The following is a 72,089-nucleotide window of genomic DNA, read 5'->3' on the forward strand; positions in this document are numbered from 1 at the left end:
ATATCTTTTTCTTTAAGAGGTATATCAAAAGCAAAACCTGGCAAGGAAAGAAGCAAATATCACCTTTACAACGATGTAAAGTAGGTTGTCGTAGGTGGTCAAATAGCAGAGATATGGCAATAGTCGATAATGCATCCCATTTTCCGATTTTTTTGTAATCACGCTACAGGTCGCAATTTTGATCGGATCGTCACGAAATTTTGGGGGTTAATGGGGGTCCCAAAGAGAAAGAAGCCTATTGATTTTGATGATGGTCGGATAATGTTCAGGGGTCGGAATTGGTAAACACTTATTTGGAGAAAGGTCAACGTTTTATTTCAAAGCCAATATCTCTGTTTCTTTAAAAGGCGTATCAAAAGCAAAACCTGTCGAGGAAAGTAGAAAATATCACCTTTACAATGATGTAAAGTAGGTTGTCGTAGCTGTCCAAACAACAGAGATATCGCAATAGTCGGTAATGTATCCCATTTTCCGATTTGTTTGTAATCACGCTACAGGTCGCAATTTTGATCGGATCGTCACGAATTTTTTGGGAGTTGATGCGCGTCTTACAGACAAAGAAGCCTATTTAGTTTGGTGATGGTCGGATAATATTCAGGAGTCGGAATAAGCGAAAAGCTTATGTGGAGAAAAGTCAACGTTTTTTTCTTATGCGAATATCTCCGCTTCTGGTTGGAGTATTCCAAAAGGAATACCCGTGAATGGAAGAAGAAAAGATCTCGTTTATATTGATGCAAAGTATGTTGGCGTAAGTGAGCAAACCGAGATATTGCAAAATTCAGTAATATATCCAATTTTTCCATTTTTTGTAATCACGCTACAAGTTTGAATTTTGATCGGATAGTGACGACATTTTGGGGGTAGAGGGGGGCCCCACAGAGGAAGAAGCCTATTGATTTTGGTGATAGCCGGATAATATTTAGGGGTCGGAATGGGGAAAAACTCATTTCGAGACAAATTCAAAGTTTTATTCTTTGTGAATATATCGGCTTCTAGTAGGGGTATTCCAACGGCAAAGCCTGTCAATGGAAGAAGAAAATATTACCTTTACATTGGTGTAAAGCAGGTTGGCGAAGGTGGGCAAACTAGGGAGATACCGCAATAGTCGGTAATGCATCCATTTCTTCCATTTTTTGCAATCAAGCTACAGGTCGTAATTTTGATCGGATGGTCACGAGATTTTGGTTGCTTATGGGGATCCCAGAGAGAAAGAGGCATATTATGTTTGGTGGTAGTCGGATTATATTCCCTAAAAGAAATATTTACCAGTGAAAAGCTTATGCACAGGGGTAGTGGTGTAGGGTATCACATGGTCGGCCCGGTCCCGACTATAGCCTTTGCTCACTTGTTATTCCTAGAAAACTTATCGTAGAGATCTAATATTTCATGTATAACTGTATAGTGGGCCGACTGATGATAATTTTGGTGGTGGGTGATGCTGTTTTATGTAAGAGAACATTTTGTCACGTTAAATCCCTCTGAGCCAGTACTATTAGTACTATTTAGTAATTTTCCTAATTGTCTTGTTCGAATTTCTAAAACCATCATAGTTTAAACGTTATTGTGTCCAAGTTTTATTTTTTTAGTTTTGTAACATAATTCTCTAAAACGTATCTGTTTCTAGACAAACCTTTAACAACTTGTCAATACTTTTAATAATCTCAAGAGATTATTAAATAAAAATCCGAGTTGCTTTATAATAAATATTTTTATTAGTTCACAATATATGTAAATAAAATATGAATTTATTAATAACAATAATTCATTCATATGTACAATAAATTATAATTATGGATAAGTAACAGGTTTATACATTTTTTATGCATTTTAAGATATTAATAAATAAAATATTTACATAAATATATAGTTCAAAGTTATTACTAACATAGATACAAATAATTTAAATAAACATTTTAATTTTTTGAGAAAATCCTTTTAAGGAACTTTTTGGCACATCGTTTGCATTTACACAAAAATCTTCCTCAGTTCGTTTAATCCAGGTCAGCGAGTCCAGAGATGTCCTTAAACACGTCGCTTGCGTTGAGCAGCCAATTGTTGTCGCCTAACCTGTTGTTGTCGATAAACGAACAGGGGACGAAAGACAATGGCCCTACGGCTACGAGGTTCTTCTGAACCACTTTTATTTAATTCGGAACCGTCAATGTCAACTTCACGCTTGGAACGATAGTTGCGATATAAATTTGATTTGTCTTTATCGTTTCTATATAAAGTACTGAGGAAATCGATGTAAGGACGAGATTGTAAATTTTGTGGTTGTCTTAGCGGGGAGTTGTAGCTCAGCACACTAGGTATGGAATCATCGGTATTTTGCGCCCAAGACAAAGCTAAACACAGCATTACAGCAGCAACGAAGAGTAAAAACTAAAACGAGAAAAATAATTTTATTTAATAAAGTGTTATGTAATAAAATTTAAACATAAAAATAAACCAGTAATGAAAGAATCAAATTAAAGAAACAAAATATATATATAATATATATGGGATCTATATCCAAATCTATCTATACCAACTTCCGTCACACATTCCAAATTTCATTGAAATCGGACATAAATAGCGTGTTTGGTGAATCAAATGCCTCAAATCGACAGAAAATATATATGAGAGCTATATTGAAATCTGGAACAGTTATTATCTATACCAAATTCCGTCACACATTCCAAATTGCATTGAAATCGGCGAAAATATATATATATATATATATATAATCTTAAAGCAATAGCGTTCTTCCTTTGGCTAAAAAATGATATTCCCCAATTTCAGCCGAATCGGATAAGAAATTCAAACAAACAAAAATACATGGACAGACGAACAAAGTATCAATGACGGATGATACCAAAAATTTGAATTATTCGGGTCTAATATTCGCAAAAGTGCAGGGCAGGGGCATGTCTCGTTTTTTTACAGCATGTTGTTCTCCTGACCCCTATTGAGACGATGCAATTGTTTGTCAAGCAAGTCCATGCATTCTGAGATAATGGTCCAAAAGCTCTAAATAACCCATCCGCCACCAAATAAAACGTCGGATTACCTACAAATCCAGTTTTTGGGATTAGGATGGCTGTCACGGTACTGCATGTAGATGGTCCACTGAATACATGAGGAGGCACCCTGTTGCAGTTCTCTGGGCGGTATTGTAACAGATTTTATTTTTCCATCGCATTGTACTTATATTCGCGGACCACACTGGCACCACATAACTTACCACAGACCGACCTATCGCGTTATATGTGGCCAACAATCTTTCTTTATCTTCACCCCAAGTACTGCCGGCTATGGTCTGGAGAGCCTTGTTCTTACATCTCAGCTTGTCGCAGATAGCTGTAGAATGCGCGAACGCGATGAACATGCTGTCAAATGTGACACCTAGAATCTTGGTCGGAATTCTGCTACCATCGACCATGACATTCAACTCTGTACTTTTCTCCGCAGTCCATGTGGTGAACAGAGAGGCCGTAAAATTAGGAGCTAATATTTGCATAATACTCTCATGAAAAAGGTGGTAAGATCGGTCCATTAGAAGTTCAGGATTTCGCAAATAACGTCTAGAGGGAATGGGCTTAACATTATCAAAGGATTTTTTAAGTCGAGCACCACCATCACTGTTCTCTTGCACGACTTGCTCCTGTTGGGTCATCGACTACTATGTGTGGATATGACGTGCAGCGCTGTTGTCGTGCTGTGTTGCTTACGGAACCCATGCTGATGATCGGCAACTAAATACCTATTTCTGATACTGAGGAGAAGTCTAAAAAAACTTTGCTAAGGGCGACAAAACCTTGCCTAGGTTCAGTAGCGGGACCACACTACCCTTTTTCCAGAATTCGGGAACATTGTTGGCGGCTAGCAACAGGTTGAGAACATTGGTGAGATACTCGACTCCTGGCTCATCCAGCTGTTTCAGCATTACAATAGAGATTCCATTCCAACGTATTGGCTGATTTAGCGTTCCTGGGGCTAACGGACATCTTTATTTGAAGACAGAATTTTAAGCTGATCAAGAATATATTCGCTGTGTTACAAACCGACTGACAAAGGTAATATACCCTCTATCTTATTAGTCGAATCTATAAAAATTACATATCAACCGTTATGATGTCAATGGAACCACGCTCACGGAATTTTTAGAACAGAAAAATGCGGCATATAAGGCTACTCTTCAATCAGTGGCACGACTGAAGAATAATAAGCCGACAAGCTGATAAAGTGCATCCATCAGCTGGTTAGCATCATGTTAGCTATTCAGCTAATTAGCATTGTGTATCATGTCCTCACGTCCCCAAGAAAGGAGATAAGACTGTGTGATTTAACTATAGGGACATAAGTCTGCTCCCTATTGCCTATAATATAGTGTCAGGGATATTGTGGGAATGACTAAAGCATATGGTCAACGGGATAATTGGACCATACCAATGCGGCTTTAGACCTGGCAAGTCCGCCATTGACCAGATATTTACCCTGCGGCAAATCCAAGAGATGCAGATCGACACCTAACACCTTTTTGTCGATTATAAAGCGGTCTTCGACAGACCGCTGCGTACAAAGGTATTCCAAGCCATGTCTGAATTTGGTATCCCCGCAAAGCTCATCCGGCTTTGTAAAATGACTTTAACACACACGAGATCCTCAGTTAAAATAGGAAAGAACCTCTTCGAAGAGTTTTGTACCAAAAGAGGTTTCAGACAAGGAGACAGCCTTTCGTGTGATCTCTTCAAGTTCCTGCAGGAAAGGGTTATACGAGAGGCAAACGTCAAAAGAAGTGGCACAATCTACAGCAATAGTCACATTTTACTTGCTTATGCTGATGATATAGACATCATGGGATGTAACCGATACCTTTATGAAGGTTAAAGGAGAATCTGCTAAAGTGGGTCTGGCGGTAAACCGTGAGAAGACCAAGTTGATGGTTTCGACGCGCAATGCGTCCATTGAGCTCGGACCAACTGTTGCAGTTGGTTCCTATAATTTTGTAGTAGTAAAAGACTTCGTCTATCTCGGCACCTTCGTAAACACAACAAACGACATCAGTTGTGAAATAAAAAGAAAAATTGTATTGGCCAACAGATGCTACTTTGGTTTAAATAAGCAGTTTAGAAACAAAGCCACATCTCGTGAAACAAAAATAACGCTGTACAAAACACTGATACTACCCGTGCTGATGTATGGCTCCGAAGCCTGGGTACTTGCGCAAGCAGACATGGCAGTGCTTGGTGTGTTTGAGAGAAAAATTCTTCGAAAGATCTACGGTCCAATCTGTGTTGACGGTGAATATCGACGTCGCATGAACCACGAGCTGTATGTGCTATACAAAGATATCAATATAGTTAAACGTATCGAGATGCAGCGATTGCGTTGGCTAGGCCATATCATTAGAATGAGCGATGATGAACCCGCTAAAAAGGCGTATAAATTCGGGCCTCTTGGCGGTGCACGCAGAATTGGCAGGCCAAAGAATAGATGGTGCAAACAAGTGGATGAAGAGATGACAAGGCGCGGTATTATTCCAGAAAGCGAAGCACTAAACAGAGAGAATTGGAGATCTTTTGCATCTACATCTCAGCTTGTCGCAGATAGCTATTGGATCCAATGGCCACAATAAACCACCGAAATGACTGAAATTTGGTATGTAGTATTCGTTTGAGTTGTAAAACTTTCCATATGCAATTTGTCGGTATAGGCCCACGTCTTTATATAGCCTCCATAGAACGATACCTCCCGATTTCCCGCATTTTGGATGTTGTGACCTCAATGTCGCACCGAAATGGCTGACATTATGTATTAAGTCAATATCCACGCCTACGGAAGTCCCTTAAAATGTTAAAAACAAGTGAGCAAAGGCAATAGTCGGGACGGGGCCGACCATGTGATACCCTACACCACTACCCCTGTGCATAAGCTTTTCACTGGTAAACATTTCTTTTAGGGAATATAATCCGACTACCACCAAATATAATATGCCTCTTTCTCTCTGGGACCCCCATAAGCATCCAAAATTTCGTGACCATCCGATCAAAATTACGACCTGTAGCTTGATTGCAAAAAATGGAAGAATTGGATGCATTACCGACTATTGTGGTATCTCCCTTGTTTGACCACCTTCGCCAACCTGCTTTACACCAATGTAAAGGTAATATTTTCCTCTTCCATTGACAGTCTTTGCCGTTGGAATACCCCTACTAGAAGCCGATATATTCACAAAGAATAAAACTTTGAATTTGTCTCCAAATGAGTTTTTCCCCATTCCTACCCCTAAATATTATGCGACTATAACCAAAATCAATAGGCTTCTTCCTCTGTGGGGCTCCCATCTACCCTCAAAATTTCGTCACCATCCGTTCAAAATTCCAACTTGTAGCGTGATTACAAAAAATGGAAAAATTGGGTATATGTATTACTGAATTTTGCAATATATCGGTTTGCTCATTTACGCCAACATACTTTGCATCAATATAAACGAGATCTTTTCTTCTTCCATTGACGGGTATTCCTTTTGGAATACTCCAACCAGAAGCGGAGATATTCGGAGATATTAGAAAAAAACGTTGACTTTTCTCCACATAAGCTTTTCGCTTATTCCGACTCCTGAATATTATCCGACCATCACCAAACTAAATAGGCTTACTCCTCTGTGGGATGCGTGACGATCCGATCAAAATTGCGACCTGTAGCGTGATTACAAACAAATCGGAAAATGGAATGCATTACCGACTATTGCGATATCTCTGTTGTTTGAACAGCTACGACAACCTACTTTACATCGTTGTAAAGGTGATATTTTCTACTTTCCTTACCAGGTTTTGCTTTTGATATACCTCTTAAATAAACAGAGATATTGGCTTTGAAATAAAACGTTCACCTTTTTCCAAATAAGTGTTTGCCCAATCCGACCCCTGAATATTATTCGACCATCATCAAAATCAATAGGCTTCTTTCTCTTTGAGACCCCCATTAACCCCCAAAATTTCGTGACGATCCGATCAAAATTGCGACCTGTAGCGTGATTACAAAAAAAATCGAAAAATGGGATGCATTACCCACTTTTGTCATATCTCTGCTATTTGACCACATACGACAACCTACTTTACATCATTGTAAAGGTGATGTTTTCTTCTTTCCCTGCCATGTTTTGCTTTTGATATACCTCTTTAAGAAACAGAGATAATGGCTTTGAAATAAAATGTTGACTTTTCTCCAAATAAGTGTTTGCCCATTCCGACCCCTAAATATTATCCGACCATCACCAAAATCAATAGGCATCTGCATCTGTGAGACCCCCATTAACCCTCAAATTTTCGTGACGATCCGATCAAAATTGCGACCTGTAGCGTTATTTCGAAAAAAATAGAAAAATGGGATGTATTACCGACTATTGCGATATCTCCGTTATTTGGTTACCTACGCCGACCTAGTTTGCATCGCTGTAAAGACGGGATCTTCTACTTACATAGTCAGGCTTTGCTTTTGGAAATTTTTCAACCAAAGCTGTGATATTCGTCAATATAATTAAAATCGCAAAAATGAAAATTGTGGTTTTATTTGCAACTATTGTGATATCTTCGTTGTTTGATCACTTACGAGCACCTATTTTACATCATTAGAAAGGCGATATTTTCTGCTTTCATTGTCAGGTTTTGCTTTTGGTATACCCCATATAGAAGCTGAGATATTCGCTTTGGAAAAAAACGTTGTCATTTTATCCACCTAAGTTTTTTGCCCTTTCCGACCCCTAAATATTATCCGACCATCACCAAAATCAATAGGCTTCTTCCCCTCCGGGACCCCCATCAACATCCAAAATTTCGTGACGATCCGATCAAAATTGCGACCTGTAGCGTGATTACAAGGTTTAGATGGACAGACGGACGGACTGACGGACGGACACACATAGCCAGATCGACTCAGCTCGTCGAGACATTCATTTTGGTATATATAAGTATGGGTCTACGACCATTATTTCGGTGCGTTACAAACTTTTTGGCCAAAATCAACTTATAATACCCTGCCCACATAGTGGTGTAGGGTATAAAAATCCACACCTATGGATGTCCTTTAAAAATATTTCCATGCGAATGAAAGTCCCTTTAAAATATTTTACAAATATCCACACCTATGGGAGTCCCTCAAAAATATTTTAAATTATATCCACGATTATGGAAGTCCCTTCAAAATATTTTGAAAAATATCCACACCTATGGGAGACCCTTAAAAGTATTTAAAAGACAAGTAAAAAAGTATCAGTCGGCTTTGCCGACAGGAAAATACCATAAGCCTGTGTGAATTAAAACGTCCATATATTGACAATATCGAATCTGCGGATTACGGATTTTGTGGCTTTGTTTGGAATTTGCCGACAAAAAATGTATTTGGTCTAAAGCTCAAAAATGTTGAAGAGGATGTACTTAAAGGAATTGACAGACATAGTCAATTTTGGAAGTGGATCTTATTTGGGAGTCATTCCTTTTGATAGATATTGTGTCCACCAGTAATTTCAGTTGGTCTGAAAGCATAGACTTGTCCACGAAAAACATAATATGGAGCATATTTATAGCTTTCAGGCCGATTTTCTCAGGAAGTATTGGATCAAAACGATTCGAAAGCAGGCCTTTAACTGCATTTTCCGAAATTTTGGGTGAGAGGTACCCGAAGGACTCGACATTATTATTATTAAAAACAATTTTTTCGAACCTAATATATGTCTGGTAGAAATATAACGAAGGGCAAATCGGTTAATGCCTTCGAGAGTTACCGTGTGCACCATTTTAGTGAAAAGTTTTGAATTGAATTTTTGTGTGGGAGGTTCCTAAAGAAGTGGACCGATATGGCCCATATTCGGACATAAACTAAGGTTATTTTCTCAGGTAGTAAGGACTTGCCCCTGGTGAAACTTGTACCGTCGCATGGGGGGAAGTGAATACAAGCTGTTACAACAAAAATCAAAGCCATTCGAGAGCCGATTGGGTCCACACCAAATCGGTTACTCCCTTCAAGAGTTATCGTGCGCACAAATTTTCCGAACATTTTCGAACTTTTGTGGGGGTACCGGAAGGAGTGGACCCATCTTCGAACTTAAAATAAGTTTGGACAAAATATTACTAACGCCAAATTTTCGACCAAACCGGTTGATCCGTTTGAGAGTTGTTGTGCGCACCAGCCAGACAGACGGACGGACATTGCTAAATCGACTCAAAATTGTCTAAAACGGATTTCGTGCAATTATACTTGGGGTCTAAAACCATTATTTCGATGAGGTATATTTTGCCCGTATGAAAGTGTATATACCCTCGTTAGCATAAATGCTGACATCTGACATCCACATCTATGGAAGTCCCTTAAAAATATTTAAAAAAATATGGAAAACCTTTAAAAATATTTAAAAAAAATCATAACATTAAAAAATATATCCACGCATATGAAAGTCTTTTAAAAATATTTAAAAAAGTGTGGAAAATCTTTAAAAATATTTTAAACAAATATTCACGCTCATGGAAATCCCTTAAAAATATTTAAAAAACAAGTAAGAACGGCGTTAAGTTCGGCCGGGCCGAACTTGTTATACCCTCCACCACAAGTTGTATTGAAGTAAAATGGAATAATTTGTTTCATTTCGTGTATGAAGATGACTTAATACTAAATTTCGGTAAAACAATGTAAGGCACCATTCTATGGGGACTATTTCAAAACGTCGATCTATACCGACAAATTTCTTACGAAAAGTTTTTAAGCTCAAAGAAGACTAAATACCAAATTTCCTATATTCCTAAACTTAAAAAAATACCCAAAATAAAGAAGTACACTTCCGTGGGGATATAGGAAGACGTGGGCCTATACTGATACTACTCTTCTGGAATATTTTATAGCTCTTGGAAGACGAAATAACGAATTTCAGCCATTTCGGTTGGATATTGATGTCGCAATCTTCAGTATTACGAAAATCGGGAGGTACCGTTCTATGGGGGCTATATCGAAACGTGGACCTATACCGACGAATTTTAGTCAGAAATGGGGCAGTATGAGATACAGACATATTTCTGGCGAACAGTTTTATATCACATTGATGACTACATACCAAATTTCAGCCATTGTGGTGGAATGTTGAAGACACAACCTTCAAAATACGAAAAATCGGGAGGTACCTTTCCATGGGGGCTATATGAAGTCGTGAACCTATACCGACAAATTTAAAGGGAAAGTTTGAGTACCCCCAACGAAGTCTAAATACCAAATTTCAGTCATTTGGGTGGAATATTGAGGCCAAAACGTTCAAAATACCGAAAATCGGGAGGTACCGTTCTATGGGGGCTATAGGAAGGTGTGGACCGATAGCGACAAAATTCTGGGAGAAAGTTTTGTATCCCTAAAGAAGACTACTTAACAAATTTCAGCCATTTTGGTAGGATAATGAAGCTAAAACCTTCAAAATACCGAAAATCGGGAGGTACCGTTCTATGGGGGCTATATGAAGGTGTGAACCGATACGGACAAAATTCTGGGGGAAAGTTTTATACCCTTAAAGAAGACTACGTACCAAATTTCAGCCATTTTGGTAGGATAATGAAGCTAAAACCTTAAAAATACCGAAAATCGGGAGGTACCGTTCTATTGGGGCTATATGAAGGCATTGACCGATACCGACAAAATTCTGGGGGAAAGTTTTATACCCTTAAAGAAGACTACGTACCAAATTTCAGCCATTTTGGTAGGATAATGAAGCTAAAACCTTAAAAATACCGAAAATCGGGAGGTACCGTTCTATTGGGGCTATATGAAGGCATTGACCGATACCGACAAAATTCTGGGGGAAAGTTTTATACCCCTAAGGAAGACTACGTACCAAATTTCAGCCATTTTGGTAGGATAATGAAGCTAAAACCTTAAAAATACCGAAAATCGGAAGGTACTGTTCTATGGGGGCTATATCAAAACGTGGACCGATATATCCCATTTTCAATACCAACCATCCTGCAAGTAATAAAAACTTCTGTACCAAATTTTGACTCTCTATCTTTAAAATTGCGAGCTGTATCTTGATTTCAACAGACAGACGGACGGACAGACGGACATGGTAAGTACGGCGTTCAAATCGACATAGAATTTTATGCTGATCAATAATACATATACTATAACGGAATGACAAATTTAATTATACCCTCCATATGGTGGAGGGTATAAAAATATCAACGCCTATGAAAATTCCTTAAATATATTTTAAAAAATGAGAAATTTGTCGGTACAGTTCACTTCGGATTTTTGGCATTTCGGTCAATATCCCTCTGAAATTGTTTAAATTTGGCATTTAAACAGCAAACATTTCCCGCTTTTCGTTATTTTAAAGTTTGTTACCTCAATATCCCAGCGGCATTGCTCAAATTTGGTATTTACTGTTCGTTGGGTGTATACAATTTTCCACCAGATTTTCTTTACTGTGGGTGCACGTTTTCATATAACTTCTTAGAAGTGTCCCTCCCGATTTTTGGTATTTTGAAGGTTTTAGTGTCATTATCAAATCGAAGTGGATGAAATTTTGATATAACCCAGCAAAAAAAAGTCCTCCCAAAATCATGGGTTTTGTAAGGGATTTTTGGCAGCCGTAACTACTCGCAAACCCCCTTTCTTCCCCATTATTTTTACAAGGGCATGTCGCACTCAGTTTGTAGTTATTTTATGACCATTAGAATAACTAGTTATTCTGTGGCCACTAGAAGTTGAAAAGTAAGTTGAAAAAAATTCTATTTTTAGAACAGTTGATGTAGAGATTTTTTTTTTAATTTCATCACACTTCTTACTTTTATTTTACTTTATTTTATTTCGTTCGCTGTGCGAGTTGAACACACGAACCCTCTGATTTCTAGCCAAAGACACTACATACTATGCCACGCACACGAACATTAAGGGTTGCTTAAGAACATAAATGTGCAGTACACATGTGCACCACGAACTGTTATTTTTTAATTAAAAAACTCGCGTGCCGACAGTGAGCGTTGAACACACAACCCTAGTCGGACACATACTCACTGTGTCACCGTCCTCATTACTTAGTGAGGAGCAAAGTAAGTAGGTTTGCCTTGCAATTTTTTTAAGAAGTATCCCATTACTTTTCAGATTACTTGTAATGGGAAAAGAAGCTTGTTTACATTACTTTGTAATGGGTTACGTAATGACTAATGGATCCGAATTTTTGCTGGGAAAATACTCCAGAAGAGAACGATGAAAGATTCATCGTGCTACACGCAGAGAAAAAAATATGATTGATCCAACAATATTCGAAGAGCAATATATGTATTGTAAAGATATTGTTAAATTCCAAATGTAGTATTGTGATTTTAACAATTGGGTTTTGTCAACTGGACAATAGTTCTCTCTTTTCTTCGACAATTTTTTCTCTTCCCTCGCTATTCGATGCCGTGTTAAAAAAAACAATTATGGTGAGTTTTGTTTGTATGACATGATGCCTTTATCTTTGTTTTTGTGTGTATGTATACCAACAATGAGACTCTTGTTTTTATTTGTTTCTGTTTTGTTTCATTCTTCTATCTTCATTGTGCTTTGAGATTTGGTGTTATACCGGAGTTTGTTATGGTGTTTAATTATTCCTTATGTTGTGGTAGGTGCTTGTGGCTTTTTGTTATCTTTGTTGTCAGCCAATGCAGCAAACCATGTATTGTGTTCATCAATGATTGCAATATTATACGCGACATTTATATCCATGTTATGTGAAAAGTGTATATGAGAAGTATATACACTCAAATCAAAAATTTCTGGGCTGGTTTTCTGGGTTGACAATACTTTTTGTAAACAAAATTAGATTATGATAGTTCCTACAATCGGTATTTTTAACGATTTTTACAATATTGGGGAAATTCGAAAGTTGTTTTTGTTTTCTATGTTTGGAACAAAAGATGGTATTTTTGGATTTGGATTACAATGTTTGAACAAAACAAATACATTTTTGGAACCAAAACAGATATTTTTGTTCCAACAAAAGCGAAAAATATTTTTTCTCTGCGTGTATAACGGTTTCGAAACTATTTGGAACTATGGTTCCTTTTGGGAAAGCGAACTAGAAAGATCAATCCTCTGAGATAACTAAATTGCGTCTTTAAAAATATCAATAGAATAAAAACACAAAAATGTTTATTTAAAATTTTTAATAAATTGCTTTCATTTATTAAAAACAATTTTTTACATATACATAAAAACAACAATAAAAAAAGTGTTTAAAACAATAAATTGAGAGAGGTAAAACTTAAAACTATAATTTCATACAAATTAAATTAGGAAAGGAAAATGGTGTTTGTTTTGTTTTCGATAACGATAATGAACATGTGAAGAAAGGAAGGTGGAGTGTGCGTACGAGTACATGCGAACTCTATAAACAATCGAAATGCATTTGTTGTTGTTTTTGAAAATAGTTTTAGTTTTTTCGTTTTCATTAAAAAATAGTTATAATAAATAGTAAAGTGGCTAACATTTTACAACTTGTTAAAAAATTTCTTAATCTCATATCAACTAATTTTTTTAGCCTATAGTGGAGTAAGCGTAAGGGTAGGAAATTTTAAAAAATATTGGCCAAAAACACTACTCCTTTTTATAGCCTACAAGCATTTACTGCGCTTGCTTATGAATTCGTCTTCTTGCTTCTGCTTTTGGTTGTGATGAATCTTATTTAAACACGTTTACGTGCCTGTTGAACTTCTTGTTTTCGAACCTCTTGTTGTCTGTAGACAAATAATGGACGAAAAACAATTGCTCTACGTGGACGTTCGCTATCGCTAACAGCACGAGAAGAAACAGCGTTAGCACCAATAGGTTCAACAACAGCATCAACACTACGCCTGTTACGTGGAATATAGGGCTGGAAAAGACTGGTCTTTGCGGTATCGTGTCTATACAGGGTACTGAGAAAATCGAAATAGGGGCGAGATTTTAAGCTGTCTGGACGTCTCAGTGGCGAATTGTAGCTAAGCACAGCTGGAACTTCACTGTCCGTGCCAAAGTTCTGGGCCCACGATAAAGACACCGCCATAACCACGCTTAGGAAAAAGAAAAGAGTCTAAAACGAAAGGAAGAGAAAAGGGAGGGAAGTTGGAAGTTGAGAAAATAGTTTTTTTCTTTTTTTGTGATAGACTTATAGAGTTAGCGGGTAGTAGTAGTGCAGAGCTAGTTAGTATTGACCAAAACCATAAGAAGGATAAACTTATGCTTAAGGTGTTGTTTATATTTATCGAGTGCATGCAGTAAAGTTTAGTAATCGATTTCAAATAAAAAATCTAAAGATAAATACGTTAAGTATGTAGTAGATTAAATCATGGGGATAATATGAATTCACTGCAGAGAACAAACAGTTGGTGTTTTTCGAAGATTTCTGTGGGAAGATGTAGCTGAAATCCGAAAATCAGGCCGTACCGTTTATAGGGGCTATATCAAAGCATATAACTTTACCAACAATTATCTGCCGGAATATTTTATACCCCCCCATCAAAAAACAAATGCCAAATCTTATCTATTTTAGTGTGATACTGTTGCTAACACCATATCAAAACGTGTATCAGAACAAATTTCTAAGGGAATGTTTTGTACCTGCAACGAAGACTAAATACCAAATCCCGCAAATTTCGACATCCAATTTTAGGTAGACCAAAACTATATATACTTTAAAGGGTTTCCGACAAATATTACTGTGAGCTAGAAACAGAATGACAGTGCTAATACACAATCCATCTTAGGTTTTCTCTTCTCTTATGTCCTCTTAAATGTCTTCTATAGAAAGAAGACCTCGTAAAGGTCTCCTATAGAAAGTACACTTCTTGCAGTTAGAAGGTCTTCTCTAAAGACATAAAAATCTTCGGTAAGATTTCTGAAGATAGAAGACCTCCGGCAGGCCTTTTTAAGTAAGAAGACCTCTTCAACACGTAGAAGAATTTTGCAGATCTTCTAAAGATAGAATACCTCTTGCATGTCTTCCAAAGATAGAAGACCTCCTGCAGGTATTTCAAAGGTAGAAGACTTCTAAAGATCTTCTATAAAAAGAATACCCTCTAAAGGTCTTTTATAAAAAGAAGACTTCCTAAAGGACTCCTTCGGACCTCATAAAGGTCTTCTACAGTTAGAAGACCTCATAAAGGCCTTCTATTGGTAGAAGACCTCCTAAAGGTCTTCTTTAATTGGAAGATCTCCTAAAGAATACCTCTTCAACACTTCTTCTAATTATAGAAGGCCTGTAGGAGGCCTTCTGACCATAGAAGACCTCATTAAAGTCTTCTGTAGTTAGAAAACCTCCTAAATACGAAGACCTCCTAAAGGTCTTCTATAATTAGAAGACCTCCTAAAGGTCTTCTATAATTAGAAGACCTCCTAAAGTTCTTTTGTAGTTAGAAGACCTTCTAAGAAGGCCTCCTAAAGGTCTTCTATAGTTAGAAGTCCTCTTCTACAGTGATAAGACCTCCTATAGGTCTATTGTAGTTAGAAGACATTCGGTAGGTCTTCCACAGATAGAAGAACCCCTGCAGGTCATATATAGACAGAAGACCTCCTGAAAATAAGACATCCTGCAGGTCTTCTAAAGATAGAAGTCCTACTGCTGGTCTTTAAAAGATAGAAGACCTCCTAAAGGTTAGTTAAAAGACCTTTTGAGAGTCTTCTAAAGATAGAAGGCCTCCTAAAAGTTAGTAGAAGAACAGCTTTATCGGTCTTCTAAAGGTGAAAGATCTCCTGCAGATCAACTATAGAAGACCTCATGTAAGTCTTTTGTAGATAGAAGACCTCACTAAGGTCCTTTATAGAAAGAAGACCTACAAAACGCCTTTTATAGAGGGAAGACCTCTTTAAGGCCTTCTATACAAATAAGAGCTTCTAATGGTTTTCTACAGAAAAGGACTTCCTAAATGTTTTCTATAGAAAGAAGACCTTCTAAGGGTTATCCATAGCAAAAAGTCCTCCTAGAGGTCTTCTATAGAAATAAGGCCACCTAACGGTATTCTACAGAAAGAAGAAAGAAGACCGACGAACTTTAGAAAGGTAGATTTTCTAAAGATGGAAGATCTCCTGCAGGTCTTCTAAAGATAAAATATTACCTAAAGGTTCTTATTCATCCTGCAGGTCTTCTTAAGATAGAAGACCTCCTGCAGGTCATCTATAGATGGAAAACCTCCTAAAATTTAGTTAGAAGACGTCCTGTAAGTCTTCCAACGATAAAAAGACATTCTGTAGGACTTCTGAGGATAGAAGGCCTTCTTCTGTAGATAGAAATCCTCTTAAAGGTCTGCCATAGATGGAAGACCTCCTAAAGGGCTTTTAAAGATTAAAAATCTCCTAAAGGGCTTCTTGGGTGCCACCGTGGTGCAATGGTATGCACACCTGACTTGTAGATAGAAGACCTCACAAAGGTCCTTTATAGAAAGAAGAACTACAAAAGGCCTTTATAGATAGAAGACCTCTTTATGGCATTCTATACAAAGAAGAGCTCCTAATGGTTTTCTATAGAAAAAGACATCCTAAATGTTTTCTGTAGGAAGAAGACATCCTAAGGGTTCTCTATAGCAAAACGACCTCCTAGAGGTCTTCTATAGAAATAATACCACCTAATGGCCTTCTTTAGAAAGGTAGGTCGTATAGGTAGGTATTCTAAACATAGAAGATCTCCTGCAGGTCTACTGAAGATAGAAGATTACCTTAAGGTTCTAATTCCACATGCAGGTCTTCTTATGAAAGAAGACCTCCTGCAGGTCATATATAGATGAAGAACCTCCTAAAATTTAATTACGTTCAAGACATTCTCTAGGACATCTAAAGATAGAAGACCTTCTTCTGTAGATAGAAATCCTCTTTAAGGTCTGCCATAGATGGAAGGCCTCCTAAAGGGTTTTTATAGATTGAAAATCTCCTAAAGGGCTTCTTGGGTACCACCGTGGTACAATGGTGTGCACACCTGCCTTGCACGCAGAAAGTCGTGGGTTCGTGGGTTCGGGCTAGGCAACATCAAATTTTCAACGGAGGCAAAGTACCCCTCAGTAATGTTGTCGACAATTCCTGAGTATTTCAGCCATGTAAAACTTCTCTACAAGTGGGGACTTAGGACACGCCGTTCGGACTCGGCGATTAGCTGTAGGTCCCATATCATTGAGCTTAATATGAATCGGGGTGCAGTCATTGATATGAGAGAAGTCTCCATTGTCCCCTCCGAGATGTTTGTGGAACATTTTTTTTTTGTTATTATAAGAATGCATATGGAGATTTCTGAGTGAAATCGGACACTTTTTTAAAATGAGGTTTTTGATTTCCTTTATTTTTTGCTGTGGTGATGCTTCTCATTAACAAAACATTGCAGTATATTTTCTGATTTTTTCGACCAACGGCTCCAGAGATATCGCGCCTTGAAAAAGTCGAATTCTGTAAAAACTATATGCAAACAAGTAAAAAAGTATCAGTCGGCTTTACCGACAGAGATATACCCTCAGTCTGTGTATATTGAAACAATTTTTTTCCAAAAAACGCATGTATTTAGGGAGTTTTAAAAATTTTGGGCGTTTGAACTGACAAAAATGTTGATTAGGATTTAATATCAATGCAAGTTGCTTCAACAAAAATCAAAGTGATTCGAAAGCAGGTCTTAAAGTGAACATGTATCCGAAATTTTGAGTGGGAGGTACCGGATGGAGTGGACAAATATAGTCCATATTTGAACCTGATCTATATCTGGTAGATATATTAGAACGTGTAAAGTATGGACCAATTCGGACACTCTCTTCAAGAGTTATCGTACGCACAATTTTTCCGAACATTTTTGAACTTTTGTGGGGGAGGTACCTGAAGGAGTGGACCGATACGGCTTATCTTCGAACTTAAACTATGTTTGGACAAAATATTACTAAGGCCAAACTTTGGACCGAATCGGCAGATCTGTTCGAGAGTTATTTTGCCCTCCAACCTCCTCACACGGTGTCATAGGGGTTTTTTGCAACTTTCAGGCTATTTTCTCAGGAAGTATGGACTTGCCCCTGATGAAACTTATACCGTCGTATGGAGGGCAGTGAATACAAGTTGCTAAAGCAAAAATCAAAGCTATTCGAGAAATTTTGTGTGGGAGGTACCCGACGGAGTGAACCGATTGAGTCCATATTAAAACCTGATCTAAGTCTGGTACACGCTCCACGATGGGCAAAGTATGGACCAAATCGGTTACACACTTCAAGAGTTATCGTGCGTACAAATTTTCCGAACATTTTCGAACTTTTGTGGGGGAGGTACCGGAAGGAGTGGACCGATATAGCTCATCTTCGAACTTAAACTAAGTTTGGACAAAATATTACGAAAGCCAAAATTTGAACCGAATCGGTTCATCCCTTCGAGAGTTATCGTGCGCTCCAGCCAGCCAGACAGACAGACAGACAGACGGACGGACATTGCTCAATCGACTCCAAATTGTCTGAAACACATTTCGTCCAAACATACTTGGGGTCTAAAACCATTATTTCGATGAGGCACATTTTGCCCGTATGAAAGTGTATATACCCTTCATAGCCTAAAGGCTGAGGGTATAATAAATACTGATAACTTCTTTAATATTGGTCCAATTTAAAAAAAAAAAAAAAAACATCTATTTTGTATGTTTTGTTGCTTTATCAGCTATTTAATAAAAAAAATACACAGTGGGTTTGGATGCAATTTTCGCGATTTAATATTTAAAAGCAAGTTTTAACAATGATTGACCGCTTCGATTTTCTTGATTTTTTTTTTTTTTTTTTTTTTTTGTATAAAACTACGATCAATTATAAAAATTTTAAGCCCTATTTGGTAGTGGGATTCGAACAATTACTATTTGTTCTAATTTTTTTTTTAGAATTTGTCAATAAAGTTTTTCGTATATACTAGTGTGAAACATTTGTTATTTTACCAAAAATATAAAAAATTACATTTTCCAACATCTCTACATTCATTGTAACCTCTTATACTCTCACACACTCTCTCTCTCTTATTTATTGCCTCTGTCCCATTTGTTGTTTACATTCATCCTTCTGTTTGTATGTGCTTATGTGTATTTGCGAATCGACTAGCATGTCGCCTTATCAATGTGAAAACGTTCTACAACATTCTACATGAAGAGAGATAGTAGTGGTGGGCGAGTTGTGTTGTAAATTATACCGCGAACTAAAATCGTCAGCAGTAAAGAAGTAAATCGGGAATTAAGTGAAGTGTAAACTAAGTGAACTGAAGTCTTGTATGAACTACTAAAGTCAATAAAGCATTGTAGAATCTCGTTTTTTTGGTACAAATCGTATCGGGGAATGAGAAAAACGAATACACGGGATTGAGTTAAACATTAATTCCGTAAGAATATGTAAAGTTTGAACCGTATTGGTTAATCCCTTGGATGGTTATCGTGTTATGGATATGGCGGTGAAATCACAACTATCTACATATTACATAATTTCCAATTTTTGCAAGAGAGTACCGAATTTTTGTTTACATTGCCCTATTTTACGCCCTTTGTTTTAGTAGATAACATCTAGTAAAATTTTCCCAGTCTTGAACAGTTTACAATTCGAATACCTATTTTAATTTTAATTTTCGAAAAAAATTAAACAGAAAATCATCGGAACAGAGGCCAATGCGATAAAAATTGTGCACACCAGAGAGGATTTCGTAACTTGTTTTCAATACAAGGTGATTATAGTTAAATGAAATTTAGCCAATTTTTAAAGATGATGTTTTTTCATTTGGATACTACAAATACTTTTAAAAGTATAATATCCCGAATGTCATTGGTTAGACATTTGAAAGTGAAGATATTCATGATCTAGATAAACTAGATCAATATAACTTATAGCAGCAACACTACACCATTATCATTACGTCACAAAACTCGACCAGGCCAACAATAGCAATTGGCGCCAAATACTGGTATTCCTATGCAAATTAATTATTTTAAGAAGAAAAGAAATAAATTTAGATTCTTCAAATAAAAGTAAAAAACCTGAGACATTAAATGATTTTGACAAAAAAAATAAATACGAACTGGTGTTATATTTTATTTAAATGCTTAATGGAATAAAAACAACAAACAACCAACATACACGACTCCCTGACCAGGAAGTTTATATGGTCAAATGAAATACTCTTCATGATGATGATCTGTATGGTGATGATAATGATTATTATTTAAATCAAACAACATCCCAAAGCCATGCCAAAAGTCGTTATGATTCACGCCCTAATCTTTTTGTTTGTCATATCTAAATATGACTACCGACGAACAGAACTACTGAAGATGCCACCAGCTATTTAAATTCTATACGGTCGTGTTATATTATACTCGTATACAAAATTTGTTTCATGCAAATTATGTTGTATTTGAAGAAAACATGATCATTTCAATCAGTTCGTTCGTCATGAACACATTTCACTGTTTGTTCTCTGTTGTTGTTTTTTTTTTTGTTTCGGCGGCTTGGCTTTTAATTTTAATTACATAGTGGGCTTGCGTCCAATAAGTGTTTGGCGCTCATAATTTGCATAATTCATATTTCTTGGTCATGATAGTCGTGTCTTGAACAAATGGGTGCATCCTCACTTAATAATTACTGCTGTGTCAATCTAACTACAAAAATATTAACATCGCACCGCTAGCTTATGGTCTTTGATAGTGCTAATGTTGGCAGCTATGAGAGAGCTAATGTTTGTTTTGCTTAATGAATGTTATTAATTGCAGAACATTAATAGTTATTATGTCGTATTTTTCTGGTTTTGTGTTGGAATTTTTGTTAATTTTTTTTTTTTTGTTCTATAAGATGCTGTTAGGGTTTTTTTTGTTTGGAACAAGTTTTGACTTGTGCTTAGACAGTTATTGTCGTTCAAAAAGTATTTAAGTTAGAAATAAATTAGCGTTGACATAGAGGGAGAAAAACATGTGAAATCTAAGCCTAACATAAAAGCAAATAAGTAGTTTTATGGATACATGATCAGATATGTATGTGCCTCATTGGTTTTATGTTAAGACGAAAATGGTTTCAATCAATTTGGAGCTAATATGCCCATGTTCGTCCGTCCTTCTGGCTGGTTATTTTTATTAGGTGTAATTTAAGTGCAGTGGGTGCCACCCGTCCAAATTTCGGGGTTCGATTTCCATGCCAGAAAACATCACATTCATTGTTGTCGACATGTCCTGAATATTTCAGCCATGCAAATCTTCTCTACAAGTGGTGTCTTCGGACGTGACGATAAAAATTAGGTCTCATATCTTTGAGCCAGTGGGCATCTGGGTGCACTCTTTAATATGAGAGAAGTCTCCCTTCTAAGTCAGAACTGCCCTGTGAGTTCCATAAATATCAAAAAAGATACTGACGTTGGTCCAAACTTTAGAAATCGTAAAATTTCTCTCAAACTTAAATCAGCCATGAAGATGGCTAAATAAATCGCGATTCATGTCGATATTTTTAGTTGTTTTTTAGGTTTTCAAAATTTTGCTTGGAAACCGTAAGTCCTATCGAAATGGAACTAAAGAATATGTTGTAGCTATGAAAATTCTCTACATGAGTGATCATTATGATAATTTCGTAGATTTTACCGTTATTGAGATATAAAAAAAAACAAAACATTGTTCCACAACATCCCATACGGGACAAGGGAGACTTCTCTCATATCAATGAGTGCACCCCGATACATATTTAACTCAATGATATGGGACCTACTGTTTATCGCCGAGTCCGAACGGCGTGTGTTAAGACACCACTTATGGAGAAGTTTTTCAAGGCTGAAATACGCAGGAAATGTCGCCAACATTACTGAGGGGTATTTTGCCACCGTTGAAAAATGTTTGATGTTGCCTGGCGGGGAATCGAACCCCCGACCTACTGCGTTCAAGGCGGGCGTGCATACCATTGCACCACGGTGGCACCCATTATTGAGATATAGAAGTTCAAATTGGGACAATGCATTGACTGTATCGCCTCCTTATAAAACAAGGTCATGACTGCAATTTCCCAACTTAAGCTTATATATCCCGAAAATGGTACAACATAGGAACTAAAATCGTCAGCAGTAAAGAAGTAAATCGCGAATTAAGTGAAGTGTAAACTAAGTGAACTGAAGTCTTGTGTGAATTACTAAAGACAATAAAACATTGTAGAATTGTTATATAAAACAGATCTTCGTTTTATTTGGTACAAATCGTATCGGGGAATGAAAGAACGAATACACGGGATTAAGTTACAACACTAATACCGTAACAATATGTAAAGTTTGAACTGTATTGGTTAATCCCTTGGATGGTTATCGTGTTATGGATATGGCGGTGAAATCACAACTATCTACATATTGCTTAATTTTCAATGTTTGCAAGGGAGCACTGAATTTTTATTTGTCGTTTACATTGCCCTAATTTACGCCCTTTGTTTTAGTAGATACCATCTAGTAAAATTTGTTACAATTCGAAAATAAAACAGAAAATCATCTGAACAGAGGCCAATGCGATACAAAATTGTGCACATCAGAGAGAATTCCTAACTTGTTTTCAATACAAGGTGATTATAGTCATAAATATCAAAAAAGAGACTGACGTTGGTCCAAACTTTAGACATCGTAAAATTTCTCTCAAACTTAAATCAGCCATGAAGATGGCTAAATAAATCGCGATTCATGTTGATATTTTTAGTTGTTTTTTTAGGTTTTCACAATTTTGCTTGAAAACCGTAAGTCCTATCGAAATGGAACTAAAGAATATGTTGTAGCTATGAATATGTTCTCTACATGAGCGATCATTATGATAATTTCGTAGATTTTACCGTTATTGAGATATAGAAGTTCAAATTGGGACAATGCATTGACTGTACCGCCTCCTTATAAAACAAGGTCATGATTGCAATTTCCCAACTTAAGCTTATATATCTCGAAAATGGTACAACCTAGGAAAAAATTGCGAAAGCCAATCTTGAAGAGAATTTTCACAGTTAAAAAATTCTTTCTAGTTCGATAAGACTCACCGTTTTCAAGCAATTCGTGAAAACCTAATAAAAAAGCTAAAAATGTGATTTGATCATCTATATATCTCAAAAAATGGTAAAACCTATGAACAAATAATAACGGTCAATTCTCTAGAGAATTGACACAGCTCCGACATTTTCTTTAGCCCCATTTTGAGAGAACTTGCGGTTTCCAAGCAAAATCGCGAAAACCTAAAAATGTGAATTTTGACTACGATTTATTTAAAAATCCTTCAAGCGATTTTTCTTGTTTTTGGATTTTTCTCAACTATGAACATTCCTGTTTCAAAACCCGCAAAAACTTCCCAGGTGTAAGCGGTTTTCACTTTAAGTTAGTTATGGCGCACTACGTATGAACTTGGTTTATAAGGTAGCGATACAGTCAATGCATTGTTCCAATTTGAACTTTTATATCTCAATAACGTTAAAATCTATGAAGTTATCATAAAGATAAATCTTGTAGAGAATTTTCATAGCTACAACATTTTCTTTAGTCCCATTTTTATAGGACTTGCGGTTTCCAAGCAAAATCGTTAAAACCTAAAAAATCCCTAAAAATGTCAACTTGAATCGCGATTTATTTAAAAAGCGCTCCGGCGATTTTTTTTTTGTTTTTTGATTTTTCTCATTTATAAACATTGTAGTTTCAGAATCCGCAAAAATTTCTCAGGTGTAAGAACCTTCCATTTAAACTTGCTTCAAGAGCACCGTGGGGCTGCTATATAGGACAATTCCTTTGAGTATCGCCCTCACAAAAGTCCAACATTTTCGCTGAAGGGCAGTTTAGGGACTGTTCGAGGTTAGTTTTGATAATATTATCAAAGGTAGTTTTTTTTCGTGGGCAAGTTCGCGCCTCTTGCGGTAATGTAGGGAAACCTCTTAAAAATCCTAACGTAATCCTAACTACAAAGACTTAGGATCACGATAACTATAGCAAGAATTTGCACATCGAATTAATTATTTCAAACTAAAAACTAGTTCGTTAGTGAGGTCTTCTATATACAGAAGACATTTAAGGGAGTTTCTGTCTACAGAAGACTTTAGGAATTCTTCTATCTATAGGAGGTCTTCTAAGTTTTGAAGAAATTTATGATGTCCTTTAGGAGGTGTTCTTTCTGTATAATACCCTGAGGAGGTTGTTTTTCTATAGCAGAAATTTAAGAGGTCGTATTTCCATAGAAGACCTTTTGGGTGCCTTCTTTCTATATGGCGTCTTCTTTCTTAAACTTTGAAAATACCAAGAAGTAAAAAAACATTAAGTTATCTAAAACATCTCTTCAATCTGTTGGTACCTTTCTATGGGGGATGTACCAAAACATGGACCTGAGAACCTCAAATGCCAAATTTCAGCCAGTTTCATACTGAAAATCGGGGGATACCGTTATATGGGGACTATAGCAAAACATGGTCCTATGAAGACATTTCTTGGTGGAGAATTTTCGCGACCACAGAGAACCTCAAATGTCACATTACAGCTAGTTCGGTTACAGATTATAGCTAAAATCCTCAAAATTCCGAAAATCAAATTAAATGTCAAATTTCAGCTAATTCGCTCAGAAAATGTAGCTAAAAGCCTCAAAATACCTTAAATCGGAAGGTACCGTTATGGGGGGGGGGGGCTATACCAAAATGAGGACATATCTTGATAAGTTTAAGTGGAGAAGTTTTTTGGTCATTGCGAACATAAAATGTCAAATTTCAGCTAATTCGGTCAGATAATTTAGTTGAGAGCCTCAAAATACCTTAAATCAGAGGTGCCGTTATGTGGGGACTACACCAAAAGTGGACATATCTCCACGATTTTTAGTGCAGAAGATTTTTTTACCTCTTGGAGCTAATTTGGGTGGAAAATGTAGCTGAAATCCTCAAAATACCTTAAATCGGGCCAAAATGTTGAACCATATAGCCCATCTTTGAACTTGACCTGCCTATGAAAAAAACAAACTCGGGTGTTACTCCAGGTCTTTGTGTTTTCTAATACAACGCTCCAATCTTATTCTCCATACTTTCCTCGAAAATGGTCCGATAGTTCCGAAAAGTCCGCCCAAGTTATTTTCTAATGCTAGGCTGAGAGTATTTAGCTGTCCGCAAAACTGACTCTTTTTATACTCTCCACCATAATATGGAGGATATAGTTAACATTGCCATTCCGTTTGCAACACATCGAAACTTGTCGGTCCCTCCTGATTTTCGATGTTTTAAAGGCTTTAGCGTCATTCCAAAACCGAAATGGCTGAAATGTTGTATTAAGTCTTAGATAAGGGTATAAATCCAGTGGAAAATTGGAACGTATTACCTTTGGAATCGAAAAAGGAATGTAAAATGACTAACAATTTGATTACCCATTATATACCCAAATCCATAGGTATTTGAATCAGTATACAGACAATTCGTAGATAACACAGTCACTTCTTCTTTGGACTGTCTGAATTGTCTGTATACTGATTCCATTATCTACGGATTTGGGAGTAAAGTGGGTAATTAATGTGATTTTACATTCCTTTTTCGATTACAACGGTAATACGTTCCCCACTTTCCCACTGTGAAATATTCCACAAGAGAACTAACTGTATAAATCCACGTTTTCACATAGCCCCCATAAAATGGAACATATCCAACGGACATTTTGAATTTTCTCTTTGTAGGCGATTTAAAACTTTTTACTAGAAATTTGTCGGTATATCGTAACGTCTTCATATAGACCCGATAGAACGGTTCCTCCCGATTTTCGGTATTTTGAAGGTTTTGGCCTCAATATCCCACTGAAATGGCTGAAATTTGGTATCTAGTCTTCGTTGGAGGAAAAAACTTTACACAAGAAACTTGTCGGTATTTAGCCCCCATAGAACGGTCTTTCCCGATTTGCGGTATTTTGAAGGGCTCAAATGTTGAATTAAATCATAGATGAGGGTATAAATATTCCAGACGAGAATTAACTGCCCATGAAGAATTAATAGCCCCATGGAAGGGTACCTCCCGATTTTCGGTATTTCAAAGGATGTAGAATCAATATCCCACATAATTGGTTCAAATTTGGTATTTATTCTTCATTGGTGGAACTAAATTTCACACAAGAAACTTGTTGGTATAGGTTCACGTTTTCATATAGCCCCCCATAGAGTGGTCCCTCCCGATTTTCGGTATTTTGAAGGTCATTATAAAATCGAAATGGTTGAAATGTTGTATTTAGTCTTTTATGAGGGTATAAAATATTTCAGAAGATAATTATTAGCGTAGGTCCAATTTTCGGTATTTTGATAGTTCATGCCTCAATATCCAACCGAAATTTTGAATTTGCCTTCATAGGCGACATAAAGCATTCCACCAGACATTTTTCGGTACAGGTCCACGTCTTCATATAGGCCCCATAGTACAATCGCTCCCGGTTTTCGGTACTTTAAAGGTTTTGGCGTCATTTTCAAATCGAAATAGTTGAAATGTTTTATTTATGGCCTGTTTCATTTAGACGATTCGAATTCAAATTCGTTCGAAGTATTACTAAACTTCTGTATTTTATTTTTTTTAATATTTGATTCGTGTTCATTTTCAATCAGACAAAGTCCCAATTTACATTAGGCGAGTTTACTTGCGGCAATTGTCAGTTTGCACGCACAGAAAAAATATTTTTCGCTTTTGTTGGAACAAAAATATATGTTTTGGTTCCAAAAATGTATTTGTTTTGTTCAAACATTGTAATCCAAATCCAAAAATACCATCTTTTGTTCCAAACATAGAAAACAAAAACAACTTTCGAATTTCCGCAATATTGTTAAAATCGTTAACAATACCGATTGTAGGAACTATCATAATCTAATTTTGTTTACAAAAAGTATTGTCAATACAGAAAACCAGCCCAGAAATTTTTGATTTGAGTGCATATACTTCTCATATACACTTTTTGCATAACTTGGATATAAATGTCGCGTATAATGTTGCAATCATTGATGAACACAATACATGGTTTGCTGCATTGGCTGACAACAAAGACAAACAAAAAGCCACAAGAACCCACCACAACATAAGGAATAATTAAACACCATAACAAACATGAAAAGGAAAGAAGAATGAAACAAAACAGAAACAAATATAAACAATAGTCTCACAAGTACATACACACAAAAACAAAGGTAAAGGCAGCATGTCATACAAACACACCACAACTCACCAAAATTGTTTTTTCAACACGGCATCGAATAGCGAGAGAAGAGAAACAAATTTTCGAAGAAAAGGGAGAAATATTGTTCAGTTGACACAAACTATTTTTGGATTTACAATACTACATGAGGAATCCAACAATATGTTAACAATACATATTTTGCTCTTGGAATATTGTTGGATCAAACATATTTTTTCTCTGCGTGTGATGGAGAGAGAGGTGAGGCATATGGTAACCCTTTGCCTCTCAGCCCCCTCTCTCACCTACAAACTGACAATTGCCGCAAGTAAACTCGCCTAATGTAAATTGGGACTCACAAATCGAATAAATTTGAATTCGAATCGTCTTAGTGAAACAGCCCATTAGTCTTCGATGAGGCTATAAAATATTGCAGAAGATAATTATTAGTATAATTCTACGTTTTTATATAGCCTCTATAAAAAGGTACCTCCCTATTTTCAATATTTTGAAGGTTGTTGCCTCAATATCCTACCAACATTTTGAATTTTGTCTTCATAGGCGGTATAAAACTTTCCACCAGAAATTTGTAGGTATAGGTCCACGTCTTCATATAGGCCCCATAGAACGGTCCCTGCTGTTTTTTGGTTTTTTGAAAGGTTTTGAGTCATTTCTAAAATAAAATGGCTGATATCTTGTATATAGTCCCCGACGGTGTAAAACATATAGCCCCCGTAGACAACACATTATAACAGGTACAAAACATCCCTTGCAAAAAAAAATCAGACAGTATATGTCCACGTTTTCGTATAGCCCCCATATAAGGGTGGTCAGATGTATCCTGTTGTGCAGATTTTAGTCACATTTTCTACCGAATTGGTTGTTAATTGGAATTTTGTGTTCCCAGAAGATAGAAAACTGGAGTTGAATGATCGAAGATTTTTTAGAAGTGAAGAAAGAAAGCCGAAGAGATTCTCACACAACCACCAAATACTACCGGTTCCGCTGCTATTTACGCAGCTCATTAGATATAACGGTTTTGGTAGGTAGTGGCTTCTCTTTGCAAAAAGATCATTCAGAACAACTCCAACGAGAAACTAATAAAAATTAGTATTAAAAATGATCTTCGCCCTAACAGGCAAAATTAAAACATTTTAAACTTGTTAGTGATTACAAACATCGCTGGCGCAAAGTTCGAAAGTCGATCATAAGTAAAATCGAGTATTCAACTTCTATTTTTACTATTTAAAATTACTAATGGCAGGGGTGTATGCAGACAACTAATATTTTACGTTCTTGTTTTGAACTGATTGCGATTCAAAAATATGTTAATTTTAAGCTTACTGTTTAGCATTTATATGAATATTTATAATTCCTGTGACCTTGGCAGTAAGTAATAAATACTCTATTGGAACTGTAAGCATATTAATAAAATAATTTAAACAAAATCAATCAACATAATAGGCCTAATCTCCATAAATTTACCTGCAGTCAATGTCAAGACATTCTTATGTATATTTAAAAAAAATCCTTGACCCAACTTGCAAATCATTGCTAAAATTTATTATTATTTACAATGTGTTTTTTTGGAATACATACATATGTATGTATCATTAAAAATGCAGCTTCACCGCATAAAAATTCGATAGTCATATTTGGTGCGTAAAACAAGTCATAAATTCGTTTTTTGATTTATGCCATTCACAATGAATACAAGATCGTCTTTTGTTCAGACAGACCTAGATATGTAAAGATGTGTGTGTGTGTGTGTGAATGAATTATGCATCGAGGCGGTGGCGGCTTCAAATTAAAACCACAAAAAACCAAGAAAACATGAATTCAAAAAAATTGTCATTTAAAACCCTTAAGCTGTTGCTACTCACACACCCAAAACATGTTGTTTACCAAAGATGATAAATTTGAAAAAAGAAAAAACAAAACAAAAGAGGTTTTGGTTTTTTCTTAATGTATGGCTAAAATATTCCGCAAATGGGTGCATCAGTGCCAACCAAATCAATTCAATAATATCAACAATTCCAGACAAAAGTTGTTAACCACCAAAACTTAAAACCATAGCATAAATATTCATTGTTTAACCACAATTTGGGTTTTTTTCGATATGAAATTGAATCTCAAAAGTTTTGGGGAATATTGTGCAAAATCTGGGAATTTCAAAAAAAGTTCGAAATAGTCCATCTCCGAATTTGATCTACGTTTGGGAGTCACTCGTGTCCACCAACCCGGGTCTAACCGTTTGGGGTGTAACCTCAGACAGAGCTGATTCAACATATTCCTAAATATTTGGGGGTCTCTATGATATAATCTACCAGATAAATTGCTCCCTTTTTCCCTTTTTTTTCTTTTTGTTCCCCATGGACCAAATATAGATCTGGGTATCACAGCGTTGATATGACCTTAAAAGCATGTGCCGTCGACATCAGGTGATTGTGATCCGGCTACCTTAGGTTTGGATGCCTCGGTACAGCCGTACATGCTAAAAGTACATCATCGCAAAATATGTGTAGATTAAATGACGACCTGGAGCTAAGAATGGCATAAAACAATATTAGGCTGACAGTACCGAAGCTATAAGCGTGGACAACATACCCCCTACTCTGGACAATTGATGTTTATATTGGAGAAGCAGAGAAGGAAACTCCTTGACTAATTGGGCAGGCTTGACACTTCTATGGAAAAGTAGAAACCGAGGATATCTTCACAAGACATGACCGACGATGAGCTGAATACTTCGGTGGAAATAAACTCAAGAGCATAATTTCAATCGCAGCATTCTCAATTACAGCTGGTCCCATATCGGCAAATGTTGTTCAGTACTTTCGAGACAGAATTTCAGAGAGACATTAGCTGGTGATGGAGAATCTTAAAGTAATGCCAAAGAAGTCGAAGGTAGGAGACTCGAATTTGCATACTGAAACGGACGCTCTCTACATCAACAGCAAGCTTAAATTCCTGTCTATATTCGAAAGAATTTATTCTCATGCGCCAAGACGTGAGCTTCAGATGGATAAAATCTTCCATCCAGAAACTTGGCGCCAAAGTCTCTAAGACAAACAAATGGAACCCGAAAGTTAAGAAAAAAACTAAAAACCATAACCTAAAGGTGAACAATTGGCGGATCTATAACTCGAAAGGCTAGAGTAAAGCAATCTGCCGTCGACAGAAGGCCTCTTAAGAGCTTCTATTCTTAAGGAAAGCCTCTTAAGATCTTTTATAGTCAGATGACCTCTTAATGTCTTCTATAGATAGAAGAGCCATTAATATTCCCTATGGACAGAAATCCTCTTATGGTTTTCCATAGACAACTTAAGGTCTTATATATGCAGATGTCCTCTTAACATATTCTATAGGCAGAAGAGTTTTGAAGGCCTTCATTAAACAGAAGACTCTCTAAAAAGACTTCCTGATGCCTTCTTTTGACAGAAGACCTCTTTAGGTATTCCTTTGGTAGAAAATCACCTGAGGACGTTTTTTTGACAGAAGCCCTCTTTTGGTATTCTATACAAAGTAGAGGCCCTAGTGTGGTCATCCATATATAGAAGATTTTAATAGGTATTCTTCTATCTATGTAATTGTCTATGGAAGACCTCCTATCTGGAGAAGACATAATGAGGTCTTCTTATATCCGCAGAAGACCTCCTACAATTTTCTTCTGTCAAAAGGTCTTATTCTTTTTATAGAAGACCTCAGGAGGTCTTCCGCTATATATAGAAGACCCAAGAAGATTTATTCTGTCCTCAAGAGGTCTTCTTCTCTCTATAGATAATCTCAACAGGTATTATTCTGTCTATAGAAGACTCCAGAGGTCTTCTTCTGTCTACAGGAGACCGCTAGAGGCCCTCTTCTGACCACAGAAAAATTCAAGATGTCTTCTACTGTCTGTAAAAGACCCCAAGAGTTATTTTCCGTCTATAGAGAACCTCAAGATGTTTTTTTTTTGTTTAAAGAAGATCTCAAGAGGCCTTCTTCTGTCTATAGAATACCTCAAGAGGTCTTCTTCTTTCTAAAGAAGACCTCAAGATGTCTTCTTCTGCCTATAGATGACCTGAAGCGGTCTTTTTCTGTCTATAGAAGACCTCAACAGGTCTTATTCTGTTAATAGAATACCTCTAAAGGTCTTTTTCTGTCTATAGAAGACTCCATACCTCTTCTTCTGTCTATAGAAGATTCCAGAGATCTTCTCTATCTACAGGAGGCCGCCAGATGCCCTCTTCGGACTACAGAAAAATTGAAGATGTCTTCTACTGTCTGTAAAAGACCCCAAGAATTCTCTACAGAGAACCTCAAGATGTTTTTTCTATCTAAAGAAGGCTTCGAGAGACTTTCTCCTGTCTATAGAAGTCCTCAAGAGGTATTCTTCTGTCTATAGAAAACTCATGAAGTCTTTTTCTGTCTTTAGAAGACCATAGAGGTCTTCGTCTGTCTATAGAAGACCTCAAGAGGTTTTCTTCTGTCTATAGAAGACTCCAGAGGTCTTCTTCTCTCTATAGAAGACTATAGAGATCTTCCTCTGTCTATGTAAGACCCCAAGAGGTCTTCTTCTGTCTATAGAAGACCTCAAGAGGTCTTCTTCTCTCTATAGAAGACTATAGAGATCTTCCTCTGTCTATAGAAGACCTCAAAAAGTATTCTTCTGTCTATAGATCACCTCAAGCGGTCTTCTTTTGTCTATAGAAGACTTCGGAGATCTTCCTCTGTCTACAGAAGACCGCGAGAGGCCCTCTTCTGACTACAGAAAAAATTAAGATGTTTTCTACTGTCTGTAAAAGACCCCAAGAGTTATTTTCCGTCTATAGAGAACATCAAGATGTTTTTTCTGTCTAACGAAGACCTCAAGAGACGTTCTTTTGTCTATAGAATACCTCAAGAAGTCTTCTTCTGTCTATAGAAGACCTCAAGATGTCTTATTCTGTCTATAGAAGACCTCAAGAGGTCTTATTTTGTCTATAGAATATCTTAAGAGGTCTTTCTATGTTTTCCCTTATATATAGAAGACATCAATAGATCTCCCTCTGTCTATAGAAGACCTCTATGGATCTTCTGGAGTCTATAGTAGATCTTATGAGGGGTTCTCATGTCTAAAGCAGACCATAAGAGATCTTCTTCTGTCTAAGGTACACTGTATTCTTCTGTGTACAGATGCTTTGAAGTGGTCTACTTCTGTCTGGACCTGTAGAGAACCTCAAGATGTTTCTTTCTGTCTAATGAAGACCGCAAGAGGCCTTCTTAGAATACCTCACGAGGTCTTTCTCTGTCTACAGAAAACCTTTAGGTATCTTCTGCAGTCTAAAACAGATTTCGAGAGGGGTTCATCTGTCTAAAGAAGACCACAAGAGGGTTTCTTCTGTTTTAGGTAGACTTCTGTCTAGAAAAGACTTCACGCGGTCTTTTTCTATCCGTAGAAAGCCTAAAGACCTCTTCTTCTACCTATAGAAGACCTCAAGAGGACTCTTTCTGTTAATAGAAGACCTCAAGAAGTCTTTTTTGTCTATATAAGATCTCAAGAAAACTTTTTTCTGTCTATAAGAGACCTCAAGAGGTCTTTTTCTACCAAGAGGTTCTGTTCTGTCTACAATACAATTCAATGAGTCTTCCTCTGTCTACAAAAGACTTCATATGATCTTCTTCTGCCTGTAGAAAACATCAAGAGGTTTCTTGTGTTCGTAGAAGACCTCCTCTGTCTACAGACGACCTCAATATATATTCTTCTGGCTATAGAAGGTCTCAAGAGATCTTCTTCTGCCTATAGAAATCATCAAGGGGTCTTCTTCTGTCTATAGAACATCTAATGAGGCCTTCTCCTGTCTATAAAAGACTTAAGAGACAGGAGATGACCCCATTATATGTTCTATAGACAGAAGAAGGCCCCTTGAGGATTTCTACAGGATCTCTTGAGGTCTTCTATATACAGAAAAAGACCTATTGAGGTCTTCTATAGACAGAAAAAGACCTATTGAGGTCTTATATGGACAGAATACTCTGCATATAAAAGATCTCAAGAGGTATTTTTCTGTCTATAGAAGACCCTTGGGGGTCTTCTTCTGTCTATTAAAGACCTCTGAGGGTGTTCTTATGTCTTTAAAAAAACCTCTTTACAACGCCTCAAGAGGTCTTCTCCTGTATATAGAAGATCTCAAGGCGGCGTGTTCGCACCTTCAAAGGCTAGCAGCCTTCGCTTAGGAAGACGATAGTTTTCAGGCCTTTTATGCAGACATCATTGAACACAAAGCCATGGAGAAAAAGGCGAGAACTGTGAGGGGAACCAACCCCTCAGGAAAAGCGACATTCAAGGTTCATGGGCAATTTGAGCTTTTTTGAAGATATTCCAAAATGCTATTAATTCAGGAAGCATAGATAAAAATACTATGGTTGTAATCAGGTCACAAGATCTGAAAATATCAAAACATTTCTCGAACTGCCTTTAAACTGTTCTTAAACGAAATTTGTTAACTTTTGCCAGAGATGTAATCGAAAGAAGTTGTCCGATATTGACATTTTTGGAACTTCATTAAGGTTTGGAAAGAATTTACGGATGGCAAAGTTTCGGCAAAATCTAATACCTCAATTCGCTCTTTGAGTTTAGGCATTATTATAGGAAGTATAGAGTCGGCCACGAAAAAAGTCATATTGTTGTAATCAGGACCACAAGAGTTTCCTTTGTTAAAAAATCCTTTTAAAATGCACTTAATCAAGGAATTGTTAAGTTGTTTTGGAGAGGTATCCAAATTCCGATCTTGATCAAAGTTGAAAGAAACCGTAAGTTAGTGGTTGTTGTTGGTTACACTTGAAATTCTTGCTGCCACTGAAAGACAAACAGACGGCCATGACTCGATCAACTTTATATTGTCTGAAAATGATTTTGTTTATACATAAGGAGGGTTGAAAGGTCATTATTTCAATGAGGTACATTTCTGCTCGTATCTCAACATATAGGGGTTCTAAGGCCATTATTTCAATGGGGTACATTTCTGCTCGTGACTAAGTATAGCCATACGAGTGAGGGTGTTAAATTTTTTGTACAACATTCCATTAAGTTACCCTGAGGCTCTGTCGCTCTTCATTAATATTTTGATATTGATATTTTGTCACATATTTTGTCCATTATTATTGATAAATTGGCAGTGGGCATTTTGGTGTTAATAATAATAGGATTAATAATTCGAAATTACCATTTTATGACATTTTCTGACACTTGACATTCAAAAAATAATATAAAAACTAAAAAAATCGCTAACACATTAATATTAATTTGTCATTATGCATGTATAAAAGACATAAATAAATAGAAAAACTATATTAAGAGCATTATTAAGTTCATTGACTTGATTCCAAACTTCTACAAAATAATAAAGAGATCAAATCATTAAATTAGCTCTAGAAATCATGATTTTTCAATATTGATTCAATGAACGACTTCCTTATGACTTTTTGTATTTTTTTCCTTATATTCCCACATTCTGCGTCTGGGGGTATTCATTAAATCTAATATTGAAAGAAAAAAAAAAAAAATAAATCTAGTTTTTATAAAAATAATTAAAGCATTTCATCTATGGTTCTGGTTCACACATGTTTTGCCACTCTTAATATCAACGAACTTCTGCTGATAATAAGTTGTTCCCCCTGGTCGACCTTGTAAAATAACGACAAACAAACAGTAACACATCCCCCTCCCCACGTAACTATTACCAATCAAAGTGAAAGATAGGAAGAATTGCGAATATAAAATGATTTGCCCCTAAACCTAAATGATTTCTGAATTCTTGTTTTTTCGATATGAAACATAAAGTGTGATATTTCACAAATTAAGTTCAAATCTATACCTTGACTCTTCTACACCACAAAAGATCCCTATAAATAATCAGCGAACATCTTCTTGATAACATTTGCATTTGATTAGTCTATCGTAAATTAATAGATTTGGTATCAGTCTGTACGATGATTGTTTACTAGAACCAACAAAATTCCGCAAATCGAGAGGTAAAGTTAGTATGTGTTCACTAATACACATTCACTCCGTTATTCCGGTTTATATCTGCCAATATTAGATCTGTTTTTAATTTTTTTTTGTCTTCTGTTGAATTGCTGTATCCTACAACATCACGTGCGAAAATTAAAATTAATTTATTTGATTATGTAATTTGACCAAACATAGCTGATCGGCACGTGTGAATTGTTTTTTTTTTTTTTTTGTTTTGAATTTTATTGGTCCAGTGAATGAACCCTTTCGAATATGTATTTGATATATTTGAATAATAATCGGTTGCCATCGAGGTGCACACCACCAGCTTTGTACACTGAATGTTCGGGTTCGATTTCAAGATCAGTAGTGCGATTCTCTAACTCATTTTTGAGTTACAGACAATTGTCGGTAAAATTAAAATGCTTATAATTTCGGTAATTACTGATGTTTTTCCGTAAGTTGGCGACGAATAAAAAGCAGTCGTTAAGTTCTACCGATAGCAAGAGTGTTGTCAACATTTATGTGCACTTTTAATTAATAATTTTTCGTTTTAATTTTACCGATTTTGTCGGTAACTCAAAAAATGTGTTAGAGAATCGCTCTACTGGTGGTGAAAATACACCTTAGCGTAATGTGGACGACCTTTCCTGAATATTACAGCCATGGAAAACTTCTCTACAAGTGGTGCCTTAAGATATGTCGTTCGGACTCAGCGAAGTCTTCTAGCCTTCTTATGTCCATAGAAGATCTCAAGAGGTCTTTCATTTTCTATAGAAGATCTCAAGTTTTCTACTTCTGTCTATAGAAGATCTCAAGAGGTCTTCTTCTGTCTCTAGAAGACCACTAAATGTCTTCTTCTGTCTACAGAAGATTTTAAGTGGCTTTATTCTATCCATAGAAGACCTCAAGAGGTATTCTTCCGTCTATAGAAAACCCAAGCCGTCTTCTTCTGTCTTTAGAAGACCGCATGATTTCTTCTTATATCTATAGAACACCTCAAGAAGCATTCTTAAGCTTATAAAAACCTCAAGAGGCCTACTTCTGTTCATAGAAGATCTCAAGAGGTCTTTTATTTTCTATAGAAGACCTCAAGAGGTCTACTTCTATCTATTAAAGACCTCAAGATGTCTTCTTCTGTCTACAGAAGATTTCAAGTAGCTTTATTCTATCCATAGAAGATCCCAAGAGGTTTCTATTTTCTATAGAAGACCTCAAGAGGTCTACTTCTAACTATTAAAGACCTGAAGATGTCTTCTTCTGTCTATAGAAGACCACTGAATGTCTTCTTCTGTCTACAGAAGATTTCAAGTGTCTTTATTCTATCCATAGAAGATCTCAAGAGGTATTTTTCCGTCAATAAAAAACCAAGACGTCTTCTTCTGTCTTTAGAAGACCCCAAGAGTCCATTTTATATCTATAAAAGACCTCAAGAAGCGTTCTTAAGCTTATAAAAAAAATTTAAGAGACCTAAAAAAATTAAGAGTTAATACCTCAAGAGGTCTTCTCCTGTCCATTGAAAACTCAAAAGGGTTTTCCACAAGACACATTCTTTCGTCTACAGAAAAATTCAAGAGGTTTTCTTCTGTATTTATTAATATAGGTATTTTTCTGTCTATAAAAGACTTCATGAGGTACTCTTCTGACTATAAAGTCATCAAAAGGTCTTCTTCTGTCTATAGAATACCTCAAGATATAGATATATATAGAATACGTCCTCCAAAGGTCAGCCGTCTTCTCCTAACTTTTTGATATTTTCAGTCCTATAAAAGAACTCAGGAGCTCTTCTTCTGCCTATAAAATTCATCAATATGTATTCTTCTTTCTATAGAATAACCCAAGAGTTTGAAGCGTGTTCGCTCCTCCAAAGGTCAGCAGTCTTCGCCTAACTTTTTGATATTTTCAGTCCATGCGGTCCTGATTACAACCTTATAATGTAGGTGTTTGCCTTCTCCTTGACCTTCTAGTCACGAACGGCTTGCATAGAAGTTTGAAAACCATCGTCTAAAGCCGTCTGTCTTCTATGCCTAGAAAGGTTGTAATCAGGACCACAAGGACTGAAAATATCGAAAAATAGCACCTAAAATTTCATGATACGATCAGCATGACGTCCGAAAATTCTACCAAAGAATGAAACATCAAATTGAGGGCTTTGGTACAGGTACAATCTCCTGTAGATACGAGCAAGAGACAAGCAAAAACCCTGCTGAAGAATAACAAGGCAGAGGGAGCCGATGTTCAAAACCGGAGGCGACGCTGGCAGGAAGAACGCACAAAAAAGGAGATACGACTGTATGCTCTAACTATAGTATTCCAAGCCATGTCTGACTTTCGTTTTCTCGCAAAGCTCAATCGGCTTCATAGCACTCATATAACAGTACCTCCCGATTTTCGCTATTTTCACGATTTTAGCTAAATTTTTACCGTTTAAGGTTCACAAAATTACTTCATCAAAAATTGTCAACATAGGTTCATGTTTTGGAATACACTGTGCAACATTTTTAAGGTGATCTTGTGCAAACAATTCGAACTGAGGATTTTTTGAAAGTACAGACCCAAACGACAAGAATGATTTAATAAAAATGTCAATAATGTAGTGAAATCCGAAATGCGAGAAAAACTGTTGGTGTGAACTTTGTTTGAAATACGTGTTGTAAAAGATATGATGCGAAATACCGCTGAAACAACATGAAGTAAGCATTTAAGAGTTTCAGAATGTTCTGAAGAATTGTTGAGAACTTTATTTGGAAAATTTGTGCGAATGGTTACTTGGTTCAACTCCCAATAGTTAAGCCGATACTGACCAGAATTTCAGCAATTATGTAAAATATTCTATATTTCATAGATTTTGATGCCTAGATGGAGTTTTTCTTATGTGTTTTTTCAAGAGATAAGTTCTACTAGTTTAGGGCTACAATATTGCTAAAGACAGCAAGGCCAAATTCCTATTCGTTTCTGAGGTAAAGGCCTGATAAATGCAAAAAAGTTTAGATTTAGCCCGGTTTAAATGAGGCCATTAAATCTGAACTGGATCTGACAGGACAAAACCCTACTAGGGTTTTTGTAGTCTAAATATGTACTTTCAAAAAATGTATACTAGAAGTTTTTGCATTTTCAGTGTTGCATATATAATCGTACTTCCCGATTTTCAGTATTTTGACGATTTTATCTATATTTTTGACCCAACTAACTGCTTTTTTGACATTTGAGGTTCGCGGTAAAAAAACCTCAACACCAACAATTTTCAATACAGGTCCATGTTTTGCTATAGCCCCCATATAACGGTACCTTCCGATTTCCGGTATTTTGACAATTGTAGCTACATTTTATGACCAAACTACCTGTAATTTGACATTTGAAGTTCCCAGTGGTCATAAAACATTTCCACGAAAAATTGACAATACAGGTCCATGTTTTGCTATAGCCCCCCTATAACGGAACCTTCCGATTTTCGGTATTTTGACGATTTTAGCTACATTTTTGACCGAAGTACCTGTAATTTGACATTTGAGGTTCCCAGTGGTCACAACACCTCTCCACTAAACATTATCAATACATTTCCATGTTTTGGATTTTAGCTACATTTTATGACCGAACTATCTGTAATTTGACGTTTAAGATTCCCAGTTGTCATGTAGGTCCATGTTTGGTATAGCCTCCATACAAAGATACTCCCCGATTTTAGGTGTTTTGAGGAGCTACATTTGTTGACCGAACTATCTGTAATTCGACATTTGAGGTCCCCAGTGGTCACAAAACTTCTCCACCAAAAATTGTGAAGACTTTTTAGATGCATTTTTATACCCTCATCCCAAAAATGTACCTCATCGAAATAATGGCTTTAAATTCCAAGACCCGATTTAGCCATGCCCGTCCGTCTGTCTGTCTGGTGGAGGGTGCGCACGACAAGTCTCGAACGGATCAACCAATCCAAACCAAAAATTTGCACATAGCTTACGTTCGAAAATGGGCCATATCTGTACCCGAAGGAGTGGACAAACATGTTCTATATGCGACCCTAGTTAAGATGGTACATTTTTTTCGGGAGCAAATCCATACTTCTTGAGAAATTGGTCCAAAATCTCAAAAAAGCCCTATAGATGTCAGAAGTATTGTGTTTGATTATTTTCTTAAGGTCCGAGGCTGAGGGTATATCTCAGTCGGCACAGCTGACTGATACGTTCTTACTTGTTTTATAGTTATATCAATGGAAAATTTCCACAAAAAAACTAAAAAAAGTTTTGTCGAAGCGCTGCATTTTCACAGGACCTCAGCAGTACGCTGAACTCATGTTGTCATACTCTGAAATAACACCAATTTAGTTGAGCATTTTTAGCCATAGTACGAACGCTATTGCTTTTGGTGAAAATTGGTTCAGATTTGGATATAGCTCACATATATATTTTCACCACATTTAACCCAGCAAAAATTCGGATCCAGTAGTCATTACGTAACCCATTACAAAGTAATGTAAACAAGCTTCTTTTCCCATTACAAGTAATCTGAAAAGTAATGGGATACTTCTTAAAAAATTACAAGGCAAACCTACTTACTTTGCTCCTCACTAAGTAATGAGGACGGTGGCACAGTGAGTGTGTGTCCGACTATAAATCCTAGGGTTGTGTGTTCAAAGCTCACTGTCGGCACGCGAGTTTTTTTAATTAAAAAATAAAAGTTCGTGGTGCACTGCACATTTAAGTTCTTAAGCAACCCTTAATGTTCGTGTGCGTAGCATAGTATGTAGTGTCTTTGGCTAGAAATCAGAGGGTTCGTGTGTTCAACTCGCACAGCGAGCGAAATAAAATAAAGTAAAATAAAAGTAAGAAGTGTCATGAAATTAAAAAAAAAATCTCTACATCAACTGTTCTAAAAATAGAATTTTTATCAACTTACTTTTCAACTTCTAGTGGCCATAGAATAACTAGTTATTCTAGTGGTCATAAAATAACTACAAACTGAGTGCGACATGCCTATGTAAAAATAATGGGGAAGAAAGGGGGTTTGCGAGTAGTTACGGCTGCCAAAAATCCCTTACAAAACCCATGATTTTGGGAGGACTTTTTTTGCTGGGTAAGGTATTTAATGCACCAATTACGCTATATCTGTCCAATGTTGATGAAATTTGGAATGTGTGACGAAATTTACACTAGAAAAAGTTATCGAAATTAAATTTAAATCGATTCAGATTTAAATATAGCCCCCCATATATATGTTCGCCCGATTTGAGATATTTGGTGCACCAAACTCTTAAATTCTCTCCAATTTCGATGAAAATTTGGAAAATGTAACTGAATTCGGACTAGAAATACGTTTTCCAAGTTATATTGAAATCGGTTCAGATTTGTGTATAGCGTATATATGTAGCTCTCATATATATGTTCGCCAGATTTGAGGTATTTGGTACACCAACCTCCCCTATGTATGACAAATTTTTATGGAATTTGTAATGTGCTCTACACAAAAATTTGCCAAATTCTGTCCAATTTTTATGAACTTTGCAAAATGTAACCGATTTCGGAATAGAAAAAATAGTTTGCCAAATTTTCTTGAAATCTGTTCTGATTTGGATATAGTTCAAATTTATATTTTCGCCCGATTGAAATGAATGATGAAATTTGGAAAATGTGACGCAATCTTGTCTAGAAAAAAGTTCTCCAAATTATAATGAAATCGTGGTGGTGCACAGTGGTGGCACTTACATGGGAATGTGTGACAAAAATACTTCTAGATAATGTACAGAACTGAAGTTTTTATCAATGGGTCCTAGTGGCCTAAAACCACACCAACAAAACATGTAATGAATCATACTGAATTGAAGTATTTTACAATTACCAACGAATTGTTCAATCGAATTTGCTGTAACCCAGTACCAGGAATTCTTATTGCATAGTAAACCTCCCCGCGAAAAATGTTCAGTACTGGTTCATGATTTGGTATAATTCCATACGATTTATAGCTCGATTAAATTTGGTAGATGTAAACCAAATATTCAAACCCAACGGCTTTTAATAATGAACTCAGAAAACCACCGTCTAAAGAAATGTGGTATCGGTCAACTATTGACCACAGCCTCCATAGGGTTACCTCTATTTTTCGGTACTTTATAAGATTTAATCACGTTTCTTTTGCAGAATTACCTGTAGTAACGTATTTTTGGTTCTCAGTGCGGGAAAATATTTATTAAAGTTTATATCCCCAAAACCTTTTATTTTTCTTTCACGAGTCCAAAATTAGTCATGTTTGTAATGCTTTTTCTCTTTAAGAACCGCAAAAAATTGAAAAACAAAGTTGAGTTTCGAAAAATTTGAAAAGTTTAGAAGCGATTTGCCTCTTTAAATTCTTAAAATGAATACATGAATTTTTTGATTTATGTCGTTGTGTGGTGTAGGGTATCATATAGTCCGCCCCACCCGACTTTGATTCTGTCCTTACTGTTTTTATTGTATTTTTCCTAAAATTATTTTATATTCATTGGTTTCCAAAACTCTTATCAAAAAAATTCATAGGTTCTGAGGTGTCCTGGTTAACCTTATACTTTTCATTTAATATACCACATTATCACAGTGTTATATTTTTTCCATGCACCATCAATTTCAAACAAGTCACAATAAATTGATTATTAACTGTCAATCACTTGACTGGCAAAATGATGGCTAGCACAAATTTGCGCTAAATTATTATTCAATTATTGTAAATTCTTCAGCACGTCTTCATTATCGGCAAAAATTAACAACCAAACCAAAAAAAAAAAACTTACCTTTCCATTTACAGCAAACATTTTGTAAATTTTGTTGTTATTGTTGTTTTGGTGGTGGTGTTGTTGGTGATATTCGTTGTATTTGGGTTTTTGATTATTTTTTATTTTCAAGTCTACGCAAAATGTCAAACAATTTGCACAAATTATTAACACTTTTTGCCTTGAACGTTGTTTTTGGTTATGTGACAACAAAAACAATTTAGACGTTATTGATGTTCAACGTCACGTAAATATGTATGGTTTTTGAGCTTGGCACTTGACTTTTAAAAGTTGTTTTAATTTTTTGTTAAGTTTTCTTAAGATTTTTTATTTATTTTTTCTATTTAAAACAATTATCCTTTTTCTTGGTTATTCGTTCTGTTTTTTAATCCACTGTTTTTTGTTAATCCAAATAATTTTTGAAGGCTTGGTTATTTTGTTTGGCAATGTTTACACTTCGAATTCTGATCCGCAACTGTCAATAAATTCAGTTGACAAAATCACTTTTATATAAAAATGCGAAACAACACAGAATCAGCGAAGCTATAAAAAAATAATCGTTTATTGATGTTTGCTGTTGTGTGTGCGGTTGGTTGATTCTTTCTCTCTCTCTCAGTTCGACTTCGTCGTATTGGGTAGACAACAAACAGCATCTTCATCTTGCGCTGCTTAGTTTGCCCCTTAGCTTTTATTTATTAATTTGCCCAAAACTTGTTGTTTAGCTTTGTGTGTATCGTATTCTCAAATCGAAGTTGGATCTGAGAGGTGTAATATGTGGTCACACCAAAGAAAATTTATCAGAAGGGCCTGGTTTTGACAACAGAAGCCAACAACATGAGTCTTATGTAGATTACAAAATTGCAAAGAAAGATTACTTATACATTTGAGGAAAAAGTGGGCAATATAATAATCTACTGGGTTTGTCCTAAAAATATCATGGCACAAGGTGCCAATGAATTTGTTTTTTCTTTTTTTGTTTGAAATATGCATACCGGTGATACCCTCTAAAAGAGCAAATTAAAAAACAAGTGTTCTTAATTCAATTATCAACAACCGGAACTATAGCAGCGTATTGACATTTGTCAATATTCAACAGATATTTCCAACTAAACCAGATAAGTAAGATTCTTATCCCTCCCCACATTATCTTAATGGGTTTGTTGTGTTATATTTTATTAAATAATTTGAAATTTCTTTGGTTAATTTCCATTTAACTGAACTGCATCACATCACAAATAAAAAATAACAAGCAAACCAAACAAAAAAAAAAATTTTTGAAGAAAATATAAATTCTCCACCATTCTTATCGGTGTTTTAGCATCTGCATAATTTCAAGTTTTGTGAATATTAAGTGCCTCGTAGGGGAGTTAATTTTATCAAATCCAATTAAAATCCACATGATTATCTGGCGACTTCATTGATCTCATTTAAAACGATTCCCTAATATTTTGAGGTTAATTTTAGCCCCAATGTGGGCGATTTATTTGTTTGTTCTTTATTTCACTTTCAGATAACCACATGACAAAATTTACATTATTTCTCATGTATTTCGAATGTTCATCTTAATTTTTAATTTTTTTTTCAGGAAGAAGAGGTTGGAAACGGCTGCTGTTGCACACCCTTTAACTGCATTATTATTAATTCTCGTGATCACAAATGTTGCTCATTGAAATATTAAGACCAAATCCGTTTCAGTAAATTTGGAGTCGATATAGCCATTAGTTTGACAAATTTTTAATTTTTAAATACATAATATTAACCTCCTACCTAGGTCTTCTAATCTATAGAATACATCTACGTAGATATTCAATTCTATAGAAACCTCCTAAGGATGTTAATCCATTCTATAGAAGCCTCCAACAGAGGTCTTCCATTCGGTAAAGCCCTCTACAATGGTCTTCTATGCTATAGAAGCACTCTACGAAGGTTTTCTATGTTATAGAAGCCTCCTACTTTTTTGGTCGGGGAAAAAATCGTCGAAAGACTGTGTCTACCTGGATTATGGTTTCGCCAGATGTGCGAGACTTTAACAAGCTAAAATAACCCCTTTACTCTGATCCACCATCCCTGCGGTACCGCCGTACAAGCATTTCGTCGCGGGGGGGACTGTTCTATAGAACGCTGCTATTTGTCATTCTTCTTCGAATATCGTCTTGCCTCCGTAATTCCAATATAATTGTATTTACATACTCACATACATACTCCCAATTGCTTAAGGACGTCATCATTATTTCGATTATTTTTTCTACACGTATTTCACTGCTAACTTGCCGCCAAAATTTGCCCTCTCTACGCTGAATCGCGGACACAAAAAGAAAACATGGTATGGGTCTTCTACATGTTCCACGCAACAAGGACAATCAGCAGTCTAGTCCAAAACGATATAAATAGGACCTGAAACAGCAATGTCCCGAGAGAAATTGGGTGAGATAGAAGTTTAGATCTCCATGTCGCTTATTTGACCAAGTGTCCACATTTCTTATCAACGAATACGTCCATCTGCCTTTTGTAGATGCTGACCACCTACTTTGCCATTCGGCAATGCTACGTCTTCTTGCGACGTCGGATTCATCGGTTTCCCGCGAGCTTCTTGAATTGTATATGTATTCCGATTCTCTTGCAAGAATATCTATGGGTATCATAGCTGCGATAACATAGGCTGCATCGTCAGAAACCGTCCTATATGCACAGCATACACGTAGTGCTGCCAGTCTATATACTGTACCAATCTTTGCGTAATAATTAGCGTACTTCAAGGATTCTGCCCATATTAGTGCTGCGTAAAGAATAATATCACTGACAAACACAAAATAATTACAAGACAATTCGGCCAGATTATGAAAGAGGACCGAAAAAAAGAAGACATGTGTATCGGCGTTTTTTTGTTTACGTCGGGAAGTAACCTAAATAGGCGTGGCAAGTTCCGCCCATTTCTACAGGTTTTGAAATGTTTGAAATCAGATTCCTTGGAATCCTTGCATTTTAGGTATAAAGTGTCTTTGGCAATATTACTGAAAACAATTCGGGGTATCTTTTTATATATGAAGGAGGTCTTCTATTCTATAGAAGCCTCCAACGGAGGTTTTCAATTCTATAGAAGCCTCCAACGGAGGTCTTCTATTCTATAGAAGCCTCCAACGGAGGTCTTCTATTCTATATAAGCCTCCAACGGAGGTCTTCTATTCTATAGAAGCCTCCAACGGAAGTCTTCTATTCTATAGAATCCTCCAACGGAGGTCTTCTATTCTATAGAAGCCTCCAACGGAGGTCTTCTATTCTATAGAAGCCTCCAACGGAGGTCTTCTATTCTATAGAAGCATCCAACGGAGGTCTTCTATTCTATAGAAGCCTCCAACGGAGGTCTTCTATTCTATAGAAGCCTCCAACGGAGGTCTTCTAATCTACAGAAGCCTCCAACGGAGGTCTTCTATTCTATAGAAGCATCCAACGGAGGTCTTCTATTTTATAGAAGCCTCCAACGAAGGGCTTCTATTCTATAGAAGCCTCCTACTGAGGTTTTCTATCCTGTAGAAGACTCTTACGAAGGTCTTCTATTCTATAAAAGCCTCCTACGGAGGTTTTCTATGCTGTATAAGCCTTCTACGGAGGTCTTCTATATTGTATAAGCCTTCTACGGAGGTCTTCTATTCTATGGAAGCCTCCAACGGAGGTCTTCTATTCTATAGAAGCCTCCTTCGGAGGTCTTCTATGCTTTAGAAGCCTCCTACGGAGGTCTTCTATGCTTTAGAAGCCCCCTACGGAGGTCTTCTACGCTGTATAAGCCTCCTACGGAGGTCTTCTATGCTGTAGAAGCCTCCTACGGAGGTATTCTATTCTATAGAAGCCTACTATCGAGGTCTTCTATTCCATAGAAGCCTCCTACGGAGGTCTTCTATTCTATAGAAGCCTCCTATGGAGGTCTTCTATTTTATAGAAGCCTCCTATGGAGGTCTTCTATTTTATAGAAGCCTCCTACGGAGGTCTTCTATTCTATAGAAGCCTCTAACGGAGGTCTTCTATTCTATAGAAGCTTCAAACGGAGGTCTTCTATTCTGTAGAAGCTTCCTGCGGAGGTCTTCTACTCTGTAGAAGCCTCTTGCGGAGGTCTTCTACTCTATAGAAGCCTCTTGCGGAGGTCTTCCATTCTATAGAAACCTCCTACGGAGGTCTTCCATTCTATAGAAACCTCCTACGGAGGACTTCTATTCTATAGAAGCCTCCTATGGAGGTCTTCTATTCTATACCAGCCTCCTACGGAGGTCTTCTATTCCGTAGAAGCCTTCTATTCTACATAAGCCTCCTACGGAGGTCTGCTATTCTATAGAAGCGTAGGTCTTCTATTCTATAGAAGCGTAGGTCTTCTATTCTATAGAAGCCTCCTACGGAAGTCTTCTATTCTATAGAAGCCTCCTACTGAAGTCTTCTATTCTATAGAAGCCTCCTTCGGAGGTCTTCTATTCTATAGAAGCATCCAACGGAGGTCTTCTATTTTATAGAAGCCTCCAACGAAGGGCTTCTATTCTATAGAAGCCTCCTACTGAGGTTTTCTATCCTGTAGAAGACTCTTACGAAGGTCTTCTATTCTATAAAAGCCTCCTACGGAGGTTTTCTATGCTGTATAAGACTTCTACGGAGGTCTTCTATATTGTATAAGCCTTCTACGGAGGTCTTCTATTCTATGGAAGCCTCCAACGGAGGTCTTCTATTCTATAGAAGCCTCCTATGGATGTCTTCTATTCTATACCAGCCTCCTACGGAGGTCTTCTATTCTATAGAAGCCTCCTACGGAGGTCTTCTATTCTATAGAAGCCTCCAACGGAGGTCTTCCATTCTATAGAAGCCTCCTAAGGAGGTCTTCCATTCTATAGAAGCCTCATACGGAGGTCTTCTTTCCTATAGAAGCCTTCTACCGAGGTCTTATATTCTATAGAAGCCTCCTACGGAGGTCTTCTATTCTATAGAAGCCTCCTACGGAGGTCTTCTATTCTATAGAAGCCTCCTACGGAGGTCTTCTATTCAATAGAAGCCTCCAACGGAGGCCTCCAACGGAGGCCTCCAACGGAGGTCTTCCATTCTATAGAAGCCTCCTACGGAGGTCTTCTATTCTATAGAAGCCTCCTACGGAGGTCTTCTTTCCTATAGAAGCCTTCTACCGAGGTCTTATATTCTATAGAAGCCTCCTACGGAGGTCTTCTATTCTATAGAAGCCTCCTACGGAGGTCTTCTATTCTATAGAAGCCTCCAACGGAGGCCTCCAACGGAGGTTTTCTAATCTATAGAAGCCTCTTGCGGAGGTCTTCCATTCTATAGAAACCTCCTACGGAGGTCTTCTATTCTATAGAAGCCTCCAACGGAAGTCTTCTATTCTATAGAAGCCTCCAACGGAGGTCTTCCATTCTATAGAAGCCTCCTACGGAGGTATTCTATTCTATAGAAGCCTCCTACGGAGGTCTTCTTTCCTATAGAAGCCTCCAACGGAGGTCTTCTATTCTATAGAAGCCTCCAACGGAAGTCTTCTATTCTATAGAAGCCTCCAACGGAGGTCTTCCATTCTATAGAAGCCTCCTACGGAGGTCTTCTATTCTATAGAAGCCTCCTACGGAGGTCTTCTTTCCTATAGAAGCCTCCTACCGAGGTCTTATATTCTATAGAAGCCTCCTACGGAGGTTTTCTATTCTATAGAAGCCTCCTACGGAGGTCTTCTATTCTATAGAAGCCTCCAACGGAGGTCTTCTATTCTATAGAAGCCTCCTACGGAGGTCTTCTATTCTATAGAAGCCTCCAACGGAGGTCTTCTATTCTATAGAAGCCTCCAACGGAGGTCTTCTATTCTATAGAAGCCTCCAACGGAGGTCTTCTATTCTATAGAAGCCTCTTGCGGAGGTCTTCCATTCTATAGAAACCTCCTACGGAGGTCTTCCATTCTATAGAAACCTCCTACGGAGGACTTCTATTGTATAGAAGCCCCCTATGGAGGTCTTCTATTCTATACCAGCCTCCTACGGAGGTCTTCTATTCTATAGAAGCCTCCTACGGAGGTCTTCTATTCCTTAGAAGCCTCCTACGAGGGTCTTCTATTCTATAGAAGCCTCCTACGGAGGTCTTCTATTCTATAGAAGCCTCCTACGGAGGTCTTCTATTCTATAGAGGCCTCCTACGGAGGTTTTCTATTCTATAGAGGCCTCCTACGGAGGTCTTCTATCCTATAGAAGCCTCCTACGGAAGTCTTCTATTCTACAGAAACCTCCTAGGGAGGTCTTCTATTCTATAGAGGCCTCCTACGGAGGTCTTCTATTCTACAGAAACCGGCGAGTGGGGTACCGTTCTATGAGGGCCATAGGAAGTCGTGGACCTACATTAACAAATTTCTAGTGGAAAGCTTTATACCCTCAACGAAGACCAAATATCAGCCATTTCGGTGGGATATTGGGGCCAAAATCTTCAAAATACAGAAAATTGGGAGGAACCGTTCTATTGGGCCTATTTTCAGGTGGAATGTTTAATACCTGCAACGAAGATTAAATACCTACCGTTCTCGGAAGGTACAGCTCTTTGTGGATTAAATGAAGGCGTTTACCTATACCGACAAATATTAGATAAAAAGCTAATGTAAAAGACTAAGTACTTAATTTCAGCTATTTCTGAAGGCCACAGCATTCAAAATACCGAAAATCGGAAGGTACTGTTCTGTGGGGGCTAATTTAAGATGTGGACCCATACAGACAGGTGAAAAGTTTTAAAAATTTCAGCCATTTGGGTGTGATAATAAGGTCACAACCTTTAAAAAGCCGATAATCCGAGTGTACCACTCTGTGGATATTAAATGAAGGGGTGGACGTATACCAACAAATTTCAGATGGAAAGCTTTATACCCCCAACGAAGAGAAAGTACCCAATTTCTGCCATTTCGGTGGGATATTGAGGCCACAACCTTCAAAATACCGATAATCGGAACGTACATCTCTATGGGGATTAAATGAAGGTGTGTACCATTACCGCCAAATTTCAAGTGGAAAGCTTTATACTCCCAACGAAGACTTAGTACCTAATTTCAGCCATTTCGGTGGGATATTGAGGCCACTGCCTTCTAAATACCGAAAATTGGAAGGTACCGTTATATGCGTTCTATATGAAGACGTGGGTCTTCTATTCTATAGAAGATTCCTACGGTGGACCTATACCAACAAATTTCAGGCGAAAAATTTTACACCCCCAACGACAACTAAACACCACATTTAGCCATTTCGGTGTGATTATGAGGCTAAAACCTTCAAAATACAGAAAATCGGGTGATACCGTTCTATCGGGGCTATATCAAAACGGGGAAAGATATATCTCAGTTTTAATACCAAACATCATAAGAGTAATAGAAACTTCCATACCAAATTACAAAGCTCTATCTTAAAAATTGCGAGCTGCATCTTGATTTCAACAAACAAACGGAATGACAAATTTAATTATACCCTCCATATTATGGTGGGGGTGCAAAAAGGCTAGAATTATTCGTTCGGACACATGTTTTACATTACACCTACTTACATAAGGAATCATAATATTTTTTATTGAAATAATTTGTTCTTAATAACAATCGATTGTTATTCATTGTAAAATATGCATGTGTAAGCTATAACAATTATATGTATTTTTTGTTGTTGTTGACATCAAAAAAACCTCTATTCTTCTAGGAAAACATGTAATGAAAATTATCTTCTTAAGAAAGTATAAAATAATATATGTTCTTGAAGCTGAAAGTAGAATAGGCTCTTCTGCTCTAGCCGCCATGTTTTCAGTTGATCGCCTTCACTTGAATTCGCCATCGAAACAAATAGCCTACTTCGGGTTGGTATACCGTCGTTTCCAGCGCAACAACACATTTACATAGGTCCTCTAATTAGTACATCGCTTAATTGATGGAATATTTCAAATGGATCGCAACAAATCTGCAGAAATATTCCCAAACCACCTAAATTTCACCAACATGTGGCAATCTCCAATAATAAATAGATTAATAATATTAATAACAGATTAATCATATTGGCATAGGTATATACATCATACATATATTAATATTAATAAGAAATTCCTTAATTAATTAACAACGAAAACAACAATTCGATTAAAAATTTTTTTTTCTATTATTAGAGAAGGTAACTGAATAAAATTTTTCCATCCATCCATCCATCTACGTAGACTAGACTTAATGAATGACATATGCAGAACATGTATATTTCCATATACGATAGATGACGAAACAATTAACATCTTTTTATATTTTACGACGAAACTAATCCTGTCATCTGTACGTGCAAGCGAACACTCACTGCACGTTATGAAAAATTGAAATGTGTCATTAATTAACATCTTTTGTATTTATCAAAATTCACCGGATATTGAAATTACAGAGGAGATAATGAATGAATCGGAAATACATTTTAATTTGAAACATTTTTCATGGAATCATTAACTACCCTGCACAGCATGTGTAAGAAGTAAATAACCAAGTGTTTAGTCAACAACTTTAGGCCAATTAACACCTTCAATTTAAATTAAAACATTTTTTGCCAGTGACAAACGTCAAAATAGTCACGGCCGTAATTTTCACACAAACAAAAAAAAATTGAGAATGAATAGCCAGTCATGAAAAAGAAATGATGGCAGTTTAATCAAAATTTACATGCAAACAAATCCTATAAATTTGGGGGGCACACGTGCCAATTTGCTCACTCATACAATAACGATTTTTGGTGCAGAAGTTTCGTGACTACTGAAAACCTCATGTGTCAAATTACAGAAAGTTCGCTTAAAAATTGGTCCTCACATTCTTAACGGATATTGTCTTTAAGAGCTGAAAGAGTCTGAGGCTTGTTGACATAAACCCGCGACTTCAAAAAGCCCCACAAAAAGAAGTCTGGACGAATCTGCGACAAAATTCACGTTGTGCCAAAGTCACCGACCGATTATTGGTCAAATAAATAGTAACCAATATTCCGAGTTCTGGAGCAGTGTAGCGTAACATTGTTTATTAACGTGTATTTCGCCTGTGTTTACTACACAAATGTCAAAACAGAACTGACATTAGGGGCCAATCGCAAAATTTATAGCATTTTCTGATAGGAGGATTACTTTTGCGCCACCTTGTACACGAGCTTTAGTTAACATACGGAATAACCTCTTAAACCATTCTATATTATAACGAGGTTTCTCACAAGAAGACAGTCCATGACCCATGTATGACACATTCGACAATATGCCGGAGAATTTAGCAGGAGATGCAAATCTAAATAGAAATACATTATACAATTAACAATATACTCTTACATGGTTGGTTGGTTTACGTGGTGGCTATACTTTATAGCCTCAATTAGTATGTAAGAAATACCGTTTTAAAAACTACACCACTCGTTCAGAGATTGCTTTTTCATTGTAATGTTTTGGCAGTTAAAGCCAGACTGATGAATTTAGGAATCGCAGAAGGTCTCCCAGACCTACTTCGGTTATCTCGGTGATTGCATTAAGGAACGGTTGTCCAAGAGCTTTGAATTGTCGTTGCATTTGTGCAAGGCACCTCCTCTGTCAACAGTTTCCTCCTCTTCTTCATTTCCGCAACTACGGCACTGGTCATTGTGTAAAAGATTTAAGCGCTTTGAATTGTCGTTGCATTTGTGCAGGGCACCTCCTCTGCCAACAGTTTCCTCCTCTTCTTCATTCCCGCAAGTACGGCACTGGTTATTGTGTGATGGATTTAAGCGTTTTGTGTGGTTACCAATTGCCCAGTGACCGATTAACACTGCAATAACTCTTGCCAGGTTCCGTCGAATTTGGCTGATCAGAAACATTGTGCGTTTGACGTTGTATTGAGATTTTGATATTTGGCATGTTACTGTTTTTCCCATCTACTTTCAGGCTATGATAGATAGTATGTGAAGATATCCCCTTTAACTACTCCCATTGGTGTTGCGTAGAGTTGGGTAATATACATAGTTCCTAGTTCCTTGTACTAGTTCCAAAACGTATGAGTAACATCATGAAATATAACGTGTGTTGTTAAGTATACGCAGTTTGTTCAAAGAAAAAATGTGGGCCATTGGAACTGCAAAGTGAACGAGATAGTTCCATATAGTTCCTTTGGCACAACTCTAGACAATGGCGACTGACGCCATTGGGAGTTCGTTGGAGGAGGATCCTGCTCTAGCTAGCTCATGACCTGGAATCCAAGTGAGAACTACTCCCTAGTTTGGTAAGTTCTTCTTTATAAACTTTCACTAGCTTTGATGTGACAGAGTTAGATTTGAGTGCAAGGAGCGCCACTTGACTGTCGACGAATATTCCTATTGGGTTTGTTGTGTGAGGCTGTAAGAGTTTAGTACAGGCCTCCAGTATCTCCGCTGGAAAAACACTACAATTCTCAGGTAACTTTGTGGATATAGATATGTTTGCCTCTTCCGAGAAAACACCAGAACAGACTCCACATTTCATCTTGGAGCCGTCTATGTATACTTTAGTGTCATAACTTGTCAGTGGTGATCCATTATTCCATTATTTTCTGCTTGGAATATTGACTACAAAAGGCTGTTCAAAAGTCATTGCAGAATTGCAATAATTAGCAGTAATTGCTATTTCTTTTGGTAGTTTTTGAAGCACGTACGCATATCCTTAAGCTCTGTCTCTCCACATTCCTAGAGCTCGAAGTCTTGCCGCATTACATGTTGCAGTGGTTTGGATGTGTAATTCTATTGGCAAAATGTGCATCATTATTTTGAGGGTTTCATGCGGATCCTTGTATACTGTATAGTTTTTTTTATACCCTCCACCATATAATGGAGAGTATAATTAAATTTGTCATTCCGTTCGTAACACATCGAAATATTTATCGGAGACCCTATAAATACGGTGACCAATGTTTTCGGATGAAAATAGAGTACATACAGATTGATGAAAAGTTAAAGGCAAAAAAAGAGGACGGGTATTTTGTAATGCTTTAATAAAATATTCAACTAACATAAATGCTTTTGTTATTAAAAACTTACCTTCCCAAGTTTTAAAATCAACGGAAAAACTAGTGATTTTGTTTAAACCAAGACAATATTTTGTTTAATTTCTGCCTAGGGTTCTCCATTTATTAATGATATAATTAGCATCAAAGGAAGGTCAAGAGTTGGTTTTCAATTCCCCCAAAATTTGGATATGGTCAATTTCAAACGACAAATATCATCCATTTATTTTTCAAAATTATTGGCATTTTCCTTGACCAAACCTCTTACTTCGTGCAAAAATTTGTCACTATTAAAATAAAACTGTAATCACGGTTGCACGACACACAATTAAACTGTATGTTATCTGACCACGTACATTATCATAGTCGGCATCAATGGAAAGGTCAATAGTTCCTCTTCTAAATATAACTTACAGTGGTGGAACATATCTTCCAGGAATAAAGATGTAATCATTATACTAAAAATTTCACCAATTTCCACACAAAAGTTTTGGTCTATTTCACCCGCTAAATATTATGTGATCATCGTGTTAATTTGCAAGCTTCGTCTTTGTCGTAAACCAAAACCTTACTTAAAATTTTGCGCCAATCAGATCATCATTGCGACCTACACTGCCTCTTAAAAATCGGATAATTTGTTTTTTGTTCCACTTCACTCCCTAAATATTTCACGATTACTATCAAAAAATAATCGTTTCTGTTCTGGTGGGAATCCGACCTCCATACAAAATTTAGTGACGATCGATCCATAATTGAGGTCTGTAGTGGGATTCAGTAACTCATTTTTGCTGTTATCGATAATTGTCGGTAAAATTAAAATGCTTATAATTTCGATAATTAAAGAAATTTTTCGGTAAGTTAACGATGAATGAAAAGTAGTCGCTAGCTTCTACCGACACAAACAGTGATGCCAAATTTTCTTTATGTTTTTAGTCATAATTTTGCGATTTAAATTTACCGATTTTTGTCGGTAACAGCAAAAACGTGTTACAGAATCCCACTACTGGAGTTTGATTACAATTGTTAATGGACAGACGGACACACGTCTCAAAATTGCTTTATCTCGTCGATATGAATTTTGCTATACCAAAAGGGATGCTTACGACGAATATTTCGCGGTGTAACATACATTTTCGGAAAAACAAAGTTATTATACCCTTTCTTCATTGAGGTGTAGGGTATAAAAAGAGGACATAGAGTACGTCCAATGAAAATAGAGTACAAATAGAGTAAGTTAAAAAAATAGAGGACGGACACCCAAAATAGAGTACTGTACTCTATAATAGAGTACGGTTGGTCACCGTACCTATAAAGTATATATATTCTTGATCAGGGTAAAATTCTAAGTCGATATAACAATGTCCGCCTGTCCGTACATCCGTCTGTTGAAATCAAGATTCCGCTCGCAATTTTGTATGGCAGTTTCTATTACTCCTTTGATGTTTGATATTGCAAATGGGCTATATCGGTCCACGTTTTGATATAGCCCCCATAGAAAGGTTCCACCCGATTTTCGGTATTTTGAAGGTTTTAGACTCATTTTTTCACCGAAATGACTGAAATTTGATATTTAGTCTTCGTTGAGGGTGTAAAAGTTTTTCCCAGAAATTTGTCGGTGTGGGTCCAAGCCTTTATATAGCCCCATGGATCGGTACCTACCGATTTTCGGTATTTTGAAGGTTTAGTCCTCAATATTCAACCGAAATGGCTCAAAGTTGGTATTTAGTCTTCGGTGTGGTTATAAAACTTTCCATATGAAATTTCTCTGTACAGGTCCACGCCTTAATATAGCCTCAATAGAACGGGTCCTTCCGATTTTCGGTATTTTGAAGGTTGTGGCCACAATATTCCATCGAAATGGCTAGAATTTGGTATTTAGTCTTCGTTATGGATATTCAACTTTCACCTCTAAATTTGTCTATATATGTCCACGGCTTCATATAGCCCCCATAGAAAGGTACCTCCGGATTTTCGGTATTTAGAGGGTTGTGGCCACAATAAACCACCGAAATGGCTGAAATTTGGTATTTAGTCTTTAGTGGGGGTATAATGCTTTCCATATGAAATTTGTCCGTATAGCTGTGCGTCTTCATATAGCCCCCCATAGAACGGCACCTCTCGATTTTCGGTATTTTGAAGGTTTTGGCCTCAATATTCCACCGAAATGGCTGAGATTTGGTATTAAGTGTTTGTTAGGGGTATACAACTTTCCACAAGAAATTTCTCGGAACAGATCCACGCCTTATTATATCTCCCATAGAACGGTATCTCCCGATTTTCGGTGTTTTGAAGGTTGAGGCCACAATAACCCATCGCAATGGCTGAAATTTGGAATTTAGTCTTCGTAGGGGGTATTCAGTTTTCTCCTATACATTTCTCGGCACAGGTCCATGCCGTTATATAGCCCCCATAGAACGGTACCTTCCCGATTTTCGGTATTTTAAAGGCCTTGGCCTCAAACTTCCACCGAAATGGCTGAAATTTTGTATTTAGTCTTCGTTGTTGGTATAAAACTTTCCTCCATACATTTATCGGTACAGGTCCACGCCATTATGTAGCTCCCATACAACGTTACCTCCCGATTTTCGGTATTTTGAAGGTTGTAGCCACAATAACCCATAGAAATGGCTGAAATTTGGTATTTAGTCTTCGTTGGGGGTATTCAACTATCTGCTCTTAATTTGTCGGTATAGGTCCACACCTTCATATAGCCCCCAAAGACCGGTACGTCGTAATATTCGGTATTTGGAAGGATATGGCCTCAATATTCCACTGAAATTTGGTATTTAGTCTTCTTTCCGCCAGAAATTTGTAAGTATAGATCGACGTTTTGATAAAGCCCCCATGGAACGGTACCACCCGAATTTCGGTATTATGAAGGTTAGTAACATTGTTTTACCGAACTTTCTAAAATATTGTATTTAGTCTTCTTTATAAACGAAAGGAAACTAATTTTTCAATTTTACGTCAATGCAACTCATGGTGGAGGGTATAAAAATTTCCGCCTGGCCGAACTTAACGCCGTTCTTACTTGTTTTGTATTGTTTTCTTTTCCACTGTTGACGACCATACTAGTGCTCCATTTGTGAGAATTGGTCTTATTATGCTGGTGTACACGCATAATACCACTTTAGGTTTAAGGCCCCAACGGCTCCCAAACATTTTGCAACATGTGTAATATGCAACGGTTGCTTTGTGAGCACGATGTTCCATGTTACGTTTCCATGACAGATTTGAATCTAGGATGCCGCATAGGTACTTGGCGTAATCTGATAGTGGTATTTCTTGACCTCGTAGTCGTGGTAGATTGGGGATTGCATATTTGGTCTACGCACAATGGTTCAGGAATCGATTTTCCTGTCTAAAAATCAAAATTTTGTTTTGTCAAAGATATTGAATTTCTATATGGGATTCGATAGTAAACATATTGAAACTAAGGAAACCAAAAAATTAGATCAATATATTGGAAGGTGTGGGCGTGGTGTGCTCCTAAAGACGAACATTTTCCCCATTTTTGGAAAATACGTAATTTTTGCAAATTTCTGGAGAAAGACGTAGTTATTTCTCGGAAACTATAACATGTATTGTGTTCATTGTTTTTTTGTATGGTAAGTAGGATTGTGGCCTTTAAAAATTACCGTAGCGTTTACACAACATGAACTATTTTATTTTTCCTCAGGTACTAAATTTTATGAAATTTCAAATTTAGTGGACTAGAACTTTTGTGGAACAACATGGAACAAAGTTTTGTTTACACAGAAAGTTGCCCTCTTTCAACCCATATATACTTTTGTACCCGTCGCGTTCCGTCCGTTTAACGCTTTCTTCAATTTATTGAAATTATATGGGTAAAAATGTGTGTTTTTCAATACTGTTGAAAAAATTCATATGGAAGAATTACAGCTTTTTGACACAAATTAACATTTTTTTGAGTATATGAGTTTTTATACGAGTTACATAAGTTTTATGAAAACGCAAGGAGTATTTTTTTTAATTTTTGAAAAATTTTATTTTTTTTTTTTTGTAAAATTGCTTTTGCAAATTTTTGGAAAAAAAAATTTCGATTTTTTTTACTTTTTTGGTAATTTTATTGTTTATTTGTTGGTGTTTGACCATCTTTAATACATAGGAAGATATAAAAACCACAAAAACACTCACATTTTGATGAAAAATAGTTAAAAACCTCAAAAGTTTAACTTTGACCTTAAATTCCTCTGCAACTACCACTCCGAATTTGACCGCTTATTATTCGCCTGAAAGCTGATTGTTTTCTGTCTCACAAAAAAAGAATTATGAAAATATCTCTATCCGTTCAAAAGTTACAGAATTTTGACCAGGAAAAAACGATTCTGAACCACTTCGCTTCGTAGTGAATCGCACCATCCCAGTTTTCCCAGGCCGCAGCTTGTGGCCCAAGTATCTAATGATCTCAGGGCTCCGCTCATTATATCACTTATCACGAGCGAAAATAAACCAGAGACGAGTATTACCAAGTCCTCCGCATAGGCAACCATATTAATCCCCACATGGTCAAGTTTCTTAAGGATTTCATTAATGACAAGGAGCCAAAATAGTGGCGAGATAACTCCTCCCTGTGGCCAAGGATTTATTATGTTCTCCGCGCATTGTAGCATTTTTGGTATGATACCATCTGCCCCTGGGGATTTGTAGGGAAAGAAGCTGTTTATAGACCATGAACTTTACTCGGACTTATTATCTTATCGACTTCAATGTTGTTATTTTCTGCATTAGTAATGGGTCGCTCCTCGCTGGTTATATCCGAACAACCGGACAAGTGCGTCGTAAGAAGGATTTCAAGAGATTCGGCTGAGTTCTCTCATTGCGTGCCATTGTTTCTCTTTATGTAGGTAGGCTTCGAATGCTTTTTGCCATAACTTTGTTTAGTCTGACTGTATCTTTGGTGCTTCTAACGAACCGTAAAAATCAATCCATGATTGCTTTTACTCCTTTAGCTTTTCCGCTTTGGTAGCTGGCGTTAAAGGCTTTCCGTGACTGTTTACGCAGTTTAGAGAGCTCGGATGACAATATACATATGTTAATCATTTCTCCCGACGACGTCAACATCTTACTTCACTACATTTATACCATATTTGGAAGTAGGAAACTACAACTTTGAGGTAGATGTTAATTTTGACCGAGTAAAACGTTAAAAAAGGCATATCGTTGAAACACTCGCTCCTGGTATACCTGATAAGCTACTTCTAGACTTCGGATTGGGAATAAAAAACAAAAACGGTTAGGGTTACGATCTCTTCTGATAGAATTAATGGTCTCATATCGCTGAATTAATCATCATATGAACGCGTTGCGGACTCCTGTAGATTATGTGAACTTAATTATCTGTAAAATTGCGCTTCATTCAATACAAAATTTTACACAAAAACATTTTCCAGTTGAAAGTGAATTTTACTAGTAATGAGGATTTCTTTGAATCGTTTTATTATTTTTTTAGAATTTCAGTGGCATTGTTTACAAATACCAAATTATGAGGTGTAGTTGACATAAACGACGTCGCCGTCAGCCACAACACGTTGCTGATAACAAATGATGTGGCGTCCGATCATCAGAATTATTTGTTGATTTGTTTGTTGTTGTTTCGAATTTGTCGTTTGTCTCTTAAAACCGGCTGATAAGGTAACAAACTCGAGTTATAAGTTGAAATGAATTCATTAGTAAACGTCGTTTAAACCGGCTCTAATTTATATAAGAATCGTTTCGCTTTGTTGTCACAAAGAAAGAAAGAATGAAAAACAAACAAATAATAACGCATCTACAGACCAACCAAAACAAAGACTTTTCCGTCCAGTAAATTAAAATTAATTTACAATGGTAGATGATGGTAACGGATTTTGGGCAAAATGGGTAATTTATTAAGGCAGACATTTGATTGATTTGGAATAGAATCTGTTTGAACTTATTGATGTGAAGATTTTTTCCCTTGTCACCACGGGAATGTTCATGGAAAATAGTGGGGGAAATTCTTTCATCCACTAAAGTAACACTAGAACTTTTTTCCGTGTTAACCTCCTTTAGAGGTTTGAAACAATAATTTCAGTACTATGTAAACATACTATTAATCTGCAAATACTATACAAATGAACTGAATTCAAGGCTAGTACTTTAACATGGCCACCCTAAGACCACATTTTCGAACAGATTGAACGTTGTCAATAACAAAACAAAGAAAAAAAAATACCCCCTCAACAAAAAAGAGAACAAAATTGAAAAATAATTTTGTATTTCATGTTTGTTTGCTGTTAACTTGAAAATTTCATCCAAAATCATTTTGTTTAATTCTTCACAAAGCAGAATTGAAATACTAGTTTCAACTTCAAACCTGTTGGAATGGACAATCAAAAAACCGAAACAAGATCCAAAAGATTTATGAATATGTATGAATGATCTACAAGAAATGACAAGTGTTATGTTTGTACGTGTAATTCACTTTTATCTCGGGGAACAATAAAATTAATTCATTAATATGTGAGAATGGCATATTCATGCAGAATTGTAAAGTTTTTTTTTTGTATCGACATTAAAATACTCAACACGTGACAAGTGTCAGCAAATTTCAACAAAATATAAATTTATAATAAATTGTATTAATTTAGAATCGTCGATGGAAAGGCCATGTGAAGGATAATATATCCAAGCTTGATGTAAGAATTTGCAATAGCTATCAGAATAATACCCATGTTAAAGATATGAACCCAGCCTCAAAGGACACGTGATTAGATTCAAAGGGCTCTCATGGCATGTCACCATAAACTTAAGAGCGAGTCCACTGATTTATGGAATATTTTCTCTCAAACACATTACCTTCCATTTTACATTTTCTAAGGACCATTTTATTGCCTTCTTGTTCCTAAAACCCAAACGCCTTCCGTTTTCACCTGTTATAATTATAAAAATAAACTAGTAAGAAAAGGATCATAGTCGGGCGAGGCCGACTATATGTTACACAGAAAAAGGACACCCCGAAAATTTTGATTAAAAGAAAAATGGGATTACCAAGCAGGACTATAGGAAAAGTTTGGAGTTTCAATTAACTGACATAATTTCGCATATGCATTTATCTAATGAAATGCGATATATATACTAGTTCCCAAGCTTTGCCTTCGTCTGCCACAAAAACAACATTCACCACCCGTGAAACGTAGCGTAATGGTTGAATGTGTGGGACTTCGGTAGACCCCTAATTTTTCAATGTATATAATAGGTCTAATAAGCACAACTCGAAAAAGAATTAATTAAAAAAGCTTCATCACCATATTTTTGTTGAATGTCGATAAAATATTTCAAATATATTGGGAAAATATTTATCAAACATGAAAATCAAACCAAAAAGTGACCGATGAAATTTGTTTATGTTTTTTAACCAATATTTTTGTTATAATGGTTTTCAACGTTTGTCACATGTTCTCGCTCTCAAGAAAAAATATGTGCTGTGTTTGTGTGGCGTTTAGTTTATCTATCTTCTTGTTGCCACGGCGATTGCTTGTATGTATACTAAAACTTTGGCTTGTTGTTTTTATGAACCTAACAAAAGAAGAGGGAAAGAAAAAAAATGTTTTGTTCGCAAGAAGCATTTAGATCCAGGTCAGGCAATGTGCGCTTGCTGAGAGCAAGTGAGCATACATTTCAATGAATTTTACATTAAAGTTTTCGCTCACTTGCTCTCAGCAAGCGCACATTGCCTGACCTGGATTTAGATCCGTGTTAATCACCACTGGGCTCGCGAGCCGTGTCTGTGTGAACCACTGATGGGCAAATTGCGAGAGACTCATGTATTTTTTACACTTTTGTGTGTGAGGCAGAGCATTTCTGCCCATCAGTGGTGTGAACACACACAACCTCAATTGTGGTGAGATTGAACGTTACTCTCACCACCGATCATCTTCATTGTTTTAGCAATGAATTAACGCACACAATGTTTATCTAGAGAGGGAAAGATAACCTCGTGTGTGCGGTCAACACAAACACAGCGGTTGAATTTATTGTTGCTGATGAACACTGATTTAGATAGAGCTTTTGTATCATACTAGCCTTCGATAAACATAATATCGCTGTAAACAGCACAGAAAAAAAGACACCCCGAAAATTTTGATTAAAAGCTTCATCACCATATTTTTGTTGAATGTCGATAAAATATTTCAAACATATTGGGAAAATATTTATCAAACATGAAAATGTTACTAAAAAGCGACCGATAAACGAGTTCAAATAAATAATTCATTGAAATTTGTTTAAATTTTTTAACCAATATTTGTTGTTATAATGGTTTTCAAGGTTTGTCACATGTTCTCGCTCTCAAGAGCGAGAGAAAATAACTTTTTATGGAGAGATTTTCCGCTACAACAATGTGCTGTGCTTAATGTGTGTCGTTGTTATGTTTATTTCAAAGCATGGGTATGACATTTTTGCGGCACGGAGGGTATTTATCTACTTGTTGCCACCGCGAATGCTTGAATGTATACTAAAACTTTGGTTTGTTGTTTTTATGAACCTAAACAAGAAGAGGGAAAGAAAGAAGCATTTATTTTTTAACCAACAGTTTGGTGGCAGTTTGTTGAAGACTTTTGCTGTGATCAGATCGAAAAGTGTGGAAATAAATCAGCGTTTATGTGTAAATAATGGTGCTTATACATTTTATGAGGAACCAAATTTTGTAATGCAATGCAAAAATCGGAAAAAGGAGAATCGAAGTATTTTATTGGACGAAGAAGCAATGGCACGGTACTACTATTTTTATACCCTACACCACTATGTGGGGAGGGTATTATAAGTTGGCCAAAAAGTTTGTAACGCATCGAAATAATGGTCGTAGACCCATACTTATATATACCAAAATGAATGTCTCGACGAGCTGAGTCGATCTGGCTATGTGTGTCCGTCCGTCCGTCTGTCCATCTAAACCTTGTAATCACGCTACAGGTCGCAATTTTGATCGGATCGTCACGAAATTTTGGATGTTGATGGGGGTCCCGGAGGGGAAGAAGCCTATTGATTTTAGTGATGGTCGGATAATATTTAGGGGTCGGAATGGGCAAAAAACTTATGTGGATAAAAAGACAACGTTATTTTCCAAACCGAATATCTCAGCTTCTATACGGGGTATACCAAAAGCAAAACCTGACAATAAAAGTAGAAAATATCACCTTTCTAATGATGTAAAGTAGGTTCTCGTAGGTGATCAAACAACGAATATATCGCAATAGCCGCTAATAGAACCCAACTTTTTATTTTTGCGATTTTAATAATAATGACGAATATCACAGCTTCGGTTGGGGATCTTCTAAAAACAAAGTCTGACTATGAAAGTAGGAAATCCCATCTTTACAGTGATGCAAAGTAGGTTGGCGTAGGTTGCCACATAACGGAGATATCACAGTAGTCGGCAATACATCCCATTTTTTCATTTTTTTGTAATCACGCTACAGGTCGCAATTTTAATCGGATCGTCACGAAATTTTGGGTGTTATTGGGGGTCCCACAGAGGAAAAAACCTTTTGATTTTTGATAATGGTCGGATATTATTCAGGGGTCGGAATGTGACAACAAAAAATAATTGAAAAAAAGGCCAACGTTTTATTACAAAGTTAATATCTCCCTTCTGTAGGAGGTATATCGAAAGCAAAACCTGGCAAGGAAAGTAGAAAATATCACCTTTACAACGACGTGAAATAGGTTGTCATAGGTGGTCAAACAACAGAGATATCGCAATAGTCGGTAATGCATCCCTTTTTTTTAATTTTTGGGCAATCACACTACGAAATTTTGATCGGATCCTCACGATATTTTGGGGATTGATGGGGGTCTAACACAGAAAGAAGCCTATTGATGGTTGGCATACATCCCACTTTTCCATTTTTTATTTGGGTTGTACTGTCGATGCACTTAAATGCGTTTCAAAAAAATTTACCTGTGTTAATGAAGACATTCAGAGCAAAGGCGCTAAGCTATCCCAATTTTAATATTTTGAATTTTATTAGTCAAAAGCTTATGAACAGGGGTAGTGGTGTAGGGTATCACATAGTCGGCCCCGACCCGACTATAGCCTTGGCTCACGTGTTTATATTTGAAGTATGATGCACATATTTATTACATTTTATTCCAGATGCCGATTTTCCGCTGATGATTTCTAATTTAACAGCAGAATTTTTTTTATTTCACAACTAATGAGAAGTGTTTAAAGAGATTTCTGTATTTTATATTTAAAAGTGTTTTATTTGTTTTCTTCCATTTAAATTCAAGTGTGACGCTAAATTATTACTTTTGTTATAAATTTTTTCATTACGTTTTTCTTTCATTTAGCGTCTGTTGTTGTTTTGCATTTGGCATTCCATACTTTTCAATAAAAAAGCAACCACCACCATTTATAAATATGTATGTACAGTTAGTCAACTATATTATTGCAAACGATGAATTTTCACAAATTTTGATGTTTAGTTAGGAATTACTACAAGAAATTCGTTCAATAATGTTGGGTTTTTTGTAAATATATGTTTATTTACTTGTTAATGACAACATCAAGCCAACAAATTCAGAAATCGGACGGAAATAACAAAAACAACGGTCAAAAAGGATAGGAACCTGGTTTTTGCGGTGTCAACTAAATAATTGCAAAATGAATGAATTTGCAATAAAATCGTGGGATTTCCCCCCGATTTTTTTCCAGTTAAGCATTTTTATGATTTATATTGTATGTGGACATGTAGATCCATAATTTTTGATCATAAATTAATTTTTGTGTGTGTAACATAGACAGTATAATCAGAAAAAGCGAAAGTCAGGTAAACGGTTTCGGAAAATATGGTACATTTGGTCTATTCCAATAATAATAATGGTAAATCCAAAAGAGAAATCATTAAAGTCACCTCTCGTAAGCTAAGAAGTGTATACAACATAATTTACCGCACCGAGAAAGAAGCCAGGCTCAAACTGAAGTCGTTACATGGCTGGCCCAAAATAGTAACCACACCAATTGACTGGATTGATGATTAAAGAAATTGATGAAAGAGCCCAAAGCAGCACCAGAAAATTGCATTATTTAATTAAAAAGGATTTTGGAGTAAGTGTGTTACATGGAAGAGTCAGAAAAGTGCTACATAATAACAAGCACTCATCTCGAGTGACTAGGTAAAAACCATTGCCCTCCCACAGCACAATATATAGAAACTATTCAGACTTGTTACAGACAACTTTTCACGCCATCTTTAGTATCGGCATGACGATATATTTTCTGGTGAGACTAAAATTATGCTGTACTATCACGTTGGGTCTCAAAAAGTGTTGCGAAAGCCCCTTACATCCATGGAAAACCAGAATTTAATACATATTGTAAATTTCGGAAAACTGTCATTTATGCAATGGGGTTGTATACCAAGCAGTGACGTTGGTAACATCCAGATTTTTGAGGAAATAATGACAGAGGAAGTTCATTTATATGTTTCAAAACAGGATTTAACCAAAAGCGTCAAGAAATTTAGGCCTTTTGGCCCTGAAAATTCAAACAAATTGCAATAGAAGTGCTACCAAGACAACGCCCCTAAGCATAAATCTAATTTATGTAAGACTTGGTTGTTATACAACAGTACCAAAGTCATTTACACCAAGTTCCAATGTCTAGATATTAACCCCATCGACAATTCATGGGTACACCAGAAAGAACAAGTTGGGGATAGGCCGCCCACCAACCTGGGGGACTAAATAAAATGCAATAAAGAAGAATGGCAAAAAATACCATTGGAATACGACATTCCGAAACTTATTTATTAAATTCAGGGACGTTTACGAGCTGTTACTGATGTCCAAGGTGGGCATACGAAATATTGGAACCAACTTTTCGAAAAATACCGTGAAAGACTGAAAAGTTGTGAATTTTGCAATTATTTCGTTGACAGTGCAAATAATGAGTTGTTCTCATTTTTGTTAATTTTAAGAAAATGTTTAGTGAAATTTAGCTACTTTTTATTTTTTTATATTAATAAACATCTGTAAGAAATATACTGTTAACAAAAATATTAAAAATTATATTTATTTATACCAGTAAAATGATGTTTTATTTTAAATTTTGTAATAATTTTGGTTTTGCAATAATTAAGTTGACTAACTGTATCTATCTTTTTGTGGCTTTTGGGTTTGTATTTAACAAAAAAATCAACAAAATAATTGTAAATATGAACATATTTGTATCGATATTTACTTAGATATTTAACAAACCTTATTGTATATGCCAAAATTTTTTTATCAAAGAAAAATTAAAAAATCGATAAACCCGTTTGTTGATATGAAAAATATTTTATCGCTTGAAAAAAATAAAATTCAACAAAATTCTTAGTTAATATGAGAATTACTTTATCAAAATAATTTATAATGAAAACAAAAATTTTTTTTTTCGACGACGACTAAATTTAGTACAATTTGGATTTGGGTGAATAGATAGAGCTGTAATCCTGAATATTGGAATGAGGGTCACTAATGAAGAGTAAGAAATATGTACCAAAGGTCGAAAAGTCCTAAATGGTAGTGAGTAAAGTATGATTTGAATTTGGGTGAACGGATAGAGCTGGAATCCTGAAATTTAAAATGAGGGTCACTGATGAACTGTAACAATGAAACGTTTTTGGAAAGCCGAACTATAAGTGTACGAAAAGTAATAAATGGTACTAAATTTAGTACAATTTGCACTTGGGTGAACGGATAGGGCTGGAATCCTGAAATTTGGAATGAGGGTCACTGATGGAGAGTAACAAAGAAACGTTTTCGGAAATTGGAACTAAAAGTGCACGAAAAGTATTAAATGGTACTAATTGTAGTACAATTTGGATTTGGGTGAACGGATGGAGCTGGAATCATGAAATTTGGAATTAAGATTACTGTTGGAATGTAGAATTGAGCCCATAGCTCAATTACTTTGGAAAACCATACTAATGTGCACGAAACAGTACTAAATGATACTAAATTCGATGCAATTTGTATTTGCGTGAATATATTACTGTTGCAGTGTAGGATTGAGGTAGTTTTGGAAATTCGTACTTATGGAAAAGTGCTAAATGGAACTACATTGGCTATAATTTGGATTTAGGTGAACGGATAGAGCTGAGATATGAAAGTAGTTTTCGTAGTAGTGGTGTACAAAACGTGCTAAATGGTACAAAATTTGGTACCCTTTTGGTATTTGCTGTATGGTACAGAATTTGGTACAATTTGTGATTTTGAAATTCGGTATTAGATTAGCAATTGTTGTTGGAGTGGAGGTAGGGAGGAGGTTTTGAAAATTCGTACTTATTTATACAAAAAACACTATATAATTTGGAAATACGCTATTTGTACATAAAATGCGAAATCGAAAATATCTGTTATAAAGATCACTCTAAAATTTGAGATAAATTTCTGTGTTTGAAAAATTATACTGAATATTATTTTGCAATATTAGTCGCTGTTGGTGCATGTCTGTGATATGTGGTCGTAGTTTTGGAAATTCGAAATAAAAAATATGGTAGCTGGATAGGGGTGCGATATAGAGCTGGCAAAAAATCGATGGCACTATCGATAATATCGATTATTATTTAAAAATTCAATATCGATAGATAGTTTTGCCTATAAATAGATATTTCGCTGCTTTTCGGTTATGTGTGTGTAGAAAGTAAGTCCATAGTCACACGTACACATTTTTCGGTAAAGTAAAATGTATTTTTTTATAAAATAAAAACAGTTGTTTATTCTCCTTTACATTTCTGTGAACTACTTTTGCAAAATTTCAAGAAAATCATTGACATTTCCGCCATTTTCATCTCCAAATTAATGGTGATGACAACTTAACGATAATATCGATAGCAATCGATATTTTAAAACATTATATCGAAAATATCTAATGTTGGGAATATCGATGGTTTGCCAGCTTTAGTGCGATACGGCAGATTTTTTTTTTTTTGAAATTCTAGCTACAGTGTACAGTACTAAAAGGAAATAAAGGGATTCAAATTGGTAATAAAAATAGGTTTTAGTACAGCAGAACCGCCAGTGTTCACCATTTCCATATTAAATATTGTTTGTATATATTTTATTCCCTTTCCGCAATACCAAATGTTGGGAAAAAAAATAAAGCGTATCGACTTTTGTCGTCACAGTTCACAGTGTGAACTTCACATTGTACTTAACTTCGTAAATCCAGCGGATTCAAATTATCAATTTCAACAAATCTTAATAAAATATTGTATCAAAATCTAGAGAGTATTTTAATGGCCATTAGCATTAAGGTATAATCATTGTAGAAGTAATATATTTTAATTATAATACAAATAGATTTTAATTATTATTTAATTATTTTTTGATATTATTTGAAGGAAATTATTTTATATTCCAAGTTCAGAGTGTCAATTTGAACAGTTCATTACTTAAATTCGTGAAAAATGTTTCGCCTACAAATTCTATTAATTTTATTGTTCTGTTTTATATATGTAAGTGTACCTATGTTTTTATTGCATTCACATATAGTTGTATATAATCGAAATTATTTTTTTTTTTAATAATTAGTATTGCTGGACAGTAACGCATTTGAAATTTACCAATTTGGAATGTGAGCCAATTTCCAAATATTTTTCAAATTATAGTTGTCGTTTAAGACCTATTAATCGATACAAAACAGTTGCATCTGTAAAAGCACTTATCAAAGGAATTTTGAAAAATGTTACAGTAAGTTCCTGTATAAAAGAAACCGCAAATTATTTTAATTTATATTGACACTAATATTTACAGGTTAATGTGGTCCTTTACGCCCGCAATGATGTTCAAATTTATAGACCATTCTTATTAAATATAACTGAAAACGTGTGTAGCGTTTTGAAGAAAAAGAAGTCGAATATTTATGTAAATGTAATGCTGAAAATTGCGGCTCAATATAGCAATATTAACCATACATGCCCATACAGTGTAAGTACTATCTAAAGAATATCTACGATTTATAATTTTATGGTGGATTTCAGGGATATCTTATTATTGACAATCTCATTCTTGATGAGAGTCAGGAAATGTTGGCAAACATAATTTCCAATTACTTTTCCTCTTCGTATAAACTTGTATTCCTATTATATGAAGGATACCCTCTGGATTATGCTGGAAAGATTGCATACAGTATCGAAGTTGTGGAAAAGAAAACAGCCGGATGAACTTCAGGTAATACTTGGAATTGATTGAAAACACCAAAGTAAATTTAATTAGCCACTAATGTAAAATTAGATTTTAAATTTTATTTTAGAGAAAACTCCAAATGAAAACATTCGCCAACTAATTCGCTAAAAAAAAAAAAAGAAAAACAAAAACGATTTTAAATTATTCCACTATAATAACAAATTAGAATAGATAAAAATCTTTTAGTTGAACACAAAACAAAACCGAGAAAAAAACTTACCATAAAATTGTTGTAAATACAAAAGAAAAATCCTTAAAAGTCCGTTTTAAGGATTAAAAAATACAAGCACAACACACACACGCACGATGAGAATAACGAAGCTCTCATCAATCCATTAACAAAAGCTAATGTACACTAGGGTTATGATTTTCTGTAGCAGGAATGAACTTTTGCCTAATAATCACTACGCTATCGTTTATTCCATTGAAATATAAAAAAATATCACGCACAAGCCCATTTTAAAAATATAATTTTTTGCAAAAATGTATGAATGAATAAATATAAGCCTACTAATAACTATAATAATGTTTATTTCATTCAAATATTGGAAAAGGTCATGCACAAACCACGTTAAAAAAATTTTAAATTTTTTGTTTTTTGTTAAAAAATTATATCTTTAAATAAAAGCGTTTACGACATTTTTACGATTCTCAGAATTCAAGAAAATTAGTGAGAAATAAATGTTTTGTCAGTTTAATTATCTCATGTGACTCTAAAGTTTATTATAATTGTATATCTGCTTACAGTGACTTCAAAAAATTGTCCATAATTTTGATAAATTCAAATTTTAAAATCATTTTGTGCGTGAGGTTTTTTCACCGAATCACCTTATAATTATGATTTTATGTAATCTTATGGCAAAACTCATCACGCTATGATACAAGGATATGAGGTTGTAAAAAAGTCATAACCCTAATGTACACAGCACAGCCGTTGACATGATGACGTTGATAATTTGTTTTTACTGGATGGTCATGAATGAAGGCTGTGAGGTGAGTCGAGTTGAGTGACATGTCAGCAGCTAACTGTTGAAATGTATGACGAAAAAGAGTGTGGCTGTTTCATTCTGGCCACGAAATATGTATGTATTTGATAAATGATGGAAAATCTCTCAGTTCACCGCTGAAGAAATCTTATAAAATAAATCAATTGCTCTGATTCTGATGAGGATGTTGATGACGATAACATCAGAAAGAGACAATTCTGGCTGAAGCTTAGTCAAGGCACAATGGGATGTAGTTATCGTAATTTTGATTTCTGAAAAATATAAAAGTTTCACTTTAATTATAATTCTGTCAATATAATACCAAAGGAGGTTTTCCGTCTATAGAAGAACCCGAGAAATTTTCTGTATATAGGAGCGCTTAAGGGTCTTCTGTTTATAGTTGACCTCAAGAGATCGTCTGTCTATAGTAGCCCTCAAATGGTCTTCTATCTATATCAGAATATATTCTGTCCATAGAAGACCTTAAGAGGTCTTCTGCCTACAGAATACCTCAAGAGGTATTTTTCTATATCAGTTTCAAGGAGTTTTCCTTCCTCAAAAAAATCACAAGAGGTTTTTATACCCTCAGCATTAATGCTAACGAGGGTATATACCAGGGATGTACGCAGGACTTCTTTTCGGGGGGGCCCAACTTTACCAAAAATCATGAAAATTTGAAATGTTGTACAGCGTTACGTAAAGCTATTTTAAAGGGTTTGTTAGTTGATTTTATATGAAATAGTGACACAAAGTATATAAATTCAGTAGTATTTAGGGTACAATTTTAATTTATTAAAGAGTATAAAATATAGGTTCTTGTATATTTAGAATTGAAAATAAATTATATCGAACTTTTTATTCATGTAAGTCCACGGTATGGTATATCCCAGAATTTTATAACAGCAGAGAATGACAATTATTTTTGCTATCACAAGATTTTCAGTATTTTGAAGATCTTAGATTAGATTTTGGGATTCGTCTTAATCCAATCCCTTTATAACTCTATTCGTGAATATAACGAATTAAATTATACACAGGTTTAATGTGTTGGAGGGTATAGTTCGACCCGAACATAACCCCTTTTTCGACTTCTATGAATTAAATACCTCGAAAAATGAGAATAACTCGAATTCGCGAGTGCAGCTTGGACTTCTATATCAAGATATTGTCTAGATAACCTAAGAATAAAATATTATTTAATGTCATAAAAACGCCTTATTTGCGTCTTTGCTGGAAGTGATAGAGTCTGTGCAAGACAATTAAAAACTTTTGAAATTTAAAATCGGACGACAAAGACTAAGACTCATATACTCCGAATCCTTCTCACATTACTGTATGAGGCTACAAAACTTTATTTGGGCTATGCCAAAGCATGGTCGAACAAATATCTCAGAAACCAATATCAGAAATCAATCGTCAAACTCTTAGCTAAATCGTGACAAAACGCTTTACGTCGGAAAAATTCCATGATTGTTCCCAGCAAAAAATTTTGGAAGTTGTGCAATTGGAGTTATGATTTCACAACATCTTTCGATGTAGTCTAAAAGAGTTATGAAAAATGCACTCCGTTCGATACATTTTATAAGCAGTTGCTGTAGAGATCCCTAAAGAAAAAAACAGTTGGTTGATCCCTACACATTTCTTCAAAAGATAAACAAGACAAGAGTGTATACATTTCGAAGAATTTTGTATAAAATAAAGAAATAACAACTTAAGTTGCGAAATTTTTTGCGGTAGTTTACGAGACAGAAATTTTTAATGGAGCGGAGTTGGAGTCCATGTCGAAAGCTGAACTAGTGATGGGAAAGCAACATAAAAAAACTTTAGGATGATGAAAGAAAATCAGATGCATTTAGATTAAATCGAGAACGGAGGAAGTAAGCTCAAATGTGATTGAATTTAATGGAAACTTTTTTTAATTTGTGTTTATATATATAATAAAGCTCTTAGTGTTCTTGTTTTACACAAATAATAAATTTATTTTATTTATTTTGGGATATTTCGCAATGGCTTGCATTTTACTTGCATCTTTAGACTGATTAAAAATGCAATCCGAAAGATGCATATAAATTCAATCCAAAGCACTGTATCTTAAGTTGTGATTTGGATCGAAAATGGAGTGCATCCTAGCTGTGTGCTGTGGAAGCGAAATGGAGTGCATCCTAGCTGCGTGCTCTCTTGTAAAATTCATAAGTGAATTCATAGGAAAAGATGTACTCCAACGGCAAATGTACCTTACACTTGTATTATGCAAACTTTTTGCTGGGTTGTTCCGGCTGTATTCCGGTATAATATTACAGAAGAAGCATTAATTTTTTAATTGTACGAGTGGAAGTTTTTGAACTCGATGACATTAAACACTTTTCTGTTCTTGCAACTTATTGGAACTAGAATTGAAATATTTCTTAAATTAAATGTATTGCTTTCAATGTTACATAGTTTTGGCAAATAACAATCGATTCTTAAAAAACCCACATAATTATTCACTAATAACACTGTGACACAAAATGGAACTCAAAGTCTGGGGGGTGGAAAATTTCTTTTGGAGATGGAAGCCCTTGATGAGTATACTAAGAACCCAAAAGGAAATTTTCGCCATAGGTAAATTTTCTGAGAATCGCGTGATGAAGGTTTTGATTTTTTCCCTATAATACTTTGGAAAAATGCTCCATATCACTGTTTGGCGTTGTTGTAGCTTCGTTTTGAGGTGACATGTTTCAGTGAAATCGATTGGTTAATCTTTTTGTAGAACATTTCATTCTTCTAACTCAATGCCTTTCGTGTCTTTTTCGTCCTTTTTTTCATGAACCGTAGTGAAAGTAGTACCACAACATGAGATTTTTCAGCATCCAAATATTCTACAAAAATGTTGCTCAGAGGATTTTCGATTTTGTCCCGTTTTCATTGTCATTTTTGACATTTATTCGGACCTGGTTCAGAAGTATACTATGTTTTGTTTTTCTGTATATTCGTTATTTGTTATGTATATGTATGTAGACATAACAATTGGTTATTGCTTACGTAAACATCTGGGATGTTTCTGAAATATTTACGACAAATAGCTCTTGTAATGACGAACACGTT

General features: G+C 36.0%; 1 protein-coding gene across 2 annotated transcripts; it reads right to left on the reverse strand.

Moving 5' to 3' along the window:
- Window positions 1–1,689: 1,689 nt before the first annotated feature.
- On the reverse strand, window positions 1,690–42,296 carry Lst (Limostatin). Of its 2 annotated transcripts, none has more exons than XM_073957070.1 (2): window positions 41,835–42,293; window positions 1,690–2,382 (listed from the first exon to the last, which is right to left on the reverse strand). In XM_073957070.1, the coding sequence occupies exons 1-2, from the start codon at window positions 41,853–41,855 to the stop codon at window positions 2,023–2,025; spliced, it is 381 nt and encodes a 126-aa protein (XP_073813171.1). In that variant the 5' UTR covers window positions 41,856–42,293; the 3' UTR covers window positions 1,690–2,022. The 2 variants fall into 2 exon arrangements, with proteins under 2 accessions (XP_073813171.1, XP_073813170.1); XM_073957069.1 differs by lacking the exon at window positions 1,690–2,382 and adding an exon at window positions 13,149–14,068 and having other exon boundaries at window positions 41,835–42,296.
- Between the last annotated feature and the right edge of the window lie 29,793 nt (window positions 42,297–72,089).

The sequence above is a fragment of the Musca autumnalis genome, unplaced genomic scaffold (assembly GCF_047663935.1).
Source record: "Musca autumnalis isolate F117 unplaced genomic scaffold, ASM4766393v1 scaffold_5, whole genome shotgun sequence".
Taxonomy (NCBI): domain Eukaryota; kingdom Metazoa; phylum Arthropoda; class Insecta; order Diptera; family Muscidae; genus Musca; species Musca autumnalis.

What these genes read in the sequence shown, in the direction of transcription:
- Lst (XM_073957069.1), bottom strand. Translation starts at nt 41,855, where the DNA reads ATGTTTGCTGTAAATGGAAAG. An exon ending in TGTTTGCTGTAAATGGAAAG is followed by an intron (nt 14,069 to 41,834) that starts GTAAGTTTTTTT and finishes CTTTCGTTTTAG; the next exon opens with ACTCTTTTCTTTTTCCTAAG.